Source organism: Haematobia irritans, chromosome 4, assembly GCF_050003625.1.
Source record: "Haematobia irritans isolate KBUSLIRL chromosome 4, ASM5000362v1, whole genome shotgun sequence".
Taxonomy (NCBI): Eukaryota; Metazoa; Arthropoda; class Insecta; order Diptera; family Muscidae; genus Haematobia; species Haematobia irritans.
The window spans coordinates 177,637,852-177,709,940 of NC_134400.1; the positions used below are offsets into that span (position 1 = coordinate 177,637,852).

The 72,089-nt window shown below is 35.0% G+C and overlaps 3 protein-coding genes across 4 annotated transcripts in view; all 3 read right to left on the reverse strand.

Moving 5' to 3' along the window:
- Window positions 1-16,682: 16,682 nt before the first annotated feature.
- LOC142235010 (uncharacterized) lies at window positions 16,683-25,375 on the reverse strand. 2 transcript variants are annotated; one of them, XM_075306232.1, is made up of 4 exons: window positions 25,345-25,375; window positions 24,949-25,258; window positions 24,542-24,648; window positions 16,683-17,876 (listed from the first exon to the last, which is right to left on the reverse strand). In XM_075306232.1, exons 1-4 carry the CDS (start codon window positions 25,345-25,347, stop codon window positions 16,824-16,826), a joined length of 1,473 nt encoding a protein of 490 aa, XP_075162347.1. In that variant the 5' UTR covers window positions 25,348-25,375; the 3' UTR covers window positions 16,683-16,823. The 2 variants fall into 2 exon arrangements, with proteins under 2 accessions (XP_075162347.1, XP_075162346.1); XM_075306231.1 differs by lacking the exons at window positions 24,542-24,648; window positions 24,949-25,258; window positions 25,345-25,375 and adding an exon at window positions 18,147-18,175 and having other exon boundaries at window positions 16,683-17,987.
- Window positions 25,376-25,761: 386 nt separating this feature from the next.
- LOC142235009 (uncharacterized) lies at window positions 25,762-27,855 on the reverse strand. Its single transcript, XM_075306230.1, has 2 exons — window positions 27,767-27,855; window positions 25,762-27,656 (listed from the first exon to the last, which is right to left on the reverse strand). Exons 1-2 carry the CDS (start codon window positions 27,767-27,769, stop codon window positions 25,971-25,973), a joined length of 1,689 nt encoding a protein of 562 aa, XP_075162345.1. The 5' UTR covers window positions 27,770-27,855; the 3' UTR covers window positions 25,762-25,970.
- Window positions 27,856-68,767: 40,912 nt separating this feature from the next.
- LOC142235865 (uncharacterized) overlaps window positions 68,768-72,089 on the reverse strand; it is a 6,448-nt gene continuing 3,126 nt past the window's right edge. The window contains exons 3-4 of the mRNA XM_075307118.1: window positions 69,848-69,900; window positions 68,768-69,790 (exon numbers count right to left, since the gene is read on the reverse strand). Coding sequence (XP_075163233.1) covers window positions 68,768-69,790; window positions 69,848-69,900 — 1,076 coding nt within the window. The remainder of the gene's footprint in view (window positions 69,791-69,847; window positions 69,901-72,089) is intronic.

A 72,089-nucleotide genomic window follows, 5' to 3' on the forward strand; every position in this document is an offset into this window, starting at 1 on the left:
TGCTACGACCGAACACCAAAAAGTTTTTCAGCGGTAGATTATCCCACCTCAGTAATGCTGGTGACATTTCTGAGGGTTTCAAAGCTTCTCTAAGTGGTTTCACTGCAATGTGGAACGCCGTTCGGACTCGGCCATAAAAAGGAGGTCCCTTGTCACTGAGCTTAACATGGAATCGGGCAGCACTCAGTGATAAGAGAGAAGTTCACCAATGTGGTATCACAATGGACTGAATAGTCTAAGTGAGCCTGATACATTGGGCTGCCACCTAACCTAACCTAAACTAATATTCACCGTTAAATTGTCATTATCAGTCATGTTAACAATTGTTCAATAAATGGGAAATGTAAAAAAAAAATTCCACAGTTAAACTAACGCTAAATTTAGCTTATTTTTATTGGAAAATTTTTATTTGCTTGTAGTTAAATTTTATTATTTTTACTGAAAATTTCCACAGCTTACTGAAATCTTACTTTTTTAAGTATGTCTCAAAAATTTTATGAACTAAACGTGAGTATAAAGTTCAATATGAACTAAAGCAAAAGAATATTTTCGTACGATACTCAAAAATAGTACGAATGAACTACTATATGGTTAAAATGGACATGATTTGGCGCCAATGATTTTCTTCTTTACTTTTAGTTAATTTTTCTGCTATGAGATGATGTAATTTCGTGAACTGCAGTTAAAAAGTACAACATGGCATTACAATTTCCTGGTTTTTACAACGCTTTGTGGACATTTCAAAATATGGAGTAAAAATTAGTTTAATTTTCGTGCGAGGTAGTTCATTCTTCCTATAGAACAGTTCACTTTTTTTCGGTGTAAAATAGGGATATACAAAATTTATTAAATTTTGTTTCGAGGTACGAAGAATAATTGATGTAAATCTTACCACCTTTGATGGGTACAATTTTGCACACGTGCAAATTTTCTAAAACAAAAATTGTTTTTATAAAATAATTTCAACGTAAAGCGCTATATTTTTCAAAAAATGTCGGAAATAACGTACAATATTAGAATCAGTTTAGATTTGCTAGAGTGGGAAACTTTTTGCATAAAACAGCTCTGTGGTGGTTTGGTCCATTCCCGGGGAATGGTAGTCTTGGAATGATCGCCACTTTGGTGGTGGTGCCAACCTTGCTCTTCAATATGCCGCAGATGCAAAATTCCAACGACCTGAGATCCGGAGATGTCGGTGACCATTGTAGTTTAGGAATTGGTGCTAAATCCTACTGCAATGTCTACGGTCTATGACCGAAATGTTTGAAGCCGGGGGCTTCAATACTATCTTTAGAACATTTTCCCGATAATATGCGGCATTTATTTCGACCCCGGCGCAAATTTTCTAAAACAAAAACTGTTTTTAACGTAAAGCGCTATATTTTACAAAAAATGTCGGAATTAACGTACAATATTAGAATCAGTTTATAATTTCTAGAGTGGGAAACTTTTTGCACAAAACAGCTCTGTGGTATTTTGGCCCATTCCCGGCGAATGGTACACGGATGAAAAAGACTGTTTTTCATATGTTTGGCTATAAACATTATATGTTTGGAACACACATTTTTAAACACAATATTTTTGAGTGCAAGCATATAATGTTCATAAACTAGCATAACATGTTTGGGACATATATGTTAATATGTTAGAACATATTATGTTTGGGACATAAAATGTTTGTAAATATAATATGCTTGGATGCAAACATATATTAATTTAGAAATAGCCTATAAACATATATGTGTTTAGTAGCTTGGAGCGCTATTTAACAGGGAGCGATATTGAATTAAGTTGGTGGTTGTTGCTTGTTATTACAAAATTAACATTTTATTTTTCCTTGGGCAATTGATCAGCTACTTCTTTGATCCTTACAAACTGTGTGGTCCGCTGCTCGAATCCCCGTCCGGCAAAAGGTAAAATTAAAATAAAAAAAATCATACAATTGAATAATTTCTTCTACAATGTTTGTATTACAGAAAAAGGTGCTAAGAACTAAAAAATCTCGTGGAACTGAGAAAGATGTGGGGGAATATACAATTGGGCAGAAACAAAATTTTGAGCATTCAGGTCGAAAACCTTTGTTGTTAGCACCTATATTACCTGTTTATTTTCATAATTCATTATGATTGTAAATATATAAATAAATAAATAAAATTTTGAGCACAATATTGTTTGGGAGAATTTTTTTTAAGCATATAATATTTTTGGGTGCAGAATGCTTCCAAACATATTATATGTTCACATAATAACATATTGATTTTTGGAAGACAACATTATTGAATTTGGATGCAAAAATACAAAATGTTTGGAACTTAGACTACCCAAACATATATTGTTTAGACCAATATGCTTTCAAACATATTATATATTGGAAGAGATCAAATATATAAATGTTTGGGCAATACCCAAAAATATATATGCTTGAAGCAAAATATGTTTGGGAGTATATGTTACAGAAGCGATTTTTTGTGAGTGTGTAGTCTTGGAATGATCGCCACTTTGGTGGTGGTGCCAACCTTGCTCTTCAATATGCCGCAGATGCAAAATTCCAACGACCTGAAATCCGGAGATGTCGGTAACCATTGTAGGGTAGGAACTGGTGCTGAATCCTGCTGCAATGTCTACGGACTATGGCCGAAATGTTTGAAGCCGGGGGCTTCAATACTGTCTTTAGAACATTTTCCCGATAATATGCGGCATTTATTTTGACCCCAAGGTCGATGAATACGAGAGGGGAACGGCCGGCCCTCAGTGTTAAGGCGGATCATTACCATTATCATCGACGGCGATCGAGTTTTGGTGGTCAATCGAAGGTGTAAAATTCGAGCTGACCTTTTTAGAAAGTACACCCGATCATTTTGATTCACAAATTGCTCAATTTGTAAAGGCTTCATCAGTGAAAACCGGATTCGGTAATTGACCACTTTTGTGCAAGCGTCGCAGCTCCTTGTCTCTTTCCAGTCCAACTTGCAGTGGTGAGTTCATCCAGTTCTTGAAACTTCAATGGCTTTAGTTAAAACTCATCTTTCAATATGTTGCATCCGCTGCCGAGCAATTTTTCTACCAATGCGGTGTGGATTCGAATGAGAAACAAATGATCTGTTCATATTTAAAAGCTGCCGGGCTTTAATAATATACACGAGCTTTAAGCAATAACACTATAACGCTTGAATTTCATCACGAACAACATTATTTCTGAATACAATAGATCAAAATGCTCTTGAAAAATATGTCACCTATCAGACGTTGAAATACATATCAGCCACAATGTAAGTATTTCTCCATGTTTGAAATGATTGTCATGAGAATATAAAAGTACCTCACATGAATGGAATCACCCATATATCATTGTATTATATGACATAATTCACATTAAATATATGATTATGAATAAGAACAATAGTAATAAGATATATCTTTGGAAAAATATACAATATTGATCCAAACAAAGTCAATATGAAATATTTTTTTATTTATTTATTTTTTTTTTTCAAATAAGAAAAAGAAGACAAAAAAAAATAGATTACCGTCACCAAAAACAGGTCCAGTTTGCTCATGCCAATTCTACAAGAAGACATAGAAAAATCGATTATCTTTATATGGAATGCATAAAACACAATTAAATTGGTAAACTAAATCTGCTCACAGATGAAACAATGAAAGAAGCTTCATCGGCTGAAAGTGATGGTGGTGAAAGAGGGAAGTCTTGTATCGCTAAAACAGGAAGCGACAAAAAACAATAATGAACAAAAATGTCTTAAACTTAAATCAATCGAAGTTCTCTGCCTATGTAGATTGGGATTCAACATTGAGCAGAGAGATTCGATCTGATTTTTGTCAACACCCTCAATAAAAAAATTAAAACAAAAAAATATATATTCTGTATAAAAAGATTCAACATCAATAGAAAGATGTTACTATCTTCTCAATAATGTTGGATACCAGTAGCACAAGAAGTCCGTTCAATATGGTAAGAAAGTTGTGAATCTCTTTGAAGAACAAATAAATGAAGAAATGTCTTTGGTAGCAATCCATTTTATGGATATGGATCACCATATTTTCCCTTGTTAAGGCGGATTACACTGGTCAGAATTATGGTTATAGCTACCCTAATCCAGCTTCCCCGGCAAATCAGAGAGCCGCTACTGTATTATCCAAAGTAACTGCAATGCCAGATTATGACAAACCCACTGCTACCGCTTCCGTTTCGGGCCATGGTTACAGATATCCCGCTCCAGCTATTCAGTATAATATTCCGGAAAATAATGCTGCTGCTACAGTTTCTCATCCCATACACTCGTCCAGTCATGGTTACAGCCACCCTCTACCAGCAGAGACGCGTTCTACATCTACTAAGGTTCAGGGTTATACTTACTCTATACCCGAGACATCTCAAATACAATCTACAAATCATCCGTACCCAGCTGCATCAGTTAACATGCCTAGTCATATTCAAGGTTATAGCTATTCCGCACCAGCTGTAATCCATTCCGTTCTAGCTGCATCCCATGCCATAAATACTGGGGAGCATGGTTCCAGCTACCCTGCTCCAGCAGAATCCCATAGCACACCCACTGCAGAGCGAGGCTATCATTATCCAACTCCAGCTGAATCTCAAATAAAACCTGTGAGCCATCTAGATTCTACAGCTTTTGTTGTAATGGATAGACCCGTCCAAGGTTATAATTATGCGGCACCAGCAGCATCCCAGCAAGTACTTGTGCATCATTCCGTTTCGGCTGCAAGGCATCCTGCACAAGCGGAATCTCGTCCAATATCAACTGCAGTGAAGGGTTATAGTTATCCCCAACCAGCAGAATCCCAAACTGTAGTACTAAGTCATCCAGCCCCCAACAATCGTTATCCGGTATCAGCGGAATCTCATGTTCAACCCACACTAGTTCAGGGTTATAGCTATTCCCAACCAACTGTACCTCATATTGCTGCTGCTAGTCAAAAAATTCCAATTGCTTCACACTCAGTTTCCACTGGCTATAGTTACCCTGAACCAGCAGCATCTCACCATGTATCTACCAATCAAGGTTATAGCTATCCACAAACCTCTGTAACTCTTCCCATACCGGAGGCATCTCATTCAATTCCTGTGAGTCGGGGATACAGGTATCCTGTACCGTCTGTACCATTCCCTTCAGCATCCAGTGCCACATCATCGCAGGAAGCTACTCCTGCACACATTTATTCGCCAAATGATGGTTATCATTACAAAACGCAAAAGCGGATTGTATACAGATTTCGTCAGAGACGTGATCTTGCATCGTAATACTATGACAGAGAAGCATTGGAGTGTTTCCTAGCAACGTCAAATATTTCACACTAATTTAGAACTGTAATGGTAACTCTTAGGATTTTTGTTTTTGTATATATTATTAATTAAAATTACGAATTATGTTTATCGAGCTATCCTTTTTTAATATTCGTTTTGTTTTGTTATTGTTGGTTTTGTTCTTTAATCATTGTTGTTGTTTTTTTTTTTTTTTTTGATTTCAGCTTAAAACCATGCATTGACTAAACTACAAGTGTAGCTTAACCAAGAGAGGAAAAGAATGTTTGTCAAATTTATTTGGGCAAAGCCCTATAGACTGCAAGATGGTTGGATGGACGCACGTTTCGGAATTACCACATTCCTCATCAGCATCCTCTACTTGCAGCAAAACTATCAACCAATTATCAGAATAAATTCAGGCAGTTCATTAAACCAAACAATGAACCACACTTGAACCTTCCGAAAAAAGGTTTTACATGATAGCTGGCTTATGCCGAAATAAATTCGTACAAACATGTCTTTTCCGTTGCCACCGTCAAATCATCCATTTGCGTGCAGTTGGCTGGGTTTATTTTTTAATATTTATTGCACTGTGTGTATATTCATTACCCAACTCTATGAATATATACCAAATTTGCTCAGTTATACTGCAAATTACTACAAAAACAAAAATCAATTTAAATTAATTTTTTAATTGAAATTGATCTCGACAATGATAGTATTAATGACTTACGCCAATTATGATGCAATAACGTATTAATTGCTTCAATTAATTTGATTTGAATTGATTTTAATTTTGTATAAAAAAATAATTAAAATAAGTAATTTTTTGTTAATATTTTTAGATTTGAATTAAAATTTAAAATAAACAAGTAAGGAAAATCTGAAGTCGGGCGGCGCCGACTATATTATACCCTGCACCACTTTGTAAATCTAAATGTTCGATACCATATCACATCCGTCAAATGTGTTGGGGGCTATATATAAAGGTTTGTCCCAAATACATACATTTAAATATCACTCGATCTGGACATAATTTGATAGACTTCTACAAAATCTAAAGACTCAAAATTTAAGTCGGCTAATGGACTAGGGTGGAACACAATGTTTGTAAAAAAATATTTAAATCTGAAGCAATTTTAAGGAAACTTCGCAAAAGTTTATTTATGATTTATCGCTCGATATATATTTATTAGAAGTTTAGGAAAATTGGAGTCTTTTTTGACAACTATTCTACACTGAAAAAAAAGCATACTCGGTTCCAAAGATTTTGTCTTTACTTTAAAAAATTTGGTATTGATTCCGAGCCAAAGAAGCGGAGAATACAAGTAAGGATACTTTTAAGACACAATTCTCTTTTAAATTTAGGTTTTGTGTACTTGCTTCTAGGAAGCAAATTTTAATTTTTCACTTTCTCTGCTTTTTTTCTTCTTATGCTATCAAAGTCCTTTAAAAACGAGTTAACGGCAACTTTATTTTCCAAATTAGGAATTGACTTCCAGTAGAAATTATGCTATGTTTGAAGTAAAAAACTTCTTTAAAATAAAGTTTTGAAAAACATGTCCTATATTTGAACGATTTTTTGCTTTGTAGTCAAGATGCAAAAAGACAACAAATTTAAAGACAATTTCATTAAATTTAAAGAATTTTTCTGAATTATTAAAGTCAAGTTGACCTTAGCCTATAAATTTTTTCTTTCATGTTAAGATACCCATTTTTAAGTCAAATTACTTAATTATAAGGACAATACGACTTCATTGAAAAGTTTATCGACTTTTGGACAAGGAAAATAACTTTATTTTAGAAAAATGCGTCTTCTATGCTAAGCAAAATTTGTATTCGTATTTTAAAGACATGAAATCTTTGACCTCACCACAATATTTTTTTCAGTGTACTAAGCAGTGGCGATTTTACAAGGAAAATTTTGGCATTTTGACCATTTTTTTCGAAATCAGAAAAATATATATATTGGAGCTATATCTAAATCTGAACCGATTTCAACCAAATTTGGCACGCATAGCTACAATGCTAATTCTACTCCCTGTGCAAAATTTCAATTTAATCGGAGTAAAAGATTGGCCACTGTGGTCATATGAGTGTAAATCGGGCCAACGATATATATGGGAGCTATATCTAAATCTGAACCGATTTCAATAAAATTTAGCACACTTGACTACACTACTAGTTGTACTTCTTGTGCAAAATTTCAACCAAATTGGTGTAAAACTCTGGCTTCTGGGACCGTATTAGTCCATATCGTGCGAAAGATATATATGGGAGCTATATCTAAATCTGACCCGATTTCAATAAAATTTGGCACACTTGACTATAGAACTAATTGTTCTTCTTGTGCAAAATTTTAAGCAAATTAGGGTAAAACTAAATCTGAACCGATTTCTTCCAAAATCAATAGGTTTCTATTCTGAGCCAAAACACATACTTGTGACAAATTTGAAGTCGATTGGACTAAAACTGCGACCTAGACTTTGATTACAAAAATGTGTTCACGGACAGACGGACATGGCTATATCGACTCAGGAGCCCACCTTGAACATTTTTTCCAAAGACACCATGTGTCTATCTCGTCTCCTTCTGGGTGTTGCAGACATATGCACTAACTTATAATACCCTGTTCCACAGTGTGGCGCAGGGTATAAATATGGGAAATATAAAGCTAGAGCAATTTTAATGCAATTGTACAAAAGAGCATTTATGGTTTATCGGGCTATACATATGTGTTCGAAATATAGGACAATTTGAGTAATATTTACAATTTTTGCTTCTCAACAGTTGCGATTTTACAAGGATAGTGGTTAAATCTCGCCAAGATATGTGGTCATTGTGGTTGTGATATATTATTCGGCCAATTCGGGAGATATTTCCACAATTGGAGCTTTATTTAAAATTCGACCATTCTGTGGAAAGTTTGGCATTACAGTGTGTAGGATATGACTACGATATGGGGAAATCATCACAGAATTTTGTGTAAAATATGGGTATTTTATTAGATCAAGATGACACACTAAAATATCATATTAAATGTATTCTCTGCGGAAACTATCGAGCCAATTGGTGGAAACTCCCATTAAAAATGGGTCTAAAATATGAAACATTCTACCCTATTATATATACGGGAGCTATATCTAAATATGACCACATTTTGACCAAATTTGGCATGCATAGTTTGAATAATAATCCTGCTATATCAGCAAAAAACGTAAATGGGAGAATAATTTTTGCCTACGTGGTCATATGGGTGTAGGTTAGGTTAGGTTAGGTGGCAGCCCGATGTATCAGGCTCACTTAGACTATTCAGTCCATTGTGATACCACATTGGTGAACTTCTCTCTTATCACTGAGTGCTGCCCGATTCCATGTTAAGCTCAATGACAAGGGACCTCCTTTTTATAGCCGAGTCCGAACGGCGTTCCACATTGCAGTGAAACCACTTAGAGAAGTTTTGAAACCCTCAGAAATGTCACCAGCATTACTGAGGTGGGATAATCCATCGCTGAAAAACTTTTTGGTGTTCGGTCGAAGCAGGAATCGAACCCACGACCTTGTGTATGCAAGGCGGGCATGCTAACCATTGCACCACGGTGGCTCCGAGGTGGCTCCGTGGGTGTAAATCTGGCGAAAGATATATATGGGAGCTATATCTAAATCTGAACCGATTTCAACCAAATTTGGCACACTTAACGGTACTGTTAAACGTACTCCTTGTGCAAAATTTGAAGCAAATCAGTCCAAAACTCTGGCTTTTGAGACCATATAAGTTCAAATCGGAGGAAAGATATATATGGGAGCTTTATTTAAATCTGAACCGATTTGGCTGATATTTTGCATATCTGACGAAAGCCCCAAAATATTTGGCTGTCCGAACTTTTGAGAAAATGCGTTGATAAATACTTCAATTATGACCAGATCGGTGATAAATATATATGGCAGCTATAAATATCTATCTATGTCTTTGAGCTAATGTAAAACTCTGTGCCAAATTTCAGGACGATCGGACTTAAACTGCGAGCTGTACTTTGCACACAAAATTACATATACAGACGGACGGACATACAGACGGACATCGCTAAATCGACTCAGAATTTAATTCTAAGGCGATCGGTATACTAAACGATGGGTCTCAGACTTTTCCTTCTTGGCGTTACATACAAATGCACAAACTTATTATACCCTGTATCACAGTAGTGGTGAAGGGTATAAAAATGTATGTTTAAGAACATTGTCAATTTTAAATATCCAACTTTATTGAGTCATAATTTGTATCCTGTGAGTCGACCTAGTCTTGGCTGTCTTTTTTAATCTATATAGATGTCCCAATTTCAACCTCATTTTCTCTTTATTTTGGTTTGGCCAAACCTTTTGGGTTTTGTTAGTAGGCATGCTCGTAGGCTTACGAGTTGCACATATCACCATCAACGTTTTACTTGATTTATCTAACTCATTAAACTCGAAAGATTCGACTTTGCAATTATTGCGAAATTCAGATTTCATCAAAAAGTTAAAAGATCAATTTGATTCTGATCACAATCTCTACTAAAATTACACATACATACATATTGTAGATATTTGCAATTATACACGTCATCCTAAATATATGCCGAAGTAGATGTTTTTAAATAATGCTTGTGGTATGTTCAGTTATTGTATACCCTAAAACTATGCTTTTTAATTTCATTGCCTTTCATTTCATGTAGCTATTTAAGTTTCTTTTCATAACTTATTGCTTGAAGAAATAATTCCGAAATAATTATTGATGGTAGGTCCTAGTAAACGGCAATTAAAACTGGAGATATAATTTAGATAACCCACACTGAAAAAAATATTTACGTGATATTAAAGATTACGCAAACTTTACGACAAAATATTAAGGACAAATTTCTTTAAAATAATGAAATTTTAATTGAAATAAAGTTTAAAATCTTAACTTCAATTTTTCATTAAATTTAAGACACAATTTTTTTAAATTTAAGGTCCTTTAAGGTCACATGTCTTTGAACTAAGGAAAAGTTGCCTTAAGGTAAAGAAAAACATGTTTGATTTAAAGAAATTGTCCTTAAATTAGCTGAAATATTGAATCTTTGGATTTAAGATAAAAACGCTTCAAATATAGGCTAAGACTTATTTTGAGAATTTAGCATCTTTGGTTTCAAGTTTTTTTTTTGGAATCAAGAACACATCCTTTACTTTGAGGTATCCGTTATAATTTTGATTTTTAAACAGGTATTTGTTTGTACGAAAAAAACTTTATTAATATACCGAAAAGAGAAACAAAATTCGATAAATGAGATCTGTATCCCAATTTTAATTTTTAGATTTAAGGCCAGATAGGTAGCTATGTCTTTATATTAAAGAAGCCGCATCTTTGGCTCGGAATCAATACCAAAATCCTTATGGGAAGGTCAAAATCTTTGGATTCAAGTAAACTTTTTTTTCGAGTGCATTAGATTTTTGAATTTTTGTTGTCCATGCCATAACTTAAGCAATTATTCATTCGTAGAGTCAAACCGATTTGTTTTTATTTTCAATATTGGGATTGATTGGGTGGTTAAATTCAAATGCATGATTTTTTAAACGTTTGAGAAATGATTCCTTTTGGCGACATTTGGCTCCAATTTTAACTTTCTCATAATATCGAAAATGTCGATCAGACAATTCATGCGCAATCGATTGGAAGAAGCGGTCAGAAGGAGAAATGTCTGGGCTATGCGGCGGATGAAGTTGGACTTCCTATTTGAGTGTTTACAACTAAGGTTTTACGAGCGTTATTGTTGTACCTTTTCAAATATTGTGGCCGTTTATCCCGCAATACCCTTCTCAAACGCATCAATTGAGTTGAATACAAAGACCATGTGATCATTTCACTCGGTTGCAGCAGCTGATAGTTCTCGACACCAGTGTTGCCAGGTTGAGGGTTTTTTCACGTTTGGGGGTATTTTGAAGAGTAACAATTCTAGTACAAATTCGGAACAATTATGGCATGAGTTTGGAGGCAAAAGATGTGTGAGATCAACTAGGTTGCTAAATATATGCAATATTTTCGCTACCTTTTCAAATGATTGAAATGGCATTTTCGATGTTCGGGAGTTACACACACGGACGAAAAGGACTGTTTTTTATATGTTTGGGTGTAAAAATTATACGTTTGGAACTCAAATTTTTTAACACAATATTTTTAAGTGCAAGCATATAATGGGGACATATATGTGTTAATATGTTAGAACATATTATGTTTGGGACATAAATTGTTTGTAACTATAATATGCTTAGATGCAAACATATATTAATTTACAAATAGCCTATAAATATATATGTGTTTAGAAAGAGAGACCTAGAGAATATGCTGCAAGTAAAATAATGGAAGTAACCAATTGGCGCCTTAACCTTTTCACTACCGATGTCCACTTAGAAGGACATTCGAAAAAGACACCAAATTCTATTTTCCCACTTAGATTCGATTTATTTCTCGATGTTATTTTAAAGTAGAAGCTTTAATCTAAATAAGCTATAAATATTTTCCATATTGGTGAGCACTAAAATATATTTCTATAAACATCTTTAACAATAAACGAAAAATACGAAAATTTGAGACAATTTTTCTACTGTATGTCTCTAGTAAATGGACATTTAAACAAAAACTATAGATGATACTTTTTCGGGTTCCTTTTTGTATTTTTTCTCACACTTTGAAGGATATTATAGGCCAAATAACGCTTCTTTTCGTAAGGCCATTTGGTCACAAATCAAGAATAACGTTTCCAGAACAAGCTCATATAACTCTTGAAGTAATTGAGGTAGGATCTCAAAATGACAATTTTTGTTTTACATGCTGTTAGTACTAGTAAAAACAGAAGAAAAATTAAAGTTTTTAACATTAGGTTTAGTTCGGTAGTGAAAGGGTTAAAAATATATCCACATAAAGAAAATTTGATTAATTTTTTTTTCTACCAGTGTATGACCTAAGGTGAAACATAATATGTTTGAACAATACAAACAATATTTTGTTTGGACCAATCCTGAAAATATATATGCTTGAAGCAAAATGTGTTTGGGGTATATGTTACAGAAGCGATTTTTTTTGGGGGTGCATATTCTACTTCAAGCATGTATATTTTCAGAATTTGTTCAAACATTTTTATTGTTGTTTTTTTGGATTTCAGCTTTAAATCATGCATTGACTAAACTACAAGTGTAGCTTAACCAACAGAGGAAAAGTATGTTTGTTAAATTTATTTGGACAAAGATCTATAGACTGCAGGATGGTTGGATGGGCAGCTGTTTCGGAATTACCACATTCCTCATCAGCATCCTCTACTTGCAGCAAAACTATCAACCAATTATCAGAAAAAAATCAGGTAATTCAATAAACCCAAAGTGAACTACACTTGAACCTCCCGAAATAGCAGACAAGTTCCTACACCCTCAAAAAAAATCGCTTCTTTAACATATGTTCCAAACATATTTTGCAGGAAGCACATATATTATTGGATACTGCCGAAACATTAATATGTTTGTTTTATGTGAACATATTATATGTTTGGAAGCATTTTGAGCCAAAAATATTATATGCTTGGAAGAATTTTTCCCAAACACGATTGTGCTCATTCCCTAACATACTCGTAATTTTCACTTCCACGAAATTTATTAGTTCTTGGCACCTTTTTCTGTAATACAAATAATGTTGAAGAAATTATTCACTTTTTTAAATTTTTTTAAATTTTACCTTTCGCCTGCACGGAGAATCGAACCGAGGACCATACAGTTTGTAAGCCAACACACTATCCACTGGGCTACGTAGCTGTTATAGTCACCAGTAGATAATTATCGTTTTAAGTTACATTTATATAGCATAGTTTGCAGCGCCCACGAGCCCATGCAAACATAACATTATTTAACAGAAACATACATTTGTTTGCCACGTGGAGCAGTGGTTAGCATGTCTGCCTTGCATGCAAAGGGTCGTGGGTTCAATCCCTGCCCCGACCGAACATTTTTTTGTTTTTTTTTTTTTAATTTACACATTTATATTTATACTATATTAATTTTTTTAAATGAAACTTCGAAATATGCGTTATTAAAGATTTGTAGTCAGTAACAGTGCTTGATATAAACGAAATTGACTGATTTTTGGATAAAATATTATTTTTTATTGCAAAAATAACAATATTGTAATAAAAAACTGTTTTTGGACAAAACTTTAAAATTTGGAAGGAATTCAAAAACTAACAAAAGAAGAACGTGGAGTCGAGTATAAACATACATATATAATTTTATAATAAAAACATAAATTTATTTAGGTGTGAACAGTTTTTACTAGCATTTAACACCATCGCTCTAAAATTCCTTTTATTTTTCTTTAATAATTCATTTTAAAGAAAATAAACTTTTTAAATTGTTTTAGCTGTAAAACTCGAACTTAATGCCCGCTTTTATATTTGATGGTGTCCGTTAACTCCTCGTGGACTACTAAAGAGAAACTAAAGTTTGTTTTTTTACATTTTACTGTGTAATTTTTCACTATTTCCTCCTTATTTCATTTTACTGTCCCAACTCTAAAAAGTGTATAGTACCCTTTCGCTATTTTTATGAAGACCCCTGATTTATTTTAACGAACCAAGAAAAAAATTGTGCCCATAATGCCAAAATGATAAACAAAACACATGTCCACACATACATAAAATGCTGCTCTCAAGGCGAAAACATATGCTGTTTGTTTTTCAAATGTCTATTCTCTTGGTTCCGAATGTTTATTCTCTTTATTCAAATTAAATAATATTTAGACTTAAGCATATCAAATTGTTGGCCTTATCATAAAACAGTTTTCCGAAACAACATACAAGCGGTTTCACAGAAATTGTTCTCTTTTGACTCTTTTGCTGTGTTATATTGATATCTTTCGTCAACTCTCCCGGTTTCCATCTCTATTTCTCTCTATACTCTCTCTGTCGCTTTGAATAAAATATCACAACATATGTATGTTTAGTCGAAATTTGTAAATTTATATATGTTTGTATTCACACATATGATTTTTATGAAACATTCATGCCCCAAACATAATATATTCTAACATATTAACATAGATGTCCCAAACATTTAGTGTTAGTTAAGGAACATTACATGTTCGCACTTAAATATATTGTGGTTTAAAATCGTGCCCGAAACACATTTTGTTTATATCGGAACATATGAAAAACATATTTTTCTAACAGTGTAATTGACCTCTTTCTTAAACATCTGTAAAAAAATTCATTAAGATTTGTGATTTTCTAAGAATCAAAGAAATGTAAGGTCATTTTTTTAATTATTGCAAGCGTTACAATCTTTTTGTAGATTTTTCCAGAATTTATGACTATGTCTACAAAATCTCGTAAAGCGAATAATTTGAGATTTATTTCATTAAAATTACCATATTATGAAAATATAGACTTAAGGACAAACTGTGGATCATCATCTGATAATCATGCCTCGCGTCACACACCCTCAAAAAAAATCGCTTCTTTAACATATGTTCCAAACATATTTTGCAGGAAGCACATATATTATTGCATACTGCCGAAACATTAATATGTTTGTTTTATGTGAACATATTATATGTTTGGAAGCATTTTGAGCCAAAAATATTATATGCTTGGAAGAATTTTTCCCAAACACGATTGTGCATTCCCTAACATACTCGTAATTTTCACTTCCACGAAATTTTTTAGTTATTGGCACCTTTCTCTGTAATACAAATAATGTTGAAGAAATTATTCACTTTTATAATTTTTTTAAATTTTACCTTTCGCCTGCACGGAGAATCGAACCGAGGACCATACAGTTTGTAAGCCAACACACTATCCACTGGGCTACGTAGCTGTTATAGTCACCAGTAGATAATTATCGTTTTAAGTTACATTTATATAGCATAGTTTGCAGCGCCCACGAGCCCATGCAAACATAACATTATTTAACAGAAACATACATTTGTTTGCCACGTGGAGCAGTGGTTAGCATGTCTGCCTTGCATGCAAAGGGTCGTGGGTTCAATCCCTGCTCCGACCGAATTTTTTTTTTTTTTTTTTTAATTTACACATTTATATTTATACTATATTAATTTTTTTTAAAGGAAACTTCGAAATGTGTGTTATTAAAGATTTATAGTCAGTAACAGTGCTTGATATAAACGAAATTGACTGATTTTTGGATAAAAAATTATTTTTTATTGCAAAAATAACAATCTTGTAATAAAAAACTGTTTTTGTACAAAACTTTAAAATTTGGAAGGAATTCAAAAACTAACAAAAGAAGAACGTGGAGTCGAGTATAAACATACATACATAATTTTATAATATAAACATAAATTTATTTAGGAGTGAACAGTTTTTTACTAGCATTTAACACCATCGCTCTAAAATTCCTTTTATTTTTCTTTAATAATTCATTTTAAAGAAAATAAACTTTTTAAATTGTTTTAGCTGTAAAAGTCGAACTTAATGCCCGCTTTTATATTTGATGGTATCCGTCAACTCCTCGTGGACTACTTTTTAATAAAGTGAAACTAAACTTTGTTTTTTTACATTTTACTGTGTAATTTTTCACTATTTCCTCCTTATTTCTTTTTACCGTCCCAACTCTAAAAAGAGTATAGTGCCCTTTCGTTATTTTTATGAAGACCCCTGATTTCTTTTAACGAACCAAGAAAAAAATAATGCCAAAATGATAAACAAAACACATGTCCACACATACATAAAATGCTGCTCTCAAGGCGAAAACATAAGCTGTTTGTTTTTCAAATGTCTATTCTCTTGGTTCAGAATGTATATTCTCTTTATTCAAATTAAATAATATTTAGACTTAAACATATCAAATTTTTGGCCTTATCATAAAACAGTTTTCCGAAACAACATACAAGCGGTTTCACAGAAATTGTTCTCTTTTGACTCTTTTGCTGTGTTATATTGATATCTTTCGTCAACTCTCCCGGTTTCCATCTCTATTTCTCTCTATACTCTCTCTGTCGCTTTGAATAAAATATCACAACATATGTATGTTTAGTTGAAATTTGTAAATTTATATATGTTTGTATTCACACATATGATTTTTATGAAACATTCATGCCCCAAACATAATATATTCTAACATATTAACATAGATGTCCCAAACATTTAGTGTTAGTTTAGGAAAATTACATGTTCGCACTTAAATATATTGTGGTTTAAAATCGTGCCCGAAACACATTTTGTTTATATAGGAACATATGAAAAACATATTTTTCTAACAGTGCACAACTAATACCAAACTATTTAAAGTAGAGACAAAACTTTTTGGTCTGAGTAAACTTGTCTCTAACATTAGATTTCATAACCAAATTTTTGTAATATGAGGGATATTAAAAAAAAAAAAATTTTTTTTTTAAATTTTGTTTTATTAATTGAATATCCATTCACTAAGAATGGAGATCAAGTAAAATAATTTAACTAATCGTTGGTTATAGAGAAAATTTGTACCTAATACGTTTATGTCATTATCCAAACAATTTTACAGTTTAGAAACGACGGCGGGCACGGTAAACACGACGACGGGCAGTCTTGTAACGGTAGCCATCAGCAGCAGAGAAATCGTGAGCAGGAGCAGAAGCAGCAACTTCATAGGATTCTGAAGCAGCAGGAGCTGGAGCAGAGTAGGAAGGAGATGGGGCGGAATAGGCAGGAGCTGGAGCAGCATATGATGGAGCGGGAGCTGAGGCAGCTGGGGGCAAGTATTCACTGGATGGAGCGGAAGCGGCTCCTTGTACAGGGGGCAAATATTCAGTGTTTACATCACGACGATGACGACGGTAAACCACACGACGATTGGTTTTGTAACGGTAGCCATCAGCAGCAGAGAAATCGTGAGCAGGAGCTGAAGCAGCAACTTCATAGGATTCTGAAGCAGCAGGAGCTGGAGCAGAGTAGGAAGGAGCTGGGGCAGAATAGGCAGGAGCTGGGGCAGCATATGAAGGAGCGGGTGCTGAGGCAGCTGGGGGCAAGTATTCGCTGGATGGAGCAGAAGCGGCACCTTGTACAGGGGGCAAATATTCAGTGCTTACATCACGACGATGACGACGATAGACGACACGACGATTGGTCTTGTAACGATAGCCATCGGCAGCGGAGAAATCGTGGGCAGGAGCTGAAGCAGCAACTTCGTATGATTCACTGGCAGCTGGGGCGGAATAAGAAGGAGCTGGGGCAGCATAAGAAGGAGCTGGGGCAGAGGCAGCTGGAGGCAAGTATTCACTAGATGGAGCAGAGGCAGCACCTTCTACAGGGGGCAAATATTCGCTTGATGGAGCACCACGACGATGACGACGGTAGACTACACGACGGTTGGTCTTGTAGCGATAACCTTCAGCATCGGAATAGCTGTGAGCAGGAGCAGAAGCTTCAGCAGAATATGAGGCACCAGCATCTGGAGCAGCATAAGAAACAGCAGGTGCAGCAGCGGCATAAGTTTCAGCAGGTGCAGAATAGGAAACAGCAGGAGCTGAGGCAGCAGGTGCTGGAGCAGAATAAGTTTCGACAGGTGCAGAGTACGATGGAGCTGGAGCAGCATATGTCTCTACAGGAGCTGAGGCATGACCTTCATGGGGTGGCAAATATTTGCTGCTAAGATGACTAACATCAGCGGCAGCAATGGCCACCAAAGCGAATAACGCAATGAAGATTTTCTACAAAACAAAAAAAGAAAACAGGATATTAAATTGATTAATTGATTGGGATAGGTGAAATAAGTATCCAAATCATCGTCAGTGTGTATGGGTGTGGGTATATCCTTCGTATATCCTTGTGTGGCTGTTTGCCCTCGTATCCTTTAAGACATTACTAACCATTTTCTTGTGTTGACTTGTATTTTCTATCGTTGATGGGAATTAAGAAGAGAATGATGTTCTACCTAGAACAAATGCATCTTTATATACTTGGGTCTTGGTGATTGTTTGGCGAGTGGGATTAGCATAAAATTCAGTTTCCGAAACTGCAATCATAATTATTTATTTCTGTTTCATTTATAATTTAGTGTATAGTCTTCGTGTTGTCGAGTCATTTGTAGTCAGAAGGCAAGATGTGATTCGTTTTGGGCTAGCCGGTTTGAAGCTTCCCCTCACAGAATAATGATGGTGGTGGTGGTCCAGCTAGTTCGTTTATTATTTTGGCACCGGCAAGCGAGAGTTATATCATAAGAGTGTAATTGAAATTCATAGCAAAATCAATGGATAAGCCATTGCAATATCTCATAATATCACCTCATCCAATTAATATGCAATTTTACTTTTCTCACACTTTTATGTCATTAGAATTAGGTTTCCTAGAATTGTTTTCATTTGTTTTTTTTTTTATTTATGAAAGCATTTTCGTTTCTTTAGGAGATTTTTAATGCAGGTGGTGGTGAATCGACTTAGATTTTCTGGTCTATGAGACCAATGACCGGTTTGCTATGACTCAAAAAAAAATCAATTGAATTTAATGTCGAAAACCGAAAAAAAAATAATGACAGTTCGTACGAACACCATGTCATTATTCACTCAACTAATAAATTATTAATTTTGCCAAAATTCCTTTTTCCCCCTCCTTCGCTCGCCAAAGAATCAAATAAATGTTTTTGTAGGTTTTTTTTTATTGATTTTTGCCATTAATGCATTAGCATCTGCTAAATATAGAAATCTTGAAATTGATAACAGCTAGACTTCTAGTAGATATTAGATAGTAACTAATTTTCATTCTCTATAAGCTTTATCATGCAATTATGTACCAAAATGACTCAAGTAAAGAATACGATGTTCATTCATTCGTTTAATTGTTACTTTAAGATTAATTGAATAAATGCAAATGACATTTTGTTTGAATAACAATCAAATCGAATATTTAATACTGACACAGTTAAATCTAGGTGCCCTATTAAATCTCAAAATATATTCTTCGACATTCAAAATGCCCAAAGGCGAAAAAAGCTAAAAAACTGGACAAAAATTCAAAATTTTTACCAGTAGTATTACAATGGGAGTATAAGTTCAACATACAACTGTGGGCAAAGAATAGTGTGAATCGAATAATTTTTTCTTTGAACTTCATTCGAATTGAATTAGCATTACAATTTAGCGTTTACGAAATATTTTTCTGTGAAGGTTAGAGTGAGATTGAAAGAAACCTGTGCCCAGATAATCAGTCATGGACGAGAGAATGGACGGAAACACAAAACATTACACGCCATTAAAGAATAATAGGGGACAGTGTTTAAAATAGCGTTTGCTGTAACAATCCTCAGGTAACAATACTTGAGGTGGTCATAGCTGCCGAGTGTGACATTCTGACGTCTATAACATTATAGCAGACCCCAGAAGAGATACCAGAGGAAAATAACTGTTACATCGTGGAATCTAAGATGGATGCGAGGACCAGTTGGGACTGGTCGCATATTTGCCGCGAACTGTATTAGAATGCAAAAGAATGATTAACGAATATGTGGAATACGGCGGAATCCGTATCATGTGGGTGCCGAGACCACGATTGCCACAGAAATACAATTTTGACAATTTTTTCTATAGAAACAAAATTTTGACTAATTAACTTATTTTTATTGCAGAAAAATTATAATTATTTTTTTCGAAATTTTCCACAGCCCAATGAAATTTTCCTTTTCTAAGTATGTCTCAATCATCTTATGAACTAAATGTGGGTATACATTTCAATGACCGCACACATAAGTTCATTATGACCCAACACAAAAGATTCCCACAAATAGTAAGAATGAACTACAGTATGGTTAAAATGGTCATGATTTGGTGCCAATGATTTATTTCTGTACTTTTAGTTCAGTTTTTCATCTACATCCTCTCGTAATTCCTTGAGTTGTAGTTAGAAAGCACACCAGGGCAGTATTATTATTTTTTTTTAACAAAGCTTTGTGAAAATCTCAAAATGTGGAGTGTAATTTAATTCAATTTTCGCAAGATGCAGTTCATTCTTGCTATTTTATAGCTATTTATATAGTTAACTTTTTTTCTGTGTAGAAATAAAATTTTGACAAAATTTTCTACAGAAATAAAATTTCTTTCTAAAGAAATAAAATTTTGGCAAAATTTTGACAAATTGTGGGTGTATACACCCAAATAAATAGTCGCTATTAGTAGTGTTCATAAAATAATAAATAACCTTCTAAAACCAAAAAAAAAAATCTTCTAAATATAAATAAATAAACACTTTCTTTTATAATAACCCCAAACATCCCAGCAAAAACTAGGTAACCACATCTCATTACAATTGACATTACCAGGAGTAAAACTGTTATTACACGTTGCATTACATTGCGGCGAGTTATAATGACTAACTTGTAATGACAAAAATAAATACTTCTCGGTAATTTTCGAATTGTTGTTCTCAAATTTTTAGGCAGTTGTAGTTAACGAATTAATAAAATAGAATAAATGATGCTACCATTAGGTATAATTATTCACATAATCGAGCACTTACATAAAAAATCAAAAAGAATATGTAATGTAATGGTAATTCTGAAAAATTTTCCGTTAAGAAATATTTCATAATAATTGTGTTTAATGACATTGTCATATTATGTTTTAAATAAATAGGTTAGGTTAGGTTATGTGGCAGCCCGATGTATCAGGCTCACTTAGACTATTCAGTCCATTGTGATACCACAGTGGTGAACTTCTCTCTTATCACTGAGTGCTGCCCGATTCCATGTTAAGCTCAATGACAAGGGACCTTCTTTTTATAGCCGAGTCCGAACGGCGTTCCACATTCCAGTGAAACCACTTAGAGAAGCTTTGAAACCCTCAGAAATGTCACCAGCATTACTGAGGTGGGATAATCCACCGCTGAAAAACTTTTTGGCGGGCATGCTAACCATTGCACCACGGTGGCTCCCGTGGTGCAATGCTTTCTTATACCTCATTCACATTACACTTTCAAAATGCGCTTAAACTAAATTTCAAATGCCATTTGCCTTATAAAAAAGAGACTTAAAATCCACTTTTAGTAGATTCGAACCTAATGTGTATTGGCTATTGGATATATTATAACGTAATTCACGAATCCAACTCCCTTAAGCAACCTAAATTTATTTCTATTTTAAGTGTGAAATTAATTTGCGTGACTAGACTATTTATTAGATTTTTTGATTATTTATACAATATTCGTTTCTATTCAAGTAGTTCTCCTATTACAGCATCACTCGCCATATTTTGATCCATTGTAATCGGCGATAGAAATCAATATTTTCGAGATTTGGTTGGCTGAGACAATAAGTGGCTATTTTGCAAACTTTGGTGTATCTACGAATAAGTCATTACATATTAGGTGATTATATGCTTTAAATGCACTACTTATTTTATGGCCGAAAGTATGCCTGGGGAGAAGTACTTTCCTTCTAGGACATGCGTATGTAAATGTAATCCGAAGCGATGCCAATTAATAAGTGGTTATTAATTTTTAAAAAGGCTTACCTACAAGATTACCTGGTAATGAGAGTTTTTGCTGGGATTTGATCGAAAACTGCTACATAAGATATTTTATTTGGCAAAATTTTGGTGCATTAATTTTGGCTCGAATCGCAACCATGGTCGGGGCACGCCGGAATAAGAGGAAATGTATAGGCAAATGAACTGGCGGTAAGAATTAGGACGCATAAGCGTCTAAGTGAACTTAGAGAATGCAACACGGTCGACACATAAAGCGATGTGGATCAATGTAGTGGTCAGAAGGACGACGAAACTACTGTGGGGTGGCTAGACAAGAAAAAGTCTGGAGAACTACTAAAGGAGATTAAGACGAGAGTCAAGAAGGCCTTACCAATAATGAGCGGGCACCTAGAATTGAGAGCACATCTATACCGAATAGTAGCGTGTGTTGGGGATGATGAGACCTTGGGACAAAACATTTGAGACAGGGAAACTTGGATCCTCTTTTCAACCTAACCTACACTGTTAGAAAAATATGTTTTTCATATGTTCCGATATAAACAAAATGTGTTTCCGGCACAACTTTTAAACACAATATATTTAAGTGCAAACATGTAATGTTCCTAAACTAACACTAAATGTTTGGGACACATATGTTAATATGTTAGAATATATTATGTTTGGGGCGTGAATGTTTCATAAAAATAAAATGTGTGAATGTAAACATAAATTTACAAATTTCGACTAAACATATATATGTTGTGATATTTTATTCAAAGAGCGACAGAGAGAGAGAGTATAGAGAAAGAAATAGAGATGGAAACCGGGAGGGTTGACCAAAAATATCAACATAACACAGCGAGAGAATCAAAAGAGAGCAATTTCTGTGAAACCGCTTGTATGTTGTTTCGGAAAACTATTTTATGATAAGGCCAAAAATTTGATATGCTTAAGTCTAAATATTATATAATTTGAATATTAGAATGAGTATTCGGAGTAAAGAGAATAGACATTTGAAAAAAAAAAAACAGCATGTATTTTGTCTTGAGAGCAGCATGTGGTTTGTTTATCATTTTGGCATTATGGGCACAATTTTTTTCTTGGTTCGTTAAAAGAAATTTCAAAAAAATTCCAAAATTTCAAACCTTTATACCAAAAACAGTTTTTTGTTACAAATTGTTATTTTTGCAATAAAAAATAAAAAATATTTTATCCAAAAGCTCAGTAAATTTCGTTTATACCAAGCACTGTTATTTTCTGACTGTAAATCTTTAATAACCCACATTTCGTAGTTTCATTATAAAAAATTAATATAGTATAAATATAAATGTGTAAATTAAAATAAAAAATAAAAAAAGTTCGGTCGGAGCAGGGATTGAACCCACGACCCTTTGTATGCAAGGCAGACATGCTAACCACTGCTCCACGTGGCCAACAAATGTATGTTTATGTTAAATAATGTTATGTTTGCATGGGTTCGTGGGCGCTTCAAAGTATGCTATATAAATGTAACTTATAACGATAATTGTCTACTGGTGACTATAACAGCTACGTAGCCCAGTGGATAGTATGTTGGCTTACAAACTGTTTGGTCCTCGGTTCGATTCTCCGTCCAGGCGAAAGGTAAAATTTAAACAATTTATAAAATTGAATAATATCTTCAACATTATTTGTATTACAGAAAAAGGTGCCAAGAACTAAAAAAAATCGTGGAAGTGAAAATTATGTGAGGGAATGAGCACAATCTTCTTTGGGGAAAATTCTTCCAAGCATATAATATTTTTGGACTCAAAAAGCTTCCAAACATATAATATGTTCACATAAACCAAACATATCAATGTTTCGGCAGTATCCAAAAATATATGTGCTTCCTGCAAAATATGTTTGGAACATATGTTAGAGAAGCGATTTTTTTGAGGGTGTAACATAATTAGCCATAAATTGGTTTAGCAGTTTAGAAAAACTTTTTAAGCACAATAAGTTTTTCAAATATGTGGTACATTTGGACATTTCATTTTTTTTTTTTTTGATATTTTCTATGCATTGGACAGCGGAAAAGAACTATTAATTTGGAAACAGCCTATAAACATATATTTGTTTAGAAAGAGATACCTAGATAGCATGCTGCAAGTAAAATAATGGAAGTAAATGGAAGACAAAGCCATCACACGCATTCCCGGCGAAGCGCTACCTTTAGATTATCGACACTTTGATATGGTTTGGTACTAACCTTACTCTTTGAAATAACCCAGGCGCAAAAGTTTGACGAATTGAGAGCTGGAGATTTTAGTAGCTATTTTTGGTTGACACGTGGTGAATGCGATGGTTCGGAATCCTGTTGGACTACCCATGGTTTGCCGCCGAAATGTTTGTCTGCCCTGGGCTTCAAGCTGTTTGACAACATCAGAGACATAGAGTCAACAGCTGATTGATTGACTTTGATCATATGAACTATATAGAACGAACGATATAAAGAGACTAGTTCCTCTGATTGCCCAAGAATAATCTATGAATACATAAAACAATGTTTTTTTTTTATTTTCCACTTTTTTATTTGCTTCCCATTCATGGGAATCATAACAAAACAATTTTACTAATCTTTGATATTTCTAGATCGATAAATTGTAGCTTCGATTTCTTAGAAAATTATTCACAATTTAAAAACGATGACGGAGACGGTAGACGCGACGACGGGCTGTCTTGTAACGGTAACCATCGGCAGAGGAGAAATCGGTAGCAGGGGCAGAAGCAGCAACTTCATAGGTTTCAGCAGCAGGGGCAGAATAGGATGGAGCTGGAGCAGAATAGGCAGGGGCTGGAGCTGAATATGAAGGAGCTGGAGCAGAGTAAGATGGAGCTGGAGCAGAGTATGATGGAGCTGGGGCAGAGTAGGATGGAGCTGGGGCTGAGGCAGCTGGAGGCAAATATTCACTGGTTGGGGCAGAGGCGGCACCTTGGACAGGGGGCAAGTATTCAGTGTTTACGCCACGACGATGACGGTGACGGTAGACAACACGACGGTTTGTCTTGTAGCGGTAACCCTCAGCATCGGAATAGGTGTGAGCTGGGGCGGAAGCTTCGGCGGAGTAGGACTCAACTGGTGCAGAGTATGAAGGAGCTGGAGCAGAGGCAGCGGGAGCCGAGTATGAAGGAGCTGAGTAGGAAGCAGCTGCAGCTGGAGCCGAGAAGGAAGGAGCTGGGGCAGAGTATGATGGTGCAGGTGCAGAAGCAGCTGGAGCAGAGTAGGAAGGAGCTGGAGCAGAGTAGGAAGGAGCTGGGGCAGAATAGGAAGGAGCTGGGGCTGAAGCAGCTGGAGCTGGAGCCGAATAGGATGGAGCTGGAGCCGAATAGGATGGAGCTGGTGCAGCATATGAGGGAGCTGGAGCAGAGTATGAAGCAGCTGGAGCAGCAAAGGAAGGAGCTGGAGCCGAGGCATGACCCTCATGGGGTGGCAAGTATTTGTTTACTACATGGCTGACATCAGCGGATGCCACAGCAACCACAGCGAATAGAGCAATAAAGAGTTTCTGAAAAATAAGAGCGATTAATTGGTAATCCAAATGGTTTATATCCTTTTCGGGGACTACAATCCCCCTTTGAGTTGATAACTAACCATTGTTATAAGAGTCGATCTCCTGTCGGCTTTAGAATCCAAAAGAAAATGATACATTGTCCAGGGCAATTGCATCTTTTTATACCCAGCCTGTGATACAATGGAACAGGAGGATTTGCATAAATTCTTCACAAATTGCAATCATAATTATTTATGGCTACTTTGGATTTCTATAATTTGAGGCGTTCTTCGAGTTTTTATTTTGGTTTCTTTGCAAGGCTTTCGTGTAGAAGCCTCATCACATTCCTATTTCTAGCCGGTTTGGGAATGTTTTATGCCGAACTTGTTTTCTGATGTAGTACCAACCAACAAGTCAGGCAGCCAGTTAACTACCCTAAGTAGAAACTAATGGCATCACCAATTAGAATTTTTCAATTAAAAGCCAATTGGTTGGGCCACGAAATAAAAACTCATGGATTATTTTAGGTTTTTAGGGGGTTTTTGTTTTATGTGTTTATTTGCTTTCTCATAGTTTCGAGACAAGATCGATTGGCTTCCGAACATGGTTCGCTAAAACAATTGAGAAAAGAATCTTAAATCCTTAAAATAGTGCTAAGACCTTTCTCCCAGGAAAATCTGGGGGAATATATCGTGGGCTTGCTAGGGAACTCTTGGCATAGAAATCTCTAGTGGCGGCGGTAGACTACGCGACGCAAGGTCTTGTAACGGTAACCATCATCGGCCAATTCGTGAGCGGGGGCAGCTTCTTGTTGTTGCACAGGGGGCAAGTATTCGTTGGTGGGGGCGGCAACTGGGGCTGGGGCAGCAGCTTGGGCTTCTTGTACAGGGGGCAAGTATTCGTTGCTGACATCGCGACGGTTGCGACGGTAGACTACGCGACGGTGGGTCTTGTAACGGTAACCGTCATCGGCCAATTCGTGGGCGGGGGCAGCTTCTTCAGCGGCAGCAGCATATTGCTCAACGGGGGCTTCGGCAACTTGAGCTTCTTGTACGGGGGGCAAGTATTCGTTGCTGACATCACGACGGTTGCGACGGTAGACTACGCGACGGTGGGTCTTGTAACGGTAACCATCATCGGCTAATTCGTGGGCAGGGGCAGCTTCTTCAGCGACGGCGTATTCAACGGCGGGAGCAGCAGCTTCAACAGCTTGAGCTTCTTGTGCTGGGGGCAAGTATTCGTTGGAAGGCAAGTGGCTAACATCACGACGGTTGCGACGGTAGACAACACGACGGTGGGTCTTGTAACGGTAACCATCATCGGCCAATTCATGGGCTGGGGCAGCTTCTTCTACGGGAGCAGCATATTGTTCAACAGGGGCAGCAACTTCAACAGTTTGGGCTTCTTGGGCTGGAGGCAAGTATTCGTTGGAAGGTAAGTGGCTGACATCACGACGGTTGCGACGGTAGACAACACGACGGTGGGTCTTGTAACGGTAACCATCATCGGCCAATTCGTGGGCGGGGGCAGCTTCTTCTACGGGGGCAGCATATTGCTCAACAGGGGCAGCAGCCTCAACAACTTGAGCCTCTTGGGCTGGGGGCAAGTATTCGTTGGAAGGCAAGTGGCTGACATCACGACGGTTGCGACGGTAAACAACGCGACGGTGTGTCTTGTAACGGTAACCATCATCGGCCAATTCATGGGCGGGAGCAGCTTCTTGTTGTTCTTGCACAGGGGGCAAGTATTCGTTGGTGGGAGCGGGAGCGGCTTCTTCTTGGGGAGGCAAGTATTCGTTGGAAGGCAAGTGGCTGACATCACGACGATTACGGCGGTAGACAACACGACGGTGTGTCTTGTAACGGTAACCATCATCGGCCAATTCATGGGCGGGGGCAGCTTCTTCTTGAACATTCACGACAACGGGCTCTTCGACAATTTCGACAGACTGTTGCTCTTGGACTGGGGGCAAGTATTCGTTGCTGACATCACGACGATTGCGACGGTAGACAACACGACGGTGGGTCTTGTAACGGTAACCATCATCGGCCAATTCGTGGGCGGGGGCAGCTTCTTCTACGGGTGCAGCATATTGCTCAACAGGGGCAGCAGCCTCAACAACTTGAGCCTCTTGGGCTGGGGGCAAGTACTCGTTGGAAGGCAAGTGGCTGACATCACGACGGTTGCGACGGTAGACAACGCGACGATGAGTCTTGTAACGGTAACCATCATCGGCCAATTCATGGGCTGGGGCAGGTTCAGCGGCAACGGGAGCTTCTTGCACAGGGGGCAAGTATTCGTTGGTGGGAGCTGGAGCGGCTTCTTGTTGGGGAGGCAAGTATTCATTGGATGGCAAATGGCTGACATCGGCAGCTACTGCTGCAATAACAGCAAAAACTACTAAGAAGAGTTTCTGTAATAGATAGAGAGGGGGAGAGAGAAGGACAATCAATTAATCACTCTCCTTAACACCAAGTAATCCATTTTGTGAGAGCGGAAGCTGCAGGAGTTTCTCAAACCTACCATTTTTCTATGTTAAATTAAAATTATCAGTCCAAACTAAACCACTGACTTTACACACTGTATGCAGAGCTGAATATGCTTACAGTAGTAACTCTGAAGGTAGAATGTTGTAGTCACAGAACTATTTCTTACTATTTATACACAATTCAGGGTGGTTGAGAGTCATCGAGAAAGACCCAGCGAGAGTAAGAGATGGCCAGACAGACGGACGGACAAATTGATTCAATCCAGCGATCCATTCGATCGACCCCAAACTTTATAATTTGTAATTCTTATTTTTTTCTTCTTTTTCACTGGTGGCTACGAGAGTAGAGTTTCACACCATAACAAATAACGATGCCGACTCCGACACAATCGCATTGAAAGATTTGGCACTTTCAATGTGGTAACACAGATAGCCAAGACACACACACGCATACATCGTTAACAATGTTAACATAATAGCCAGGTCTTCTACGCATGCGCACATCTTCGCTGGCGTTGTGTAGTTTTTGTCTTAGCAGCTTCATTATGAGCTGTAAAAATTTCGCATAATTCATTAAAGCAGGAGAAATCAAAGAACCCTAGCTAAAAGCAGAGCACAACCACATAACGAGCACAGCAAAAGGTGTAAAGAAAGAAAATAGAAATCGTTTAAACCCCATAAGAACTGCGAATTAAAAAAATAAGAGATGCGGGAAAGAGATGGAGAGAAAGAGATATATAGATCAGAAAGGGCAAAAAATCTTCAAATTGGAAACAAAAGACTCGGTATTTTGTTTTTGTTTTGACCCATTGTAAATAAGACTGAATTCGTCAGAAAGTGGATTGTTTTGTAGGGTAGACTTTTTTATGGATTGTTTTTTGATGGGTTTGGGCTTTCCTCTGAATGATTTAGTAGATGCTATAAGTTTTATTCCATTTCATTTAGCTTGCCCAGTAAAGCCTATTTTTATTTATGGTAGTGTTAAAATTCTGTTTTTATTTTAATTTATTCATATTTAATTGATCCACAACCACCATTACTGCCACCACTCCAAATATGGTTTTGATTTTGATGTTTTGAATGAAGTGCTTGATTGAATTGATATTTGAGAGGCTGATTGGAGAAAATCTTCTCTCTTAGTCTTCATTCGATTGAAATCAATCGAAGCGGCTTGATCTTCCTCATGTCGTGTAACGAATTGAAATAGTGAAATATTCGTTTAAATGATTGCAAAATTAGCTTGGCTCTAGTGACATATGTATGAAAATTAAATCCTTGTGTTGTGTTTCAGTGAATGGAAATAGTGCTAGTGGCAAATTAAAATGGGCCTAGAACAAAAGTCAAAGAATTGATTAGTCACCGAATTAAATGATATCAGAAAAATTAAATAGAAAACAAATAAAAAAATTTCGCTATACCAAGGCAATTGAATGGTGAACTGTAATAAGAAATTCTTTGTGAAAAAAGGGGTTTTAAATTTTCGATAATAACAACAAATATTTTTTCTTAACAAGTGAGAAGATCCAGTGAAGGGCAGAGTCAACTATATAAATTCTACTAATCTAGTGGTATTCGGCAATATGGAAGGGTGTTATAGAAACGAGGACTTTGTGAAACAATTTAAAATAATTTTTTGCTAAATGATCATATTTTCCAAAGTCGGGTATTGTGTACATATTAGATGTAGTTTTAAATGTTTATTGGTATGACAGGTGGTTTGAAAAGTTAGGTTAAGTATAATGAAAAGAAAATACATTGTTTTATCAGAGAAAATGTACCTAGAACGAATTAACTTTTATAAGATTTTCATAATGCCTGGCTGAAATTTGTTGATCTGTTACTACTATTTACGATATTCTTCCCGAATCGTTATGAATTTAATATTAGAATTAAAAAACATCTGATGCTATCTAACTAATTTTCTGTAAAGAAAAACGTAAACATATATGAACTTTTTGCCAATTTATGATATTCTAGGACATATTTTTGGAAATCAACATTTCAGCACATTATAAACCGAATGACAAACTTATCATACTTTTCATTCTATTGTGGAGATTATGGCAAGGTTAAGGAACACTGTCAATGACGAATTCGATTCTATAACAACAACTGTACAAAAACTACTATACGATAATTAACAAACAATTAAAATTGACACTACTATTTGGTATTATTGAAATTATGATTTATTTAATGCATCCTATCCGATACAGTCGTACATAGTCATTATCACATGGGTTAAGTACTCGTAAACTCCATACATAATAAATGATTAATTTGTTGTTAATTATGGGTATTCCAAAATTGTATCTCTTTTCAGTCATATTGAAACTAGTTTTTAAATGAAAAGATAGATAAGTCATCGCGTTGCCAGGTGATAGCGTCAGTATTCACTCTTCAATATTGCTAAGGATTACAGACAATCCTAAAATGACCACTATTAATGGGAATACTTTACCTCACAGTCTGAGGAATATTTCAGGAAAATCTACTTTTGAAAATAATTTGAAAGAGTATATTAGAGTAAATCTGGAAGATTTTTGTGAATTTGAATATTCAGGTAACTTATAAATAATAGTTGAACTTTAGTTAGTTGTCAGATAAAGCTCTATAAGCCTATAAGGCGCTGGGGCGATAAATTGTTAACACTGTATTGAATTATCATGAATAAATAATATTATTAAAACAAAAACAAGTGTATACGGCCGTAAGTCCGGCCAGGCCGAAACCTATGTACCCTCCACCATGGATTGCGTAGAAATTCTACGAAAGTCTGTCATCCACAATCGAATTACTCGGTTTGTGGTATATTAAAACTTCTTAACATCGTTTTCTAAATTGTGAGTTAGTCCATACGTGGTAGAGAGCCAGAATTGAAATATAGGGGTCGCTTATATGGGGGCTATATACAATTATGAACTTGTTATGGACCAATTTTTGTGTGATTGGGGATCGATTTATCTGAGGGCTATATATAACTATAGACCGATATGGACCTAGTTAGGCATGGTTGTTAACGGCCATATACTAGCACAATGTAACAAATTTACACTGACTCGGATGTAATTTGCTCCTCCAAGAGGCTCCAAAACCTCGGAATCTCGGGATCGGTTTTTATGGGGGATATATATGTTAGCTTAGGTTAGGTTAGGTGGCAGCCCGATGTATCAGGCTCACTTACTCACAATGGACTGAATAGTCCATTGTGATACCACATTGGTGAACTTCTCTCTTATCACTGAGTGCTGCCCGATTCCATGTTAAGCTCAATGACAAGGGGGCTATATATGATTATGGACTGATATGGACCACTTTTGGCATGGTTGTTAAACTGTGTTATACTACCACCACGTACCAAACTTCAACCAGATCGGATGAATTGTGCTTCTCCAAAAGGCACTGGAGGTCAAATCTGGGGATCGGTTTATATGGGGCCTATATATAATTATGGATTGATATGAACCAATTCCTGCATGGTTGTTGGATACCATATACTAACATCACGTACCAAATTTCAACCGAATCGGAATTTTGCTCTTCCAAGGGGTTCCGGACCGATTTCGACCAATTTTTGCATGGGTGTTTGAGGCCATATATTAACACCATGTACCGGATCGGATGAAATTTGCTTCTCTTAGAGGCTCCGCAAGCCAAATCGGGGGATCGGTTTATATGGGGGCTATATATAATTTTTGACCGATGTGGACCAATTTTTGCATAGTTGTTAGAGACCATATACTTACACCATGTACCAAATGCAGACGGATCGGATGAAATTTGCTTCTCTTAGAGTCCCCGTAAGCCAAATTTGGGGGTCCGTTTATATGGGGGCTATACGTAAAAGTGGACCGATATGGCCCGTTTGCAATACCATCCGACCTACAACAATAACAACTACTTGTGCCAAGTTTCAAGTCGATAGCTTGTTTCGTTCGGAAGTTTGCGTGATTTCAACAGACGGACGGACGGACGGACATGTTCAGATCGACTTAGAATTTCACCACGACCCAAAATATATATACTTTATGGGGTCTTAGAGCAATATTTCGATGTGTTACAAACGGAATGACAAAGTTTATATACCCCATCCTATGGTGGAGGGTATAAAAAAAAAACAAAACAAACATATTAAAATGTTTAAGGGTAAAACGACTTCATTGAAAACTTTAATGACATTTGGACAAGGAAAAAACTTTTTGCTATGTAAAATTCGCATTCTTTTTTTTAAGACATAAACACTCTTTGGCTTCACGACAATATCTCTTTCATTGTACTCTTCAATCGGTGTCATTTCCGTTTGTCTTTCCATCTCATTTGGTGGATTGTTTTCTTGAGAGTGGTAATTTTAGATATATACACAAGAAAATGGTCATTGATTTTACTGAACATATGTGTCAAAATATTTATGAACTAAACATGAGAATAAATTTCATTAACCGTTCAAATTAGTGCAATAGCATTGCATAAAGCAGTAGTAATTTGTCGTACAATTCCTCAAAATAGTATGAATGAGCATCGTGGTTAAAGGTGAGTATTAAGTTCGAGTTTAGCCGCTACAGTGGAAACTAAATCAGTAAAAAAGGCATAAAATTATAAATATTTGTTACGAATTTTATTATAACTTGATGGGGAATAGCCCAAAGCAATTTTTTTGCTAAGTTTGTATTCCTTACGGTGGATGTGGGTATAGTAACTTTGGCATTCCGTTTGTAACACATCAAAATATTGGCATGAGGTCCAATAAAGTATGTATGTGTATTCTTGATCATTATAATGGCGATTTCGATTGGGAAAAAAGGTGCAACATTCTCGAAATTGATTACCATAAATAAAGGACACTGTCATCAATTTTGGATCCTCTATCCCTATTATGAATTAACAATAACTTTGGAATGACACTATTATTTGAGCGAAAATGCAATGAGGGAAAAAGAAGTGTAACACCAGGGCAGCATATTTTTTGCGAAACGAAAACGCCCTAAGATTCTGAGTCAATCTTGCGATATCCGTCCGTCTGTTGGAATCACGATAACTTCCGAACAAAACAAGCTATCGCTTTGAAACTTAGATATATAGTCCATGTAAACCACATTTGACTTCTGGAGCCTCATGAATTTCATCAGCAATATATGCCTTTTGAGCAACTATGCACAAATTGGTCCATATTGGCCCATAATTATATATGTCCCCAATATACACCGATCCCAAGATTTGACTGCTGGATCTTCATGGAGGAGCAAATTTCATCCGATCCGATTGAAAGTTGCTACATGATATGCCTTTTAGCAGCCATGCAATCAATATCGGTTTATAATTATATAGCCAAATATATAGTCCAATCCCTAGAGTGGATTTCTGTATTTTGCTGAGGAGAAAAGTTCATTCGATGATATCAATATACGTCCTTTAGTAACCATTAAAAAATCATTAAAGTCCATATTTATGTGTAGTCCCTTGGACTACTTCGCATTCTTTTTTTTAAGACATAAACACTCTTTGGCTTCACGACAATATCTCTTTCATTGTACTCTTCAATCGGTGTCATTTCCGTTTGTCTTTCCATCTCATTTGGTGGATTGTTTTCTTGAGAGTGGTAATTTTAGATATATACACAAGAAAATGGTCATTGATTTTACTGAACATATGTGTCAAAATATTTATGAACTAAACATGAGAATAAATTTCATTAACCGTTCAAATTAGTGCAATAGCATTGCATAAAGCAGTAGTAATTTGTCGTACAATTCCTCAAAATAGTATGAATGAGCATCGTGGTTAAAGGTGAGTATTAAGTTCGAGTTTAGCCGCTACAGTGGAAACTAAATCAGTAAAAAAGGCATAAAATTATAAATATTTGTTACGAATTTTATTATAACTTGATGGGGAATAGCCCAAAGCAATTTTTTTGCTAAGTTTGTATTCCTTACGGTGGATGTGGGTATAGTAACTTTGGCATTCCGTTTGTAACACATCAAAATATTGGCATGAGGTCCAATAAAGTATGTATGTGTATTCTTGATCATTATAATGGCGATTTCGATTGGGAAAAAAGGTGCAACATTCTCGAAATTGATTACCATAAATAAAGGACACTGTCATCAATTTTGGATCCTCTATCCCTATTATGAATTAACAATAACTTTGGAATGACACTATTATTTGAGCGAAAATGCAATGAGGGAAAAAGAAGTGTAACACCAGGGCAGCATATTTTTTGCGAAACGAAAACGCCCTAAGATTCTGAGTCAATCTTGCGATATCCGTCCGTCTGTTGGAATCACGATAACTTCCGAACAAAACAAGCTATCGCTTTGAAACTTAGATATATAGTCCATGTAAACCACATTTGACTTCTGGAGCCTCATGAATTTCATCAGCAATATATGCCTTTTGAGCAACTATGCACAAATTGGTCCATATTGGCCCATAATTATATATGTCCCCAATATACACCGATCCCAAGATTTGACTGCTGGATCTTCATGGAGGAGCAAATTTCATCCGATCCGATTGAAAGTTGCTACATGATATGCCTTTTAGCAGCCATGCAATCAATATCGGTTTATAATTATATAGCCAAATATATAGTCCAATCCCTAGAGTGGATTTCTGTATTTTGCTGAGGAGAAAAGTTCATTCGATGATATCAATATACGTCCTTTAGTAACCATTAAAAAATCATTAAAGTCCATATTTATGTGTAGTCCCTTGGACTACACATAAATATGTGTAGTCCCTTGTAGTCCCTTGGACACACAGTCCAAAATGGACTTCTTTAGTCTACGATGTCAAAAACAAATTGTTTTCATGAAATTTTGCATAATCAAATCGTAAAATGGCTGTCATATATCACCAATAGTCTCATGAATTTTATTTTTCAGGTATTTAATTCACGATGGGCTATTGGCGTTCTCTGGCCTCAGAAGCAAGGTTAGGTTAGGTTAGGTTATGTGGCAGCCCGATGTATCAGGCTCACTTAGACTATTCAGTCCATTGTGATACCACAGTGGCCTCAGAAGCAAACAGTCGTATTGTTTTAATATCTCGTTGGCCAATTGTAATTTCATCTTTTCCCGCAAAAGAAGAACGGTCTCGGCAAGCACCAACAATTCGATCTTAAAAAAATTATTAATTATCTCTTATTATCCGTAACTGGTGATCCAACTTTGTTTTCGAAAAAGTGAGGTCAATATCAATATCAATGAGGAAGGAGAGGCTTCTCAATAATAACTCTTGGTATTTTGAAGATGCGACATTTTTGCTTGCCGATTTTACTTGGCCTAATCAGTCAATTTTGCTAGTGGATTTTATTAATTTTAATGCTTTGCCGAAGTGGAAATCGTTACATTTCTACTTCTGCTTCTTAAATGTCAAAGAATAAAAGCTTCAAAGGTGACATGGTCATTCAAAATAACACTCCTTATTGGAGAACCCTTAATATTAAATTTTCTGTATGGAGCCCAGTGCCCTGGGACGTATGTGATATGACAGATGCACTTGCACATTGCTTATACGCATACGTGGGCCATTGCCAATGATGCATATGGAATAAATCAAGATTAATTCACACATAGTTTGCTATTTGAAATTAAATATCTTTAACCTACATAGCAATCAATACGGAAGATATTGATAGATATTTGTGTAAAAAAATCGGCCTTAATCATATTTGAAAAACAAAATCTTCAAAAGCAATTCCACAAATCAATCATTTTTAATATTAAAAAAAACGAAGCCATATTATTTTCGAAATCAAAAGAACAATACTTGTTTCTCTTTTGATTATGTTTTTCTTTTTTTTATCTAATATGGTCAAAATCCACACAGAACTAATATTTCTTAAGAAATCTATGGCGTCAAAAATATGCCCTCGTCAATTAAAAATAAATGTATACATTTTAAAATTATTAACAAAATATAATCGCACTTGACATTGATATTAGAATAGACTGAATGATAGACAAAGGAATGATTCACAAATGATTTTGGCATCAGACACTCGTCTAATCAAATTCTCATTCATTGATTTTGACAAAAGTGAACTGATGTGAATAAAACTTGACTGAAGTTGTGAGACCGACTAACTTGACGGGTTGATGCCAAACATGATTAGCGCGAGTTCTAAATATTTCAAATGTTTCGTATTTGATTAAAATAAAACAATTTTTTTGGCTATTATAATGCCACCGATTAAACGAACGTTCATTTAAACGTTTCGATCGTTATAATTATGAGTTGTGATATATTATGCTTTATATCAGATATATTTTGTCAGCACTCTTAACAAATTATTTAATTTGTTTTTTTTTTTAACCACAGGGGAGAAAAAATAAATAGGCTCAATAAATTATTAAGTTTATTTTTTAAGGATGTTCCAATTATTGAAAGGACCTGAATTGAGTTATTTTGAAATAAATTAAATTTAATTGAGTTGAATTAAATTGAAAACAAAGGGATACAATTTAATTGCCCACAAATAAAATTAAGCTAATTATAGTGAAATTCTCATATTTTGTAGAAATTGGTTAGTTGTGCACAGAAATCAGAGAGGATACCCACACCCAGAGAAGGAATATGATCACCTCAGACACGTTTCAAGAGCATAATGTTACCTTTGAAACAGGTTTGAGGCGATAATTTTCCTTCGATGTGTATAGTTCGATGGCTACAATGAATTTGATTGGTTTCTGAAAAACAATCTGCAATGATTTTGTATTTTCAATAATGATTTTGGTATTGATTCAGAACCAAAGAAGCGGAGAAAAAGAATTGAAGTATTGATAATTTTAGGACCCAATTCTCTTTTATATTTGAGTTTTATGTATTTTATACTAGGAAACGGATTTGATTTTATTCTTTTTTCTGCTTTTTTCTTCAAACTCCTTTAAATTTAAGTTTCCAAATTCAACCTCGACTTCAAATATAATTTATGCAATGTTTCAAGTAAAACAAGTAAGGAAAGTCTAAAGTCGGGCGGGGCAAACTATATTATACCCTGCACCACTTTGTAGATCTAAATTTTCGATACCATATCACATCCGTCAAATGTGTTGGGGGCTATATAACATATAAAGGTTTGTCCCAAATACATACATTTAAATATCACTCGATCTGGAAAGACTTCTACAAAATCTATAGATTCAAAATTTAAGTCGGCTAATGCACTAGGGTGGAACACAGTGTTAATAAAAACAAGCAAGTAAAGTCTAAAGTCGGGCGGGGCCGACTATATTATACCCTGCACCACTTTGTAGATCTAAATTTTCGATACCATATCACATCCGTCAAATGTGTTGGGGGCTATATATAAAGGTTTGTCCCAAATACATACATTTAAATATCACTCCATCTGGACAGAATTTGACTTCTACAAAATCTGTAGACTCAAAATTTAAGTCGGCTAATGCACTAGGGTGGAACACAATGTTAGTAAAAAAATATATGGAAAACGTTTAAATCTGAAGCAATTTTAAGGAAACTTCGAAAAAGTTTATTTTTCATTTATCGCTCGATATATATGTATTAGAAGTTAAGGAAAATTAGAGTGATTTTTACAACTTTTCGACTAAGCAGTGGCGATTTTACAAGGAAAGTGTTGGTATTTTGACCATTTTTGTCGAAATCAGAAAAACCTATATATGGGAGCTATATCTAAATCTGAACCGATTTCAAATTTGGCACGCATAGCTATAATGCTAACTCTACTCCCTGTGCAAAATTTCAACTAAATCGGAGCAAAAAATAGGCCTCTGTGGTCATATGAGTGTAAATCGGGCGAAAGCTATATATGGAAGCTATATCTAAATCTGAACCGATTTCAACCAAATTTGGCACGCATAGCTACAATGCTAATTGTACTCCCTGTGCAAAATTTCAACCAAATTGGGGTAAAACTCTGGCTTCTGGGACCGTATTAGTTCTTATCGGACGAAATATATATATGGGAGCTATATCTAAGTCTGAACCGATTTCAATAAAATTTGACACATTTGACTATAGTACTAATTGTTCCTCTTATGCAAATTTTTAAGCAAATTAGGGTAAAACTCTGGCTTCTGGGGCCATATAAGTCCATATCGGGTGAAATATATATATGGGAGCTATATCTAAATCTGAACCGATTTCTCCCAAAATCAATAGGGATCTATTCTGAGCCAAAACACATACTTGTGCCCAATTTGAAGTCGATTGGACTAAAACTGCGACCTAGACTTTGATTACAAAAATGTGTTCACGGACAGACGGACATCGCTATATCGACTCAAGAGCCCACCCTGAGCATTTTTGCCAAAGACACTATGTGTCTATGTCGTCTCCTTCTGGGTGTTGCAAACATATGCACTAACTTATAATACCCTGTTCCACAGTGTGGAGCAGGGTATAAATATGGGAAACATTTAAATCTGAAGCAATTTTAAGGAAACTTCGCAAAAGTTTATTTATGATTTATCGCTCGATATAAAGGGTGATTTGTTAAGAGCTTGATAACTTTTTTAAAAAAAAAAACGCATAAAATTTGCAAAATCTCATCGGTTCTTTATTTGAAACGTTAGATTGGTCCATGACATTTACTTTTTGAAGATAATTTCATTTAAATGTTGACCGCGGCTGCGTCTTAGGTGGTCCATTCGGAAAGTCCAATTTTGGGCAACTTTTTCGAGCATTTCGGCCGGAATAGCCCGAATTTCTTCGGAAATGTTGTCTTCCAAAGCTGGAATAGTTGCTGGCTTATTTCTGTAGACTTTAGACTTGACGTAGCCCCACAAAAAATAGTCTACAGGCGTCAAATCGCATGATCTTGGTGGCCAACTTACCGGTCCATTTCTTGAGATGAATTGTTCTCCGAAGTTTTCCCTCAAAATGGCCATAGAATCGCGAGCTGTGTGGCATGTAGCGCCATCTTGTTGAAACCACATGTCAACCAAGTTCAGTTCTTCCATTTTTGGCAACAAAAAGTTTGTTAGCTTCGAACGATAGCGATCGCCATTCACCGTAACGTTGCGTCCAACAGCATCTTTGAAAAAATACGGTCCAATGATTCCACCAGCGTACAAACCACACCAAACAGTGCATTTTTCGGGATGCATGGGCAGTTCTTGAACGGCTTCTGGTTGCTCTTCACTCCAAATGCGGCAATTTTGCTTATTTACGTAGCCATTCAACCAGAAATGAGCCTCATCGCTGAACAAAATTTGTCGATAAAAAAGCGGATTTTCTGCCAACTTTTCTAGGGCCCATTCACTGAAAATTCGACGTTGTGGCTCGTTAGTAAGTCTATTCATGATGAAATGTCAAAGCATACTGAGCATCTTTCTCTTTGACACCATGTCTGAAATCCCACGTGATCTGTCAAATACTAATGCATGAACATCCTAACCTCAAAAGAATCACCCTTTATATGTATTAGAAGTTTAGGAAAATTAGAGTCATTTTTACAACTTTTCGACTAGGCAGTGGCGATTTTACAAGGAAAATGTTGGTATTTTAACCATTTTTGTCGAAATCAGAAAAACATATATATGGGAGATATATCTAACTCTGAACCGATTTCAACCAAATTTGACACGCATAGCTACAATGCTAATTCTACTCCCTGTGTAAAATTTCAACTAAATCGGAGCAAAAAATTGCATCTGTGGTCATATGAGTGTAAATCGGGCGAATGCTATATATGGGAGCTATATCTAACTCTGAACCGATTTCAACCAAATTTGACACGCATAGCTACAATGCTAATTCTACTCCCTGTGCAAAATTTAAATTAAATCGGAGTAAAAGATTGGCCACTGTGGTCATATGATTGTAAATCGGGCGAACGATATATTTGGGAGCTATATTTAAATCTGAACCGATTTCAATAAAATTTGGCACACTTGACTACACTACTACTTGTACTCCTAGTGCAAAATTTCAACCAAATTGGGATAAAACTCTGGCTTCTGGGACCATATAAGTCTATATCGGGCGATATATATATATATATATATATATATATATATATATATATATATATATATATATATATATATATATATATATATATATATATATATATATATATATATATATATATTATATATATATATATATATATATATATATATATATATATATATATATACATATATATATATATATATATATATATATATATATATATATATATATAGATATATATATATATATATATATATATATATTATATATATATATATATATATATATATATATATATATATATATATATATATATAATATATATATATATATATATTATATATATATATATATATATATATATATATATATATATATTTCGTTGAAAACCATGTCCTATTTTTGCTTCGCCAAGATGCAAAAATACAACAAATTAAAACACAATTCAAGTCAAATCACTTGATTATAAAGACAATGCGACTTCATTGAAAAGTTTATCGACTTTTGGACAAGAAAAAAATCTTTATATTAGAGAAATGCGTCTTCTATACTAAGCGAAATTTGCATTCGTATTTTAAGGACATGAAATATTTTTTTCAGTGTGATTTTAATTAATCTCAAAAATAGTCAATATTAATGAAATGATCTTTAGCATTTTTTGTGCTTTTAGTACGAGGCAAGAGCATAATATATTTCTGGACGGGGAATATGGAGCATGTATCTCGCCAAACATAAATACGCTGACCGAAGTTTCCTAATCCTTATGGTTGGAAGAGATTTTACTACATGAAGTCTATATAAATGATGCTCCTATTCGCTTTTAGTGCACTGTGAAATAAACTCAATATATGATTTTAACCATCAATATTGATTTATAGGAAATAACAACAACGCTCCAATAGCAAAGCAAAAAGAAACAAATAAATAAAAAATAATAGAAATAGAAACAATCTATTGCAAATTGTTGAACCGATAAATGGTGGTAGAATATGACAAAGAAAAAATATTGCGGAACTGATATTTGAATTAGGAGGCATCAGCCAAAGCGAACCACGCATAACAATGGCAATTCAAATAATCGAGATGAGCCATATGGCCGCAGGCTTTCATCTCTGATGGATTCCGAATTAAAAACTCAACAGCAATAAACAAAAAAAATGCAAAGAATACAAAATTTATAAATAAATATGAACTTAATGCCACCATCTCAAAATATGGAGTGGAATGAAGTGTTTTGCTATAATTTTATTGATATGCCGCTTCGAAGATTCGATTCTTTGCCATTTTCAATAGAATACATTTTGGGGGTAGTAGAAAAAAAAACTATAAAATTGACAACCAAATACATTAGAAAAAAATTATTTGATATCAATTCGGTGGATTATTAATAAATAAAGAAGAAAAAACGTAAGACATGAATGCATTTAAATTAATAAAGAAAAATTGAAGAGGAACATATTGTAGGTCGTTGCTTCATTCATAAAATGAATGGCTTAGAAAAACTAACAAATCCGCTTCAATGACAATTTGGTTTAACTCTGAGAATGCTACATATAAAGAATATGATCGTTTAATACAACTTGGGGAGTTTCAATGTAAAGAGCTAGGAAATGCTTAGCATTTTATAAATATATTTCTAAAAATGTTTAATTTTATTATAATTACAGAATAAATTAAATACAAAAAAATAATTTATACCATCCTATACAGAAAACAAAGTGAACAGTTTTATAGCAAGAATGAACTACGTGATGAGAAAATTTAACTAAATTATACTCAACCTTATGAGATTTCCACAAAGCGTTGTTAAAACCAGGAAAATTTAATGCCTAATGGTCATTTTAAATACAACTCACGAAATTACACCCTCTCATAGAAGAAAAAAAATGAACTAAAAATAAAGAAAGAAATCATTGGCGCCAAATCATGGCAATGGTCAAAGGGTGATACGGTCAAAATTTGGTCAAGGGAAAACGCGTGTAAATCGGTGAAATCGTTTATTTAAAAAATCAAATTAAATTTCTTTTTCAAGTTCAATTAGTATAAAATTCAGGAAAAATATTCAGTTAGGCTTTCGCTTTTCCAAATCCGAATTGCCGGGCCTCACGCTTGACACCTGCCGTCAGATTTTGTACAGCCACCTTGTCCATCTTCTTCGCCGCAGAAAGCCAGTTTGCCTTGAACTGCTGCTCGTCCTTAGCAGTTTTTTTTTTGGTCTTCTTTAGGTTCCGCTTGACAATAGCCCAGTATTTCTCAATTGGGCGGAGCTCTGGCGTGTTGGGAGGGTTCTTGTCCTTGGGAACCACCTGCACGTTGTTGGCGGCGTACCACTCCATGGCCTTTTTACCGTAATGGCAAGATGCCAAATCCGGCCAAAACAGTACGGAACAACCGTGTTTCTTCAGGAAAGGCAGAAGACGTTTATTCAAACACTCTTTCACGTACATTTCTTGGTTGACAGTCCCGGAAGCTATGAAAATGCTGCTTTTCAAGCAACAGGTACAGATGGCTTGCCAAACCAGATATTTCTTTGCGAACTTTGACAGTTTTATGTACTTGAAAATATCTGCTACCTTTCCCCTTCCTTTTTCCGTATAAAACTCCTGTCCCGGAAGCTGCTTGTAGTCGGCTTTGACGTAGGTTTCGTCGTCCATTACCACGTAGTCAAACTTCGTCAGCATCGTCGTGTACAGCCTTCGGGATCGCGCTTTGGCCGTCGTATTTTGTTTATCATCGCGATTTGGAGTCACTACCTTCTTGTAAGTCGATAGTCCGGCTCGTTTTTTTGCTCGATGCACGGTTGTAGACGATACACCCAGCTTATTTGCGGCATCTCGGAGAGAGAGGTTAGGGTTTCGCTTGAAACTACCGGCAACTCTCTTTGTCGTATCGGCGGCTTCCGGTTTTCGATTTCCCCCCGATCCAGACTTCCTGGCTGACAAACGTTCCCCAAACACTTAAATTACATTTGTAACGGTTGATTTGGCAACTTTTAGCGATTTTGCCAGCTTTGCGTGCGAGTAGCTCGGATTTTCGCGATGCGGGAGCAAAATTTTAATACGCTGCTCTTCTTGGTTGGACGGCATTTTGACAACTGAAGAGTGAATTCCAAAATCAAAATAGGAGCAACATTCTACACACACACACCTTCAAAATGAGGGGTGTTCAGGTTTTCTAAATGCAAAATTGAAAGAAATACGTCAAGTTTATATTGACCAAATTTTGACCGTATCACCCTTTAGCATGCCCGCCTTGCATACACAAGGTCGTGGGTTCGATTCGACCGAACACCAAAACTTTTTCTGCGGTGGATTATCCCACCTCAGTATTGCTGGTGACAAAAGCTTCTCTGAGTTTCAAAGCTTCTCTGAGTGGTTTCACTGCAATGTGGAACGCCATTCGGGCTCGACTATAAAAAGGAGGTCCCTTGTCAGTGAGCTTAACATGAAATCGTGCAGCACTCAGTGATAATAGAGAAGTTCACCAATGTGGTATCACAATGGACTGAATAGTCTAAGTGAGCCTGATACATCGGGCTGCCACCTAACCTAACCTACACTCAAAAAAAGTGAACTCTCTATTTCACTAAAACCAATTTAACTTTATATTAGATCATGAAATTATTACATATGGAGAAAATTTCCTTTACTCTAATATTTTTTTGCGTACGTTAGTTAAATTAACTAAAAAACGGGAAAAATTATACATAAATTAAGTAAAAAGATTTATTAAATTTGTACTTCTCACAAAATTTTTTCTTTAAATTTGTAAATTTTACTAAAAAATGCATCCATCATGAACTTCATATATCACTAAAGACATTCTTGCAATTTTGAACTCCAATTTTTTCTTTCAAACTACAAAATTTTCTTTAACAAGTGAAAAAAATTAATTATGTCCAATAAATTTTCTTGAATTACTTTTGTGATATCGGCGTGATGTCAGCGCTTGTAATAAGGTTTAGTTAAAATTTTCTAAAAAAAATTAAAAATTTTCTAAAATTAACTAAATGTTTTCTTACTGGTGGGTACACTGATTTTCAGTGTCACCATGGTCATTATAGCCTGCGCCACACCGTGGAACAGGGTATTATAAGTTAGTGCATATGTTTGCAACACCCAGAAGGAGACGAGATAGACATATGGTGTCTTTGGCAAAAATGCTCAGGGTGGGCTCCTGAGTCGATATAGCCATATTGACATCGCCATTACGTGAGATAACACGGCCATTGAATTTGTTACGCAAAAGAGCCATTGTTTTGTTAGCTGTGTGGCAAGTGGCACCGTCCTGCTGAAACCACATATCGTCCACATCCATATCTTCCAATTCGGGTCATAAAAAGTTCGTTATCATCTCACAATAGCGAACACCATTCACAGTAACTACCTGACCGGCCTCATTTTGGAAAAAATACGGCCCGATGATGCCGCCAGCCCATAAACCGCACCAAACAGTCACTCTTTGTGGGTGCATTGGTTTTTTCGACAATCACTCTTGGATTCTCATTCGCCCAAATGCGGCAATTCTGTTTATTGACGAATCCACTGAGGTGAAAATGTGCCTCATCACTGAAGATGATTTTCTTCGAAAATTGATCATCTACTGTTGCCATTTCTTGGAACCATTTAACACGTTGTTGGATTGTGTATCTCTCCATGGTTCAAATTGAATAAGTCTGAAATAGAGAAATGTCAAATGAAATTCAAAAAAAAAAAAAAAAAAAACTTGGCGTTTATGTGTGGTTCACATTCAACATCGGCCCTTACAATTTAACCACCCTTTAGTACTATAGTCAATTGTGCAAAATTTGATTGAAATCGGTTCAGATTTACATATAGCTCCCATATATCGTTCGCCCGATTTACACTCATATGACCACAGTGGCCAATCTTTTACTCCGATTTAATTGAAATTTTGCACAGGGAGTAGAATTAGCATTGTAGCTATGCGTACCAAATTTGGTTGAAATCGGTTCAGATTTAGATATAGCTCCCATATATATGTTTTTCTGATTTCTACAAAAATGGTCAAAACACCAACATTTTCCTTGTAAAATCGCCACTGCTTAGTCGAAAAGTTGTACAAATGACTATAATTTTCCTAAACTTCTAACACATATTTATCGAGCGATAAATCATAAATAAACTTTTGCGAAGTTTCCTTAAAATTGATTCAGACTTAAATGTTTCCCATATTTGTTTACTAACATTGTGTTCCACCCTAGTGCATTAGCCGACTTAAATTTTGAGTCTATAGATTTTGTGGAAGTCTATCAAATTCTGTCCAGATCGAGTGATATTTAAATGTATGTGTTTGGGACAAACCTTTATATATAGCCCCCAACACATCTGACGAATGTGATATGGTATCGGAAATTTCGATCTGCGAAGTGGTGCAGGTTATAATATAGTCGGCCCCGCCCGACTCTAGACTTTCCTTAATTTTTTTTAACCATAGAGTAGTTCATGCTTACTATTTTGGGCAATCTGCACCCTCATAAAAAATCGCTTCTGTAACATATACTCTCAAACATATTTTGCTTCAAGCATATACATTTTTGGCTATTGCCCAAACATTTATATGTTTGATCTCTTCCAATATATAATATGTTTGAAAGCATATTGGTCTAAACAATATATGTTTGGGTAGTCTAAGTTCCAAACATTTTGTATTTTTGCATCCAAATTCAATAATGTTGTCTTCCAAAAAACAATATGTTATTTTGTGAACATATAATATGTTTTGAAGCATTTTGCACCCAAAAATATTATATGCTTAAAAAATTCTCCCAAACAATATTGTGCTCAAAATTTTATTTATTTATTTATATATTTACAATCATAATGAATAATGAAAATAAACAAGTAATATAGGTGCTAACAACATAGGTTTTCGATCAGAATGCTCAAAATTTTGTTTCTGCCCAATTGTATATTCCCCCACATCTTTCTCACTTCCACGAGATTTTTTAGTTCTTACCACCTTTTTCTGTAATACAAACATTGTAGAAGAAATTATTCAATTGTATGATTTTTTTATTTTAATTTTACCTTTTGCCGGACGGGGATTCGAACAGCGGACCACACAGTTTGTAAGGATCAAAGAAGTAGCTGATCAATTGCCCAAGGAAAAATAAAATGTTAATTTTGTAATAACAAGTAACAACCACCAACTTAATTCAATATCGCTCCCTGTTAAATAGCGCTCCAAGCTACTAAACACATATATGTTTATAGGCTATTTCTAAATTAATATATGTTTGCATCCAAGCATATTATATTTACAAACATTTTATGTCCCAAATATAATATGTTCTAACATATTAACATATATGTCCCAAACATGTTATGCTAGTTTATGAACATTATATGCTTGCATTCAAAAATATTGTGTTTAAAAATTTGTGTTCCAAACATATAATGTTTATAGCCAAACATATGAAAAACAGTCTTTTTCATCCGTGTGTGTGGTATAGTGGGTGGGAGAATATTAAAAAGTGTACCAAAAAGCCAAAGAATACTGCTAATCTACTAAACTGTAAATAATATAAAATGTTTGGCACAATTCTATAAAGTTGGGATGATCTTCCTCTTTGAACGAAAATCTAGAGGTATTTTAGATCTACAATGACTGTCACGATTATATTCGAAGAGCAAAATAATATGATGGGAGTTACTTTTGTGGCTACCATGTACTATTGTCATGGTAGCCCAGTGAGCATAGTGCTAAGAAAAATATAATTGTTCTCATCTATAATGTTATGATAATAAGTACCTGATTTTCTCGACCATATAATGGCCTCAAATTCTATCATTTAAGTAATAGAACATCTTTGTAGAATTTGATATCCATTTAAATGCAAATGCCAGTATACTTTTTTTTCGCTAGAAATTTCTTTTCATGAGGACAAAATGGACCATACATTTTTTTAAAAAGAAATTATTTAGTTGTAACATAACGTTTAATAGCTCGTAGGTAGATATTCATCACCACTTTCTTGTTATAAGTTTGCCACAGAGCCTGTACCCAGAGAAGGAATATGATCCTGTCAACCATGTTTTAAGAGCAAAATGTTATTTTTGTACGATGAACATGTACGATGTTTGTCGCAATCATGATATGTTCTTCAAAATTATGTATCTGATTTCGGCAACCATGTGTATATTTCCGAGAAAATAATATTTTGCGGCAAAAATGTTCCACGTTCAAATGTTTACAGTCAAAAAATAGCATTTTGATCTTGAAACATGTTTGTGGTGATCATATTCCTTCTCTGCGTGTGTTAATCATATCAAAACTCAATTTTACTGTTATTCTAATTTTTTTGTCATATTTTTATAAAATTTGACAAATTTTTTTATGCGTCATTAATGTCTAAATTTGTTTATTCTTTATGACCAACAATTAGTGGCTATAATGAGATGACAGCAGCTATACTCAAGAAACACCAAGAATCACACAATACTACTCGTTTCAAATCCACAAAAAAACAGATGTAGAAGAAACCATTCACACATGTCTATGTATATTTTTTTTATATAATTTTAAGTAATCATTATGCATAGATCATATGAATATATACATATGTATATAATTGATAAATTTATTGAAAATTTTTACGATTTTTTGATTACTCAATATAAGAATATCATCGAAAAAATCTCATCTGCCTTTCAAAGAGTGAAATTGTTTCTAATAAGGCTTCCTCGATTTTATGATAATGACAAATAACTTGATAACACATGAGGAAATTTGATACTTTAATCAAATAAAAATAATGACTTTTATGTGAGCTACTAACAGGTATCGGCTTATCTGTTGCTTCTTGGGTTGGCAAGAAGGTATATAAATTTCGTTTTTTAGTGCTCGAAGAACGCTAAAATATTCAGATTATACTATAGATATGACCCATTTTTATAATTTTTTATTTGTATCATTTGCATTAGATTTTATTAGCAAATCTACGAGATAAATATAGAGATCACTGTAAGTTGAGTTATTGATAATTGTCCGTTCTAGATTTCTACTTCGAAGATACGCAAGACTAACATAACCTTCACATATTAAATATAAGGTTCCGCCTTGTGTCCAATGGGTTATCTTAACCACCGCTACCGTGGTGATTGCACTACAATGTAGAACGCCGTTCGGCTATAAAAAGGAGGTCCCTTGTCATTGAACTAAACATAGAAACGACCAGCAGTGATAAGAGAGAAATTCACCATTGCGGTATCACAATGGACTGAATAGTCTAAGTGTGCCTGAAATCTCGGGCTGCCACTATACCTTATCTAATATAACTATTCAATATCAGTTTGGGCCGAACATCATAAACTTTTTCAGCGGTGGCTTATCTTCTCTGGTGCTGGTGACATTTCTCATTTTTTTCATCTTCAAAGGGTTGAAAAAAAAAATATTGTCGTGAGGCCAAAGATTTCATGTCCTTAAAATACGAATACGAAGTCGGTTTAACTAGAAGACATTTCTCTGATTTTAAGATGTTTCCCTTGTCCAAAAGTCGATAAACTTTTCAATGAAGTTATTTTGTCCTTATAGTTATGTGATTCGACTTCAAATTGGGTATAATACCATCAAAGAAAAGTGCACGTACAGAAAAAACATGTTTGGACATGGTTGCCGCATCCATTTAATTTTTATCTAGATCATGTAATTGTCGTGAAAATCATGCATTTTGTCATTGTAAAAATAATTTTCGGGCAGATAAAAAATTATGATGGCAATAAGCATTTAAATGGTTATCAAATGCCGCAAACATGTTTTACTAAATAGTAAAATCATGTACCTGACCATTATTTTTTTTTGAATTTTTTGTTTGCAGGGAAAACAGTATTTTTATAGGTTACGTATAAACATGTCTAGAACCATTACATGTCCATAAACACCATGTACATTGTTTTCGAACTTTTTTGCAGCGAAAAGAATTTTATAAAAACATTGACCAGGTACACACGATTTTCATTTTGCGCGTCAGTCGTGTGTTTATTGTTGCTTGGACTGGACGCTGAATACACGCAAAGAAAAAAAAACGTTTGGAAAACGTGTACCGAAAACGTTTTTCTTTTGTTAGTGTTTTTTGAATTGCTTCGAAAAGTATACACTTTTATCACCAAAAAAAAATCGTTTGTTACAAAATTTTTATTTTTTCAATAAAAAAAGTTATTTTTGAACCAACAACACAGTCCATTTCGTTTATATCAAACACTGTTCTTTTCTAAATTTAGGTCTTTAATAAGACACATTTTACAGTTCATAGTAAAAATTTAATATAGTAGAATGTAAAGTTGAACATTTTTTCGGAATCTTCCGACCATATCTGGAATATATGTAAAAAAAACTTTGGTCGAAGCAGGGATCGAACCCACGACCCTTGGCATGCAAGTCGGACGTAGCACCACTGCTCCACGGTGCCCAACTACACACAAAAAAATATCAATTAATTTGATTGACAATACAATTAAAATTATGTTTAAATTTGAGCTAACAACGTAATTTGTAAATACAATCACTATTTTTGTCAATTTAGCAACCAATTTTGTTATATTAACAAACATTTTGTTATATCAACAAACATTTGGTTGAACTTAAAAATTTTCTGTAACAACAATTTATTGTTAGCTCAAAAATATAAATGTAAAAAATATAATATTATTTTCTGTGTAAATGTATTTTTCTGTTAAATAAACTCTGTTTAATCGGCTTGTAGGCGCCGCAAGCTATGTTATATAAATATAACTTATATGGGTAATTGTCTATTGATGATAATAACAGCTACATGGCTCAGTGGATATTTTGTTGGCTTACAAATTGCATGGTCCGCGGTTTGATTCTCCGTCCAGGCGAAAGGTAAAAAAAATTTAAAAATTTATAAAATCGTATAATTTCTTCTACATTGTTTGTGTTACAGAAAAAGGTGCTAAGAACTAAAAAACTTCGTGGAAGTGAGAAAGATGTGAGGGAAAATGTAATTAGCCAGGAACAATTTTTTTTTTTAGTTAGTCTTTATGAAATTGTTTTTACATCCTGCAGAAGAATAAACGTTTATCACAAAAAGTATATACTTTTCTTCCAAATACACTTCCTTTCAACGAAAAGCAAATGAGAAACGAACTTTGTTTGTCTAAAATTTCGTTTGGGAGGAAAGAATTATTTTTTGCGTGTACAGAATTTCTGAGTTTTGTGTTAATATTTATTCAGAAGTGGCACGTGGTGTTATGTGAACACAAAAAAATGATGATATATGTATTCACAAGAAGATCAGTTCAGCCAGTACGCTTCCCACAGATAAATGTAAAGATTTTACCCGTGAAGACTAGATCAGAATCTGATTTTTTGTTTGAGTTTTAGAGGAATCATGAACATCTTTTCTAAGTGTGCAAGAAAATGATGAAATAACGCCATGATTTGAAATCTATAATCTGTGGATTTTCATCCCAATTATTTAAATGATTACGAGAAGTAAAATCTGGAAAATTTGCATTCAGTTTCAAGCAATTTTAATGATCAGTTCGCCTTCTATACCCTCAATAAGTGAAATCGGTCTATATGGAGGCCTTACCAAATGGACTGATAAAACTAAATCATATACACTTTGTTATGGGTCTAAAATGCCAGTATAAATATTTCAATTTGTGGCAAATCGAATAAAAACTACAATTTCTAGAAACCCTAGAAGTTAAATCGGGAGTTCCGTACAATGGGGGCTATACCAAAACATGGAAGGATACACACAGTATTCAGCACTTTTAATTGTAGTTCTAGAATCTAGACCCCTAATCGGACCGGCCGGTTTATAAGGAGGCTATATCAAAAACTGTACCGATACTCAATATATTCGGCACACCTCTTTATGGTCCTAGAATACCTCTAGATTTCCAATTTCAGGCAAATTGGATAAAAACTACGGATTCTAGAAGCCCAAGAAGTAAATCTGGAGATCGGTCTATATGGGGGCTATATCATAACATGGACCGGTACTCACCATTTTCGACACACGTCTTTATGGTCCTAGAATACCTCTGGATTTCAAATTTCAGGCAAATTGGATAAAAACTACGGATTATAACATGTTGGCTGATAAGTCCCCGGTCTGACACATAGATGGCGTCTCTAGTATTAAATGCATATTACTTTTATATAGTACCAACCTTCAAATGATTCGTGTCAAAAATTGACGTCTGTCAGTCAATTAGTTTGTGAGATAGAGCGTCTTTTGTGAAGCAACTTTTGTTATTGTGAAAAAAAATGGAAAAAAGGAATTTCGTGTTATGATAAAATACTGTTTTCTGAAGGGAAAAAATACGGTGGAAGCAAAAACTTGGCTTGATAATGTGTTCCCGGACTCTGCCCCAGGGAAATCAACAATAATAGATTGGTATGCAAAATTCAAGCGTGGTGAAATGAGCACGGAGGACGGTGAACGCAGTGGACGCCCGAAAGAGGTGGTTACCGACGAAAACATCAAAAAATCCACAAAATGATTTTGAATGACCGTAAAATGAAGTTGATCGAGATAGCAGATGCCTTAAATATATCAAAGGAACGTGTTGGTCATATCATTCATCAATATTTGGATATGCGGAAGCTACACGCAAAAAAATAATTCTTTCCTCCCAAACGAAATTTTAGACAAACAAAGTTCGTTTCTCATTTGCTTTTCGCTGTAAGGAAGTGTATTTGGAAGAAAAGTATATACTTGTTGTGATAAACGTTTATTCTTTTCCAGGATGTAAAAACAATTTCATAAAGACTAGCTCAAAAAAAAAACATTATTTTCTTGCTAATTGCATTGTCCCTCACATCTTCCACACATCCACGAGGATTTTTAGTTCTTAACACCTTTTCCTGTAATACCAACAATGTAGAAGAAATTATACGATTTTATAAATTTTTAAAATTTTTTTTACCTTTCGCCTGGACGGAGAATCGAACCGCGGACCATGCACATTGTAAGCCAACACACTAACCACTGAGCTATGTACCTGTTATGGTCATCAATAGATAAATATCAATATAAGTTATATTTATATAGCATAGCTTGCGGCGCCCACGAACCGAATAAACAAAGTTTATTTAACAGAAACAAACATTTAGTTTGGCACCGTGGAGCAGTGGTAGCTACGTCCGACTCTCATGCCAAGGGTCGTGGGTTCGATCCCTGCTTCGGCCAAAGTTTTTTTTTTGCTTTTGTTTTTTTTTTACATATATTCCAGATATATTCGGAAGATTCCGCAAAAATGTTCAACATTACATTGTACTATATTAAATTTTGAACTGTAAAATGTGTCTTATTAAAGACCTAAAGTCAGAAAAGAACAGTGTTTGATATAAACGAAATGGACTGTGTTGTTATAACTTTTTTTATTGAAAAAATAAAAATTTTGTAACAAACGAATTTTTTTGGTGATAAAAGTTTAAAATTTTCGAAGCAATTCAAAAAACTCTAACAAAAGAAAAACGTTTTCGGTACACGTTTTCCAAACGTTTTTTTTCTTTGCGTGTATGTGCGAAATGGGTGCCGCGCGAGCACATTTGACCAAAAACAACAACGTGTTGATGATTCTGAGCGATGTTTGCAGCTGTTAGCTCGTAATACATCCGAGTTTTTCCGTCGATATGTGACAATGGATGAAACATGGCTCCCATCACTACACTCCTGAGTCCAATCGACAGTCGGCTGAGTGGACAGCGACCGGTGAACCGTCTCCGAAGCGTGGAAAGTCTCAAAAGTCCGCTGTCAAAGTAATCTGTTTTTTGGGATGCGCATGGAATAATTTTTATCGATTATCTTGAGAAGGGAAAAACCATCAACAGTGACTATTATATGGCGTTATTGGAGCGTTTGAAGGTCGAAATCGCGGCAAAACAGCCCCATATGAAGAAGAAAAAAGTGTTGTTCCACCAAGACAACGCACCGTGCCACAATTCATTGAGAACGATGGCAAAAATTCATGAATTCGGCTTCGAAATGCTTCCCCACCCACCGTATTCTCCAGATCTGGCCCCCAGCGACTTTTTCTTGTTCTCAGACCTCAAAAGGGTGCTCGCAGGAAAAAAATTTGGCTGCAATGAAGAGGAGATCGCCGAAACTGAGGCCTATTTTGAAGCAAAACCGAAGGAGTACTACCAAAATGGTATCAAAAAATTGGAAGGTCGTTATAATCGTTGTATCGCTCTTGAAGGGAACTATGTTGAATAATAAAAACGAATTTTGACAAAAAAATGTGTTTTTCTTTGTTAGACCGGGGACTTATCAGCCAAACTCACGCAAAGAAAAAAAAACGTTTGGAAAACGTGTACCGAAAACGTTTTTCTTTTGTTAGAGTTTTTTGAATTGCTTCGAAAATTTTAAACTTTTATCACCAAAAAAATTCGTTTGTTACAAAGTTTTTATTTTTTCAATAAAAAAAGTTAATTTTGAAACAACAACAGAGTCCATTTCGTTTATATCAAACACTCTTCTTTTCTGACTTTTGGTCTTTAATAAAACACATTTTACAGTTCAAAATTTAATATAGTACAATGTAATGTTGAACATTTTTTTCGGAATCTTCCGAACATATGTAGAATGTATGTAAAAAAAAAAAACTTTGGTCGAAGCAGGGATCGAACCCACGACCCTTGGCACGAGAGTCAGACGTAGCAACCACTGCTCCACGGTGCCAAACTAAATGTTTGTTTCTGTTAAATAAACTTTGTTTATTCGGTTCGTGGGCGCCGCAAGCTATGCTATATAAATATAACTTATATGGATATTTATCTCTTGATGACCATAACAGGTACATAGCTCAGTGGTTAGTGTGTTGGCTTACAAAGTGCATGGTCCGCGGTTCGATTCTCCGTCCAGGCGAAAGGTAAAAAAATTTTAAAAATTTATAAAATCGTATAATTTCTTCTACATTGTTTGTATTACAGAAAAAGGTGCTAAGAACTAAAAATCTTCGTGGAAGTGAGAAAGATGTGAGGGAAAATGCAATTAGCCAGAAAAAATTTTTTTTTGAGTTAGTCTTTATGAAATTGTTTTTACATCCTGGAAAAGAATAAACGTTTATCACAAAAAGTATATACTTTTCTTCCAAATACACTTCCTTACAGCGAAAAGCAAATGAGAAACGAACTTTGTTTGTCTAAAATTTCGTTTGGGAGGAAAGAATTATTTTTTTGCGTGCTGTTATATACTCAGACAGTCAACCTGCAATAAAATCCTTGGACTCCTGTGTTCCTTAACTCGAAAGCGGCCGTCGACTACCGCAAATCTCTCTGAGCAGCACAATATTAATCAAATATGGGTGCCTGGCCATAGGAACATACCGGGGAACTGCGAAGCGGATGAGTTAGCAAGGCTAGGGACTATCTTACATATTCCAGGGGAACTAGAATCTGTTGGTATGCCCCTGGCTACCTGAGAGCTCTTACTGCGTGAGAAGGCTGTTATGATGGCAAATGTTCGATGGGAGAATTGCAAGGGTTGTAACGACACCAAGCTAATATGGCCCCGTTTAAACTTAAACCGCACACTACACGCAAAGAAAAAAAACGTTTGGAAAACGTTTTTCTTTTGTTAGAGTTTTTTGAATTGCTTCGAAAATTTTAAACTTTTATCACCAAAAAAATTCGTTTGTTACAAAATTTTTATTTTTTCAATAAAAAAGTTATTTTTGAAATAACAACACAGTCCATTTCGTTTATATCAAACACTGTTCTTTTCTGACTTTAAGACACATTTAAGACACATTTTACAGTTCAAAATTTAATATAGTACAATGTAATGTTGAAAATTTTTTCGGAATCTTCCGAATATATCTGGAATATATGTAAAAAAAAAAAAAAACAAAAGCAAAAAAAACTTTGGGCGAAGCAGGGATCGAACCCACGACCCTTGGCATGAGAGTCGGACGTAGCTACCACTGCTCCACGGTGCCAAACTAACTGTTTGTTTCTGTTAAATAAACTTTGTTTATTCGGTTCGTGGGCGCCGCAAGCTATGCTATATAAATATAACTTATATGGATATTTATCTATTGATGACCATAACAGGTACATAGCTCAGTGGTTAGTGTGTTGGCTTACAATGTGCATGGTCCGCGGTTCGATTCTCCGTCCAGGCGAAAGGTAAAAAAAAATTTAAAAATTTATAAAATCGTATAATTTCTTCTACATTGTTGGTATTACAGGAAAAGGTTTTAAGAACTAAAAATCCTCGTGGATGTGAGAAAGATGTGAGGGACAATGCAATTAGCAAGAAAATAATGTTTTTTTTTTTGAGCTAGTCTTTATGAAATTGTTTTTACATCCTGGAAAAGAATAAACGTTTATCACAAAAAGTATATACTTTTCTTCCAAATACACTGCCTTACAGCGAAAAGCAAATGAGAAACGAACTTTGTTTGTCTAAAATTTCGTTTGGGAGGAAAGAATTATTTTTTTGCGTGTAGATATGCTAGTGTTTTCGAGACGTCAGATATCAATCCTGATATCTGCTATAAGGGGTCGCTGCCTCATAGGCGATTTTGCAAAAACTATTGGCGCAAAGTATAATGGCTATTGTAACATATGAGTTGTCATGATGCGGAGGAAAAGGAATCAATTAAACACCTCTTGTGTGAGTGGCCTGCATTTTGTGTAAGGCGTAAGCAAATTTTAGGGGCATATAGCTTTAGATTACTGGCGGACCTGGAAAACGTTAACTTAAGCAGTCTGACAATGTTTTTGGAACAATCTGGTTGAAAATAATCGAGATGGTTCAGCGGTTAAAACTAGAAGTGCCCATATGTAATAGGTACTTTTTGTAAATTTGGTTTCACAATGGTCTACGTAAGTCTGGAACTTAATCGGGCTGCCACTTTAACCTAACCTAATAATACCAACTTCATCATCTTTTTGCCCGAAAGCTCGTGTACTATTTAAATTAATTTCACTAAAATAAAAGAAGTGGAACAATATTTTTAAATTTATTTCAATGTTAAATTATTGCCAACTTATGGTAAATATCGGCCTGAATTTTGACTTAAATTATTATATAAGTATATATAGCGTTTTAGTAAAATGCTTGCTAGCTCCATATGATAATGGTTACATGAAAAGGTCAATAAGCTACAACGAAATTAAATCAACTTTTCAGTAACTTTCATCCATTAGCTCGAAATTGATTTTATAATGATTTCACAGCAATCACGGAGTTGAAGATGCTCCTCTAATCTCCATTGTAAATGTTTGCCCTCTAGTCTAATTTGTCATTTGGTGACTGCGACTTGACAACGACGTAGACAATACAAATAGTCACAGTATTGAAATAAAAAGAAATCCTCTTAATTCGCTAATTATAGTTTCAACAGGTAGTTGTTCGCATCTTTTCTTTTTATTGATTTCGAATTTCTGCCGCTGCAAAAACTGGAATTGCTATTGTTTTTATTTAATTTTGAAAGCCAAGAAATAAGAGCCACAATGGCTCCCACTAAGGTTTTTGCGGTTATATTTTTTTGTAGTTCTTTTGTTTTTTTGCATAATCCTGAAATACAGGCAAGCGACGCTTTGTCTCATCGAACCTTTTATGATTACGTTTAATTAATGCAAATAATATTATAATTTAGTCGTACAACTGTTGTTTCATTTGATTTAAGTCATTTGTGTTTTTTTGGTTTTTGTTATTCGTTCCTATGCCAATTCATTTGTATGTCTGTCCACCCGCTCCCAATCGTCTATTCATCCATATGTCCGTCCGTCTGACCATCTATTCGTTCTCTTAGCCCTCTTTCTTTCCATCTTTCTCCATGTATGAGTAGTCATTAAGCATCATTTTGGCCATTTCTTTGTCGTTATCTCAAACGAGTTTTATAATCGCCTTTATGCTTATGCGGCATAAAAAGATTAATTGACTTTTGTTAATTTAAATGACTTTTTCCCATAAATCTTTTGCAGAAGCGCAAAAACAGCCAAAATCTCTCAAGCACAGCTCAATAAAAAATTGAAATTGGAACAAGTTCGAATGAAACTACAGAACAAAACTAACCGAATTGCCATTATTTGGATGTGGAAATGTTTACGATGCGTGTTTTGTTACTATTTTTCTTGGATATCTAAAAAGTGGCTCTGACACGAAACCAAGCATTGGTGGCACTTCAATAAAATTTCCTTTTTTTATTTTTTCAACAACTTTAATGTGGGCATCAAATGTAAAGGGAGAAATTCAGTTCATTTAAAGTTGTAAACTAGGTATTACCTCTAAGACATTTCCATTTATGGATTTGGAGATTTTTGTTGGCCTAATTGTTGAAAATGGGTTTACATAAAATTACATGGAGATGAAACCATCAGCGATGGTCCGACCGAATTCGGTTTTCGACTTTCATAAAGAATAAAGGCCGAATACGTTATATACTTGTATGAAATATATAAAACCTCACAAGAGTCACAAACCTTTAAAGGAAGAGGATCAATATGTTGTTCTGTTTTTCCGTTTTTTTTTTTGTTTTGTTTAAAAATGCATTTATTAGCCTAACATTTTTTATTATGGTGTATGAAAAGGTAAAAATGTTGCCCAAAATGGTTGGTAAAACCATTGTTTCGGATTTCTACATCTTCATAGGTTCCCTTTACTGGACGATCTACTAATTTCAACTACTACACTAGCGAACTTAGATTTGAGATCATATTAGTTTTTTAATATCCTTAGATTTTGTCATTAATTTCAAAAGTTATGAAAATTTTAAATATAACTATTTAGAAACTGTTGTGAAAAAATTTGGTAAAATAAAACATATTCAAATAAAGAAGAGACGCTTGACTTGAACTAATATGGATCTAATATGAAGAATTATGAAACCTATATTTTAGAACAGGAAATATACACGATATTAATGGCTATAGCGATAATCGTCTGTTGATGACAACAACAGCTACGTAGTCCAGTGGATTGTGTGTTGGCTTACAAACAGTATGGTCCGCGGTTCGATTCTCCGACCGGGCAAAAAGTAAAATATAAAAAACTTATAAAGACGAATAATTTCTTCTACATCGTTTGTATTACAGAAAAGGTGCTAAGAACTACAAAACCTCGTGAAATTGAGAAAGATGTGAGGGAAAATGCAATTAGCTGGAAAATAATTTTTTTTTGAGCTATTCTTTATGTGAAGGTTTTTACATCCTGTAAAAGAATCAACATTTAGTGTATTATTTTTTTCTTAACAAACTTCCTTACTGCGAAAAGCATATGGGAAACCATATTTTTATACCCTTCACCACTACTGTGGTACAGGGTATAATAAGTTTGTGCATTTGTATGTAACGCCAAGAAATAGTGGTCATAGACCCATCTTTTAGTATACCGATCGGCTTAGAATTAAATTCTGAGTCGATTTAGCGATGTCTGTCTGTCTGTCCGTCTGTCTGTATATGTAATTTTGTGCACAAAGTACAGCTCGCAATTTAAGTCCGATCGTCCTCAAATTTGGCACAGGGCCGTTTCTTGGGACAGAGACAATCGCTATTGGTTTTGGAAAAAATCGGTTCAGATTTAGATATAGCTGCCATATATATTTATCCCCGATGTGGTCATAGTTAGCGTATTTATCAACCGATTTTCTTGAAATACCGTACATCCAAATATTTTATGAATCTCGAAAATCTTGCAAAATATCAGCCAAATCGGTTCAGATTTAGATATAGCTCCCATATATATCTTTCGCCCGATATGGACTTATATGGCCCCAGAAGTCAGATTTTTGGCCAAATTCGGTTGAAATTTTGCACTAGGACTACAATTAGTAGTATAGTCAAGTGTGCCAAATTTGATTGAAATCGGTTCAGATTTAGATATAGCTTCCATATATATTTTTCGCCCGATATGGACTAATATGGTCCTAGAAGCCAGAGTTTTGGCCCAATTTGTTTGAAATTTTGCACTAGGAGTACAATTAGTAGTGCAGTTAAGTGTGCAAAATTTGATTGAAATCGGTTCAGATTTATATATAGCTCCCATATATATTTTTCGCCCGATATGGACTTATATGGCCCCAGAAGCCAGAGTTTTGGCCCCATTTGGTTGAAATTTTGCACTAGGAGTACAATTAGTAATATAGTCATGTGTGCCAAATTTGATTGAAATCGGTTCAGATTTAGATATAGCTCCCATATATATGTTTTTCTGATTTCGACAAAAATGGTCAAAATACCAAAATTTTCCTTGTAAAATCGCCACTGCTTAGTCGAAAAGTTGTAAAAATGACTCTAATTTTCCTAAACTTATAATACATATATATCGAGCGATAAATCATAAATAAACTTTTGCGAAGTTTCCTTAAAATTGCTTCAGATTTAAATGTTTCCCATATTTTTTACTAAAATTGTGTTCCACCCTAGTGCATGAGCCAACTTAAATTTTGAGTCTATAGGTTTTGTAAAATCTATCAAATTCTGTCCAAATCGAGTGATATTTAAATGTATGTATTTGGGACAAACCTTTATATATAGGATGTGATATGGTATCGAAAATTTAGATCTACAAAGTGGTGCAGGGTATAATATAGTCGGCCCCGCCCGACTTTAGACTTTCCTTACTTGTTTGTCTAAAATTTCGTTTTGGAGGCAAGTTTTTGTTTGCGTGCAGGGGTTAAATGTGATATATAAAGCATTTTAACCACAAATGAAACCTTTTTCAAATCAAATGAAACCTTTTTCATATCAAATAAATCTTTTTTTAAATCAAATCAATCTTTTGTAATTTTTAATGAAGTTTTGACTCAGATGATGGTTGACGGTTGGGGTATAATTAATATGGAATGCCAAGAAGGAAACCACATTTCTAAAAATGTTATACATTAACGGTCATTTTCATGTAACTCCGGTAGGCTTTAACTGCCAGTTAATATAGCATTTTCACTTCAAATGAAACCTTTTTCATATCAAATGAATCCTTTTTCAAATAAAATAAAACCTTTTACAAATGAAATGAAACTTTTTTGAAATCAAATGAGTCTTTTGTAATTTTTAATGAAATCTTGATCCATATTTTAACTCCACTTTAGTGCGATGGTTGGAGTATAATTAACATACTGTGTACAAATGGATCGCCAAGAAGGAAACTAATTTTATACTAAAAAAAAATAAAATTCAAACTTTCGAACGCAAAAAAAAACATATGCACTAACTTATAATACCCTGTTCCACAGTGTGGGGCAGGGTATAAATATTTACTTCCTCCCCACCAAAATGACTTGTATGATACGTGGTATGTATTTGTGCCAAATGGGCAATATTTGACTTAAAATTTATTTTGTAGTTAACTTAAAAAAATATTTTATTTTTAAATTTCGTAGGAAAAAAATGTAATGGTTAATTTTCTATTGGATGGAATTTCCCATGACAATATTAGACAAAAATTAGTGATAGTGATTTATTTATTTATAATTTAATTAAAAGTGCTAATAAATTTATGAATAAGATTTACGTATATTCACTTAAACAGGAGTTTATATTTAAGAAGGCGTGCATTTTTAAAATAAAATTTGGTTGTTAAATAATTTTAGCAGTGGTGAGTGTACACTAGATAGGGTTACGGCCTAAAGGAAAAAAAAGTTGATGCGGTCACCCCCCAGTTTTGTAGCATATTCGAAGACAGTTTCAGAACACCAAAACATTTTTTCCGTGCACCCTACGACCCCCCGAAACACAATTTATTGTGTTGTGTCGTCATTTGAAGTCCGATCGAAAAGAAACGCATATCGTTATTCGTGGTTGATCAGGGGCTACATTTCGTGCATTGGACATTTTTGACTCCGACGTCAAATTTGATTTTTAATTTTTTTATTTCACTTCGTATACCCCTATGATGCCCATTTCTGATAACCATTATAAAGATCTTAACAAAATATAAAACTTTTGCTTTTGAAGTAAAGGGTGATTCTTTTGAGGTTAGGATTTTCATGCATTAGTATTTGACAGATCACGTGGGATTTCAGACATGGTGTCAAAGAGAAAGATGCTCAGTATGCTTTGACATTTCATCATGAATAGACTTACTAACGAGCAACGCTTGCAAATCATTGAATTTTATTACCAAAATCAGTGTTCGGTTCGAAATGTGTTTCGCGCTTTACGTCCGATTTATGGTCTACATAATCGACCAAGTGAGCAAACAATTAATGCGATTGTGACCAAGTTTCGCACTCAGTTTACTTTATTGGACATTAAACCAACCACACGAATGCGTACAGTGCGTACAGAAGAGAATATTGCGTCTGTTTCTGAGAGTGTTGCTGAAGACCGTGAAATGTCGATTCGTCGCCGTTCGCAGCAATTGGGTTTGTGTTATTCGACCACATGGAAGATTTTACGCAAAGATCTTGGTGTAAAACCGTATAAAATACAGCTCGTGCAAGAACTGAAGCCGAACGATCTGCCACAACGTCGAATTTTCAGTGAATGGGCCCTAGAAAAGTTGGCAGAAAATCCGCTTTTTTATCGACAAATTTTGTTCAGCAATGAGGCTCATTTCTGGTTGAATGGCTACGTAAATAAGCAAAATTGCCGCATTTGGAGTGAAGAGCAACCAGAAGCCGTTCAAGAACTGCCCATGCATCCCGAAAAATGCACTGTTTGGTGTGGTTTGTACGCTGGTGGAATCATTGGACCGTATTTTTTCAAAGATGCTGTTGGACGCAACGTTACGGTGAATGGCGATCGCTATCGTTCGATGCTAACAAACTTTTTGTTGCCAAAAATGGAAGAACTGAGCTTGGTTGACATGTGGTTTCAACAAGATGGCGCTACATGCCACACAGCTCGCGATTTTGCCATTTTGAGAGAAAACTTCGGAGAACAATTCATCTCAAGAAATGGACCGGTAAGTTGGCCACCAAGATCATGCGATTTGACGCCTTTAGACTATTTTTTGTGGGGCTACGTCAAGTCTAAAGTCTACAGAAATAAGCCAGCAACTATTCCAGCTTTGGAAGACAACATTTCCGAAGAAATTCGGGCTATTCCGGCCGAAATGCTCGAAAAAGTTGCCCAAAATTGGACTTTCCGAATGGACCACCTAAGACGCAGCCGCGGTCAACATTTAAATGAAATTATCTTCAAAAAGTAAATGTCATGGACCAATCTAACGTTTCAAATAAAGAACCGATGAGATTTTGCAAATTTTATGCGTTTTTTTTTTAAAAAAAGTTATCAAGCTCTTAACAAATCACCCTTTATTTACTTACATTCATAAACAAAAAAGTTACAGAGATTTTAAAAAGTCAATAGGTCACCCTATACACCACCAAATAGTTTTTGCTGTGTTGTCATGATATCCGATCGAAACCACATGCACATCGTTATTCACATCTACGAAATTAATTTATAAGGCATTTAGAACACAAAACCTGTTTATCTGTAAATTTCTAACGGTACTTTTGTATCCATACTCGTTGTTTGCACTACGGCATTATCTGCGTTATGCAAAGTGCATGTGTTTTTGCAAGAACAATTTGAGAGCCTACTGTTTTAAAATTCTAACAATCACTTTCGCTACATGTTTTTTTTAAGTCGGTCCATATGAGAGAAGGCTGTTTATAGTATTTGAAAAAAGTGAAAACAACAGCCTTCTCTCACAAAAATATGGACAGACTGAAAAAAAAACATGTAGCGAAAGTGATTGTTAGAATTTTAAAACAGTAGGCTCTCAAATTGTTCTAGCAAAAACACATGCACTTTGGATAACGCAGAAAATGCCGTAGTGCAAACAACGAGTATGTATACAAAAGTACAGTTAGAAATTTTACAGATAAACAGGTTTTGTGTTCTAAATGCCTTATAAATTAATTTCGTAGATGTGCATGTGGTTTCGATCGGACATCATGACAACACAGCAAAAACTATTTGGTGGTGTGTAGGGTGACCTATTGACTTTTTAAAATCTCTGTAACTTTTTTGTTTATGAATATAAATAAATACTTCAAAAGCAAAAGTTTCATATTTTGTTAAGATCTTTATGATGGTTATCAGAAATGGGCATCATAGGGGTATACGAAGCGAAATAAAAAAATTAAAAATCAAATTTGACGTCGGAGTCAAAAATGACCAATGCACGAAATATAGCCCCTGATCAACCACGAATAACGATATGCGTTTCTTTTCGATCGGACTTCAAATGACGACACAACACAATAAATTTTATTTCGGGGGGTCGTAGGGTGCACGAAAAAAAAAGTTTTGGTGTTCTGAAATTGTCTTCGAATATGCTACAAAACTGGGGGGTGACCGCATCAACTTTTTTTCGTGACCCTATCTAGTGTACACGGAAGAAAATAACACATAATTCTTCTACAAATTTTTTAACAAAAAGGTATACTTTTGTTCTTAGCTATATAGCAATTTATCGATAAAAATTTTGTGTGGTAATCATAAATTCATACATTAGAATGAATTCGTTTGATTTTAGAGAGTAATTTGATTTGAAAAAAGTTCCAGTTGAAATGAAAAAGGTTTCATTTGATTTGGAAAAGGTTTCACTTGATTTGGAAAAAGTTTCATTCCTAAAATAAAACATGGATAGGAAATTATTTTAGAAGTGGTTGAGTGCACACGTAGAAAGTACACTAAAAAAAGGGGCGCCTATGCCAACTGAACTTTATTTTAGTTCATGAGAAATAGTTGATTTTATTACATTTTTCCCAATGTGAAAATAATTTTTATACCCTCCACCATAGGATGGGGGTATATTAACTTTGTCATTCCGTTTGTAACACATCGAAATATTGCTCTAAGACCCCATAAAGTATATATATTCTGGGTCGTGGTGAAATTCTGAGTCGATCTAAGCATGTCCGTCCGTCCGTCCGTCTGTCCGGCTGTCCGTCCGTCTGTGGAAATCACGCTAACTTCCGAACGAAACTAGCTATCGACTTGAAACTTGGCACAAGTAGTTGTTATTGATGTAGGTCGGATGGTATTGAAAATGGGCCATATCGGCCCACGTTTACGTATAGCCCCCATATAAACCGATCCCCAAATTTGGCTTGCGGAGCCTTTCAGAGCAGCAAAATTCATCCGATCCGGTTGAAATTTGGTACGTGGTCTAAGTATATGGTCTCTAACAACCATGCAAAAATTGGTCCATATCGGTCCATAATTATATATAGCCCCCATATAAACCGATCACCAGATTTGACCTCCGGAGCCTCTTGGAGGGGCAAAATTCATCCGATCCGGTTGAAATTTGGTACCTGATGTTAGTATACGGTCTCTAACAACCATGCAAAAATTGGTTCATATCGGTCCATAAATATATATAGCTCCCATATAAACCGATTCCCAGATTTGACCTCCGGAGCCTCTTGGAGGAGCAAACTTCATCCTACCCGATTGAAATTTGGTACGTGGTGCTAGTATATGGTCTCTAACAACCATGCAAAAACTGGTCCATATCGGTCCATAATTATATATAGCTCCCATATAAACCGATCCCCAGATTTGACCTCCGGAGCCTCTTGGAGGAGCAAGTATATGGCCTCTAACAGCCATGTAAAAATTGTCAAATTTTATTACTATAGAAAGTTTTGTCAAAATTTCATTTCTATAGAAAGTTTTGTAAAAAGTTTATTTCTATAGCAATGTTTGTCAACATTTTATTTCCATAGAAAATTTTGTCAACATTTTATTTCTATAGAAAATTTTGTAAAATATTTATTTCTGTAGAAAATTTTGTCAACATTTTATTTCTATAGACAATTTTGTCAACATTTTATTTCTATGGAAAATTTTGTCAAAATTTTATTGCTATAGAAAATTTTGTCAACATTTAACTTCCATAGAAAATTTTGTCAACATTTTATTTCTATAGAAAATTTTGTCAAGTTTTTATTTCTATAGAAAATGTTGTCAAAATTTTATTTCTATAGAAAATTTTGTCAAACTGAATTATATACGTATTTAATCGGCCTTTTTTTTTGTTTAATATATACCCCTTATGGACTAACTTACAATTTAGAAGACAGTGTTAAAAAGTTTTACGATACCTTGCCATCGGCAAGTGTTATCGCAACCCAAGTAATTCGATTGTGGATGACAGCCTTTAGTAGAAGTTCCTACGCAATCCACGGTGGAGGGTACATAAGATTCGGCCTGGCCGAACTTACGGCCGTATATACTTGTTTTTTTCTTACTTTAATAACGTGAACTAAAAATAATAAAATCAAAAGTTGTATACAAATATAGTGCACAATTTTACTAAAAAGTAAAATAGTTCATATTTTCCAAAAATGGGAGAAGTTTACTTAAATTGAGTTTATAAGTCTCTCAAATGAGTAAATTTTACTAAAATTTAACATTTTAACAATTTTTAAATCCAATATTTTCCTTTAATATATGAACTTTTTTAAACAACAGAAAAAAATTATTATTTTTAATAAATTTTCTTCAATTTGACTAAAGGTATTAACTTATTTGTAACATGATGCAATTAGAAAACTATTTTAGTTAAATTTTTCAAAACTAAACTTACATTTTCATTCATGGGTGTAACACATAATTCCTCGACGATATTTTAAACAAAAAGGTATATTTTTGCTTTTAGCAATATAACAATTTATTTGGTAACAATTTTGTGGGCTGATTGTAAATTCATTCATAAGAAATAATTCGTTTGATTTGAAATGGAAAAAGTTCCATTCGAAAAGGTTTAATTTGATTTGAAAAAGGTTTCACTTGATTTGAAAAAGGATTCATTTGACTTGAAAAAGGTTCCAATTGATGTGAAAATGCTATAAATGGAAACTGCGACCCAATTGATGTTAAGACGTTTCTAATATTTGCAGACGCTATATAGTGTGGAAAGAGCTTCAGAATATCTCTTGGTTAATTCTATTCTATAATCTCAATTATAATTCTAATATTGCAAATTTTCCTTCGTAGACACATATCAAATAAATGAACTAGAATTATTATAATTTTGATCCAGCAAACACTACCAAAACTTGTTATTTTCTTTTATACCAAATTATCGCACATTCACCTTTAGATTTTTTATGAGGTTATTAAAAAATATATTATGCAAATTGGTGGGTTATAATAAAACTCATAAATCGATCATAGCAAAGTTTTGTATCTAAATTGTTTACCACCTATTGATTGGTGTAGATAACACACCCCTTTTTCACGCTTAAATGAATCAAAATACGATGAGAATGGAAATACTTAAATACTAAAAAAATAATACAATAACCATTCGTAGAAAGGGAAATAAAATGAGCGATCCTATAAAAATATACGAATTTTATAGTTAAACTTTTTTAATGTTTGGAGATTAGAAACGTTCTCATTCAAAACGAGTCACTTGTGAATAGTTATTCAGTATTTGTTGTAATCTCTTGAAATCATCGTATTCAACTTGCAAAGAACAAAAAGTATGATTTACATGATAATATCCAGAATTAAAATTTGATTTAATGAAACATACTCCTTCAAGATGATCGTTAAAAGTGTATGGTTTTTATATTTTCACAGTTCCTCGGTCTGCGATAGATTAGGTATATTGACAGACTATAATTTCAGACTCACTAAGTCTACTCAGTTCACTGTGATACCACAGAGTACTGGCCGAATTCATATTTCGGACTTGACCTTTTTTATAACCAAGTCCAAGCGGCATTCCACATTACAGTGGAACCACTTGAGCAATATGTGAAACCCTCAGAAATGCGATCATTTTGAGAGAGGGAGATGAAAAACCTTTTGGCATTTGGTCAAAACTAGGATTGAACACATGACCTTTTCTATGTAAGACGGGCATGCTAACCATTGCACCACGGTGGATCTATAAGAACCATTTTTGAAAAAAGTGGTATCAGATGATTCATGGTCTTATTTCTGTAGATTTAAATACGAGGGGTCTAATCGGGAGAGCTATATCAGAATATGGATCAATATAAACTATATTTGACACATGTGTTTGAAGGTCAAAATACAGGAAATCGTATGGAAATTGTTGCTTCTATGTATTTAAGAATCAAATCAAGAGATGGACCTATAAACCAAATTTATTATAATTCTCAATGAACCTAAAATCATAGGCGATCTTGTGCAATCGTAATGCTACACATCAAAAATTAATTTAACTCCATTAATTGGCGTGGGATCCGCAAGAATATGCGACTTTAATGATGTCCTTCCTATTTAATTCGAATAATAGACAGCTACTTGGAGGATAGAGATCTGATGATAGTGATGGTATTCTACACTATAAAGTATCAGCAAAAGTAACGCGATGGTCCATACTGAGATTTTCCTGTTGAAATTTGAAAATCTCATGCCCATCTATTACTAGTTTAGGATATTCGAGTACCTATTTTCTGTTTACTAATACCCATTTCAGGTCTTAAAATTTTTAGTCTAATTATCCTTGCCAGGTAATTGTTTGTTACGATTCCGATCAGTTGTGAAGAGTACTTATGGACCGTATCGTATCAAATGTAATAGTTCGTAATCTGCAAGAGTACCGCAAGGTACCATACTGGGCCTTTCCTGTTGAATCTAATATGTGAAGAACTGTTAAATTTGACGATACAGTCCATATGGTTCACAACTGATCGAAATAGTAACTGGCTAAGCTCCTGCAACTTCGGTGAATCTAACAAGAATAATGCTAATTATGAGGTGACTGGATAAAAAGTCAGGAATCTATTTACTGTCGAATGTAGCCAACGCACACTACTCGCGAACGTGGCATACAGCTCCTAACAGGTGGGCCGCGCATCCCATGCGCATCCTAAAAAACAGAGGCGATTACTTTGCCAGCGGACTTTTGAGTCCTTCCACGCTTCGGAGACGGTTCACCGGTCGCTGTCCGCTCAGCCGACTGTCGATTGGACTCAGGAGTGTATTGATGGAGCCATGTTTCATCCATTGTCACATATTACGAGTTAACAGCTGCAAACACCGCTCAGAATCATCAACACGTTGTTGTTTTTGGTCAAATGCGAGCTCGCGCGACACCCATTTTGCACAGAGCTTCCGCATATCCAAATATTGATGAATGATACGACCAACACATTCCTTTTATATCTTTAAGCCCTCTGCTATCTCGATCAACTTCATTTTACGGTCATTCAAAATCATTTTGTGGATTTTTTTGATGTTTTCGTCGGTAACCACCTCTTCCGGGCGTCCACTCCGTGCTCATTTCACCACGCTTGAATTTTGCATACCAATCAATTATTGATGATTTCCCTGGGGCAGAGTTCGGAAACTCATTATCAAGTCAAGTGTTTGCTTCCACCGTATTTTTTCCCTTCAGAAAACAGTATTTTTATCAAAACACGAAATTCCTTTTTTCCCATTTTTTTCACAATAACAAAAGTTGTTTCACAAAAGACCTCTATCTCACAAACTAATTGACTTACAGACGTCAAATTTTGACACGAATCATTTGAAGGTTGGTAATATATAAAAATAATATGCATTTTATACTAGCGTCGCCATCTATGTGTCAGACCGGGGACTTATCAGCCAACCTGTTATTTTGAGTAACGCAGTGGAAAGTAGTGCTGTGTTCAGAAAAATGCTAAAAAAGTTGCGGAGAGCACGATATCAACAGCCGCATCATTGATACTTGCTGCTATCTCTCCAATGTAGCTGCTGAGATGTGTTTTCATGAACAACATAGGAGAAGGAGTATGGGCTCCATGATCGGAGGAAACTATATTAGACACTGTGAACCGTATAATAAGTACTGAAGAAGATTGGTATAGGAATTTTGTTGGCACAGGGAGAATTCAAAGGAAAAAATGAAATTTCAAAACTTACCAAAGTTGAACAACTAATCATTTACTTTAGTACATTGGACGGAGCAGTAGACGAAGTAGATACTGAGGAATGCAGTAAATGTACCTCGCCCCAAAGTAATCCTAAAACGGCCCCGGTTCTAGTGTGAGAATAATTAATTTAAATTATTTGGTAATTAGAGATGAGTCCTCATTATTGCATATAGAAAGAAATATCCAAAATAATTCTTAAATTTCTTAAATACCATTTTATTTTTATAGAAAATGAAGATTTAATCTAAAATTTTACTAAACTTCGCATTGCACGTTAATTCTCGCTTAACGATGACGGCGGAATACACGGCGACGTTGGGTCTTGTAACGATAACCATCAGCATCGGAGTAGGAGTGGGATGGGGAGGAACCAGCAACATCATAAGATTCATATGAGGCAGCAGCAGGAGCAGAGTAAGATTCGACAGGTGAAGAGTATGCAGCTTCAGGGGCACTATAAGAAGCTACTGAGTTGGATGCTAGAGGAGGCAAATACTCAGCGGAGACATCACGACGATGACGGCGAGAAGTTTTGAAAACGCGACGACGTAGTGTCTTGTAACGGTAGCCATCGGCATCGGAGAAAGAGTGAGCAGGTGATGAAGCAGCAACATCATAGCTTTCATAGGAAGCTTCTGGAGCGGAGTAAGAAGTGACAGCTGGTGCTGAATAAGAAGCAGGAGCTGGTGCAGAGTAGGAGACAGCTGGGGATGAATATGAGGCTACGGGAGGCAAGTATTCGCTAGAAACATCACGACGATGACGACGAGCTGTCTTGAAGACACGACGACGTTGGGTCTTGTAACGGTAGCCCTCAGCATCGGAATACGAATGAGCTGGAGCAGAAGCGCCAACATCATAGCTTTCATAGGAAGTAGCTGGGGCTGAATAAGAAGCGGCCACTGGTGCTGAGTAGGAGGCAGCTGGGGCTGAAAAAGAAGCGGCAGCTGGAGCGGAATAAGAAGCAGCTGGAGCAGAGTAGGAAGCGTCTGGAGCAGAGTAAGATACAGCTGGAGCGGAATATGAAGCTACTGGAGGCAAGTATTCAGTCGAGACATCACGACGATGGCGACGATAGACACGACGACGTTGAGTCTTATAACGATAACCATCATCATCGGAATATGAATGAGCTGGAGCCGAAGCAGCAACATCATATGATTCTGCGGAAGATGAGGGTGCAGCATAAATAATTTCAGGAGCTGGCGCAGATGCAGCTACAGCACTGCCACTAGAAAATGGTGGTAAGTATTCATTGCTAACTTGAGCGGCAGCAACAGCCACAAATGCAAAAAGGATAATGAATTTCTGAAATTTTGGAAAATATTAGAAATAGTTAAGATTACTTCCAAGTGAAATACTAACCATAATTGTGTTATCGCTACCAACTGAATGAAGTATCGAATCGACAATGATAATTTAGCTACGGACAATCTTCCTTTTTATACAAAAGAAAATCCCAAGAACACTTCTTGCAATTAATCTTTAATATATCTATTAAAATTTAAAATAAAAGATTTGCAAACGATAAAACGTTTAGTCTTTGATTAGCCTGCTGTACCAGTAGCTCTAAGATGAGGGTGCACACCCATAGGTACCGAATTAAGCTATCGATTAATATAACAACCCCCTCTCAAGATATCCGATATACAAATTGGCCTTTCACTTTTAATTGTAGCTTACCAGAATTAACTTAAGATTCGTAAGTATCCAACTGCATGCATCTGCAATAAAAAAATTAGTTGTTTTTTTTTTGAAGAATACAATCTAGAAACATAAATCGCTTAATTTTATTTTTTTCTAGGGAGATTAATTTCATATATACAGCTGATTGCGATTCGAGCTTATCTAATTTTTGACTTTCCCCATTTATTTATTTCCTTTGCTGGCTCATCTACATTTCGTTGTTGTATGGTAAGTTTAAATGCGAATTAAGCAAAAACTGATTAATGATCATATATTTGCTTCAAATCTACAACGTAAAACCTTAAGGAATTGCAGACATGAAGACGCTACTCTTGTATATGTCGTGTGTCGCTGTCAACAACGTGTTTGTTTTTTATTTTTAGAAAACCTGGATATTTCTAAAATTTCTAGACATGGAGGAGGCAACAAAGGTGATAAATGAAAATGTTATTCAACAGCTTTAATTAAAAGTTTGCAAAATAAAATCTATGCAATTATCAATTAAAAAATTGAGTAAGAAGCAAGTAAATACGACCGAAAATTCGGTCAGGCCGAACAAAGTTCTGCCTTGTGGTAACTGTTACGGATGTCAAGATATTTAAAGATTGCCTTCTCAATTGAATTTTAGTCCATATGGAGTCTAAGTTAGATACAAAACGGCAGAATAAATACCCATATAAGCCTCCTTAGTTAGCTCTTGATCGTTTTATATAGAGAAGTATGTGAATAATTATGAACCGATATGAACCAATTATCGCATGGTAATTATAGGGCAAAACGGATCAGATGCATTTTGTTCCTCCATTAGGCTTCCGAAATTAAATCTTGGGGTATATATGGGAACTATATATAATTATGGACCGATATGGACTAATTTTGTACGGTTGTTAGAGGGCACACGGACGAACCAGATTTTTGGAACTCAAATTTTTCAACACAATATTTTTTTTGGTACATGTATTTTGAAGGCGCCAATAGGTTACTTCCATTATCTTACTTGCAGCATACTCTCTAGGTCTCTCTTTCTAAACACATATATGTTTAAAGGCTATTTCTAACAAAAAATTAACATATATGTCCCAAACATGTTATGCTAGTTTATGAGCATTGTATGCTTGCATTTAAAAATATTGTGTTAAAAATTTTGAGTTCCAAACATATAATTTTTACACCCAAACATATGAAAAACAGTATTTTTCGTGGGAGCTATATCTTCTATCGCTATGGTGGTGGATATAAAAAATACCGGATATTCAACAATAATGGACTAAATGAGAGGATTTGAAGACACTAAAAAAGCATGTCCGGTTCCAAAAATTTTGTCTTTACACTAATAATTTTGGTATTGAATCTGAGCCAAGGAAAGGGATAATTAAAGTAAGGACACATTTTAGACGCAATTCTTTTTTAGATTTGATGCGTACTTGATTCTAAGAAACAAATTTTAATTCATTCGATTTTTCAGCTTTTTCAAGTAAAACACTACATTAAAATAAATTGTTGAAACACATGTCCTATTTGTGAACACGTTTTTGCTTTGCAGTCAAGGTACAAAAATTACTGGGGTTGCGGTAACACTTGCCGATGGCAAGGTATCTTAAAACTTCTTAACATCGTCTTCTCAATTGTTAGTTAGTCCATACGGGGTCTATATTAAACCAAAAAAGGTCGATTAAATACGTGTATAATTCATTCAGTTTTCTATAGAAATAAAAATTTGAAAAAAAATCTAAAGCAACTTCTTCTCAATTGTAAGTTAGTCCATATGGGGTATAATATCAAAATCTTTAGTAAATATTCAAGTTGCAAAGTCGCTAAGACTAATCTCTTTAAATTTGTATATATCCTAGTATTCTATTGTACACAGGCTTATATTAATTATCAATAAATAAATAAAAAAAAATAAAATCTTGACAAAATT

Bases quoted from the DNA above. Each gene is read 5' to 3' on its own strand.
- LOC142235010 (XM_075306232.1), bottom strand. The intron at 24,649-24,948 runs CACCATCATACT...AATATTTGCCTC, and splicing joins TCCAGCTGCTTCTGCACCTG to CAGCTGCCTCAGCCCCAGCT. The intron at 17,877-24,541 runs GCCTATTCTGCT...GCTCCTGTAGAG, and splicing joins CATATTCAGCTCCAGCCCCT to ACATATGCTGCTCCAGCTCC.